The 72,089-nt window shown below is 41.6% G+C and overlaps 1 protein-coding gene, 1 long non-coding RNA gene and 1 pseudogene across 3 annotated transcripts; all 3 read right to left on the bottom strand.

The window, feature by feature from the left end:
- Window positions 1-7,319: 7,319 nt before the first annotated feature.
- Window positions 7,320-8,252, bottom strand: LOC110196156 (olfactory receptor 7C1). Its single transcript, XM_020969287.1, has one exon. The coding sequence runs from the start codon at window positions 8,250-8,252 to the stop codon at window positions 7,320-7,322; it is 933 nt and encodes a 310-aa protein (XP_020824946.1).
- A 20,214-nt stretch (window positions 8,253-28,466) lies between these two features.
- On the bottom strand, window positions 28,467-45,758 carry LOC110196151 (olfactory receptor 7D4-like; annotated as a pseudogene). The gene is made up of 3 exons (XR_013486423.1): window positions 44,848-45,758; window positions 38,384-38,564; window positions 28,467-31,035 (listed from the first exon to the last, which is right to left on the bottom strand). The product of XR_013486423.1 is annotated as an olfactory receptor 7D4-like (transcript).
- Window positions 45,759-56,993: 11,235 nt separating this feature from the next.
- LOC110196157 (uncharacterized) lies at window positions 56,994-63,690 on the bottom strand. Its single transcript, XR_002321140.2, has 5 exons — window positions 63,489-63,690; window positions 62,658-62,733; window positions 61,530-61,590; window positions 58,179-58,286; window positions 56,994-57,348 (listed from the first exon to the last, which is right to left on the bottom strand). It is a non-coding gene; the product is annotated as an uncharacterized LOC110196157 (long non-coding RNA).
- Window positions 63,691-72,089: the final 8,399 nt, after the last annotated feature.

The raw sequence follows: 72,089 nt of genomic DNA, 5'->3' as shown, positions 1-72,089 counted from the left end.
AAGGAGGGGGAGCATTCCAGGCATAGGGATAGCCAGTGTGAAGTCACAGAGTAAATGATGGCACCTCATGTCCAAGAAACACCTTGGTCAGCGTAGCTGGGTTGTAGAGTATGTACAGAGAAATAAAGTTGAAGACTGAAAAGGTTGGAAGGGACTAGGCTGTGAAAGGCTTTATATGCCAAACAGAGAGGACTTCATATTTGAATTGAGAGTTGAACACGGAGCTACTGGAGTTTATTGAGTAGGAAGATTGCATGGGCAAAGCTACACTTACGAAAATCACTTTGGCAGATTATCGGAGGATGAATTGGAGTGTGGAGAGGTTTGATGCTGGGAGACCTGTTGTCATTGTTCAGGTGAGAGATAATGAGGTTTTGAACTAGGGTTGTGGCTATGAGAGTAAAGAGAAGAAGATATATGTGAGAGGTATTGCAAAGGTAGAAATGACAAGATTTCTCAATGGATTGTCTATATGAGGTGAGTGCAAGTGAGGATAGAGATGCTTGTGAGAGTAATAGGGAAGTTCAGAAGAGGGGAGGACTTGGGGGGGAAAATAATGGGTTCTGTTGTCAAACTTGAGATGCCTATGGGATAGCCAATTTGAGATTCCCAGACAATATGGGACTGGAGCTCGGTTAAGGGATCAGAGCTGGATGTATATATACAAATATATGTATGTACCTGGGGAAAAATCTTAATAGAGATGATAACTGAATCCATAGGAGCTGGTGAGATCACCAAGTGAGAAAGTTTAGAAGGAGAAACAAAGAGAGCCCAGAACAGAGCCTCAGGGGATACCTACAGTTAGTGGGCATGACATGAATGAAGATCCAGCAAAGGAGATTGAGAAGGAATGCTCATAGACTGAAGGGGAGCCAAGGTATAGTGTGCCATGAAAACCTAGGAGGGAAAGAATATCCAACAGGAGATGGTGAAGAACAGTGTCAAATCCTACAGAAATGTCAAGAAGGATGAGGACTGAAAAAAAGATAGATATATTTGTCAATTAGGAAATCATTGGTAACTTTAGAGGGAGAAATTTCAATTGAATGAGGAGGTCAGAGCCACACTGAAGAGGCTTTAGAAGAAAGCAAAAGGAACTTTAGCTAAGAGGGAAAGATATAGAATGATAACTAGCAGGAGGGTAGTAGGATCAAGTGAGGACTTTTTAAGAATTGAAGGGACATGAGTGTGTTTGTAAGCGACAGGAAAGGAGGAAACAACCATCTGTTAGTTGCCTACTATGTTCCATGAACTGTACTCAGTGCTTTATAAATATTATCTCATCATGATCCTCATAATAATCCGATGAAATAAGTACTATTATTATCCCCATATTACAGTTGAGGAAACTGAGAAAGACAAAGTTTATGTAACTTGCCCAGGTTCACACAGCTATTAAGTATCTATATCTGGATTTCAACTCAAATCTTCCTGACTCCAGGCCCACTTTAGCCACTGAACCACCCAGCTGCCTTTTAGTGGCTAGGAAGAGATTAAGGATTAGAAGAGAAGGACCAGTGAGGAGACATGAGAAAAATCGGTTGGAGAAGATAGGAAAGAATGGGATCAAGGGTGCATTTGGTGAAGTTGGCCTTGGCATTTTGTTCAAGATGGGAGAGAAGGAAGAGATAGTGGAAGAATATGTCTGATTGGTCACAGACAAGGAGAAGGGGGGAAAGGACTCCAATTTTTTGGTGTAGTATGAGGCATAGTCCTCAACTGAGATGATGGGGGAGGAGGAGCTGTGAGAGTCTTAAGGAGGAATAAAAAGATTTGGAATAGCCAGTATGGTGAGTGGGAAGATGAGTGGATTAGGGAAGTATAAAAGGACTTCTTGCTGCAGAGAAGGATCAGTGAAGATTATGTAACATTACACAACATATGTTTGCAGTGGATAAGTGCAAAGACACTATCAACATATTGGCCAGTAGTGTGTTTGACCATAGTACTGCATAAAGCCCTTCTCTTTTTTTTTTTAATATATAGTAGCAACATTTATTTCAACACTTGCATGTAAAAGATGTTTCTCCAGGCCACATGATTTGATATAAAAATCAAACCCATCATACTCCCCTCCCCATCCGCCCCCCATCCCCAACGGTCCTTTCTACATCAAGTGCAATCAGAAATTTGTACAACATGAATATTTGCTTCTGAAACAAAGTTACAAATTAAGTGATAACAAAATACATAAAATCAACTGGACCCTAAATGAATTATTATTGAATTCTTCTCCTGATCACCTAGAGCTTTTCTCTTCAGCCTCTTTCCGCTCTTTTTCTTTTTGCTGGGCCATGAATTTCTCTGTATTCTGCTTGTGATGCACACTCTTGCAATGATTTGCCATTGTTTTCTGATCCGAGTAGAAAAGGGAACAAATTGCACAGAAGAAACCAGCCTTCGGTATAAGAAAATCTAAATCTAATGAAGATTTTTCATCTTTCTTTCTTTTTTTCTCTGGTTCTGCATCTTCTGATCCAGCTTCTTCAACTATATTCATCGAAGCCTCTTCTAGTTTGGGTGCTTCTGATATAGCAAAATTCTCTGATGATGGAATTTTCTTGGTTCTACTTCTCTTAGCTGAAGTTTTGGCTGAGTGTTCTTGCTTGCTCTCTGATAAAGCCCTTCTCTAAAGGCATGGAAGGGATGATATCAGAGTTTGTGGAAGGAGGGACCAAGCTTCTCTCCTTTCTTTCCAAAATGGAACTCTTTTTTTATAGGTGGAGAAACTGAGGCCTGAAGGAAGTAAAGACTTGTTCAAGATTATATAGATTGTAAAATGCCAAATCCAGGATTTGTAGAGGCAGCTAGGTGGCACAGCGGATAGAAGCCTGGGCCTGGAGTCCGGAAGACCTAAGTTCAAATCCAGCCTCTCAGACACTTATTAGCTCCATGACCCTGAGCAAGTCATTTAATCTCCATCTGCCTCAATCTTCTCAACTTTATTTTTAATTAATTAATTTTTAGTTTTCAACATTCACTTCCACAAGATTTTGAGTTCCAAATTTTCTCCCTACCTCTCCCCTCCCCCTACCCCAAGATGGCATGCATTCTGAATACCTCCTTGCCCCAATCTGCCCTCCCTTCTATCACCTCCCCCTTTTCTTATCTCCTTCCCCTTCCATTATCCTGTAGGGCAGGATAGATTTCTATACTCCTTTGCCTGTATATCTTATTTTCCAGTTGCATGTAAAAACAATTTTTTAACATTTGTTTTTAAAACTTTGAGTTCCAAATTCTCTCCCTTCCTCCCTCCCCCCACCCACCCTCATTGAGAAGGCAAGCAATTTGATATAGGTTATACATGTGTAGTCATGCAAAACACTTCCATAATAGTGATGATGTGAAAGACTAACTATATTTCTGTCCATTCTATCCCACCCCCCATTTATTCTATTCTCCCCTTTGACCCTGTCCTTCCTCAAAAGTGTTTGCTTCTGATTATCTCCTCCCCCAATTTGCCCTCCCTTCTATCATTCCCCCCCCCTCTTATCCCCTTCCCCTCTATTTTCCAGTAGGGTAAAATAAATTTCCATACCCAATTGAGTGTGTATGTTATTCCTCCTTAAGCCAAATCCGATGAGAGTAAGATTCACTCATTCCTTCTCACCTCCTCCCTCTTCCCCTCCACTGCAAAAGCTTTTTCTTGCCTCTTTTATGTGAGATAATTTACCCCACTCTACCTCTCCCTTTCTCCTTCTCCCAGTACTATCCTCTCTCACTCCTTAATTTTATTTTTTAGATATCATCCCTTCATATTCAACTCACCCTGTGCCCTCTGTCTATGTGTATATAGATATAGATATAGATACAGATACAGATATAGATATAGATATTCCCTCCAACTACCCTAATACATGAGTTACAAATATCTTTCCATATAGGAATGTAAACAGTTCAACTTTAATAAGTCTCTTATGATTTCTCTTTCCTGTTTACCTCTTCATGCTTCTCTTGAGTCTTGTATTTAAAAGTCAAATTTTCTATTCAGCTCTGATCTTTTCATCAAGAATGCTTGAAAGTCTTCTATTTCATTGGATATCCATTTTTTCCCTTAAAGGAGTATACTCAGTTTTGCTGGGTAGGTGATTCTTGGTTTTATCCTAGCTCCTTTGACCTCCTTGGAATATGATATTCTGGAGGTCAAAGGAGCTAGGATTAAAACCAAAATAAAACTCTTTGTATCACACACATACCCCTAAATCTGACCCTCCTACAAACTTCTTTTTTACTACTGAGGCACTACCATCCTGCCAGTCTCCCTGTTTTACAGTCTCAGTGTCATCTTCCATTCTTCCTACTCTTTGCCCCCATACTCAGTTAGGTGCCAAGTCTGGTCTTTTCTACACCCACAATATATCTCATGCTTGTCCTCTTCTCTCACAGCCTCCACCCTGGTTCATCATCTGTAACCTTAGACAATTTTAGTAGCTTCTAATTCATTCCCCACCTCATTTCTCCCCTTGTCTAGTCCATCTTCCATACAAGTGGAAAAAAAGAGACTTCCTAAAGCACAAATCTTACCCTTAAGATTCTTTCCAGGTATAAATCTATGAATCTAGGACCATGTCACACCCATGCTTAGAAAGCTTCGATGACTCGTTATTGTTTCTAGGGTCAAAAACAAATTTCCCAGTTTGGCATTTAATGCCCTTCATAGTATGGCTCCAGTCAACTTTTCCAGACTTACTTCACTTTACTCCCCTCAATGAACTCCATGTTCCAGTCTAGCAGATCTCTTACTGCTACCTGAATTCAGCATTCATTTCCTGCCTTTGTGTCTTTGCCCAAGCTATTCTCCCAGGCCTGTCCCCCATACTTCCTTCTTATCTCCACCTCTTAGAATCAATTAAAAGACCTTAGCTTAAAAAGGCCAAGGTCTCTCCCGGTACATCCTGGGCCATCTCCAGTCATCCTGATCCATATCTGGCTACTGGACCCAGATGGCTCTGGAGGAGAAAGTGAGACTGGTGACTTTGCACAGCCCTCTCTCACTTAGTTTTTTTCAAGGCTGGTTCATGGGCTTTCTACCTCCTACGGAAAGTCTTTTCTCATCCCCCAAATCCTTAATGCTTCCTCCCTCCTCCACTTATCTAATAGTTATCTGTATCAATATTGTCTCCTCCTACAGAATATAAGCTCCTTGAGGACATGAATTATTTTTGGGTTTTGTATTTATATCTTTAGGGCTTAATACAGTTTTATGCTCATAATAATTCATTAATGAATATTTTATATTGAATTTTCTATATTTGTAGAGCATTTTACAATTTACAAAGCACTTTCACATATGTTATATAATTTTGTAACTTTTTTTTTTAAATGGGACCTGTGATTTCATAGGTGTAGTAAGCTCAAAGAAAAGAACTCCTTCTATGAATTCAAATTACTATCTTTTCTTCAACTTATAATCTTAGAGAGTTATGTGGACCATTGAGAAATTAAGAGATTTTCCCAGGATGACATAGCTAATATATGTTTAGTTAGGGGACCAACGAGCAAGGGCTCAGTTCTTAAAGTATGCTAGATCTTCCTTCCCGTAGGTTATGCTGATTGTGTTCCAGTTTCTAATCCACCCCTATGTGGAAACTTGGTTAGCCCACTTCTGGCCACGAGTGACTGGGCTAGTGCTATGTGGTAACTAAGAATCTTTTGGTTGGCTGTAGAGCCAGGAGAGGTGATGACTCAAGAGGTGGTTCGAACTGAGTTCCCATATAAAACGATCAATACACACCTCTCTTGACCCCTTTTGGCTGATTTCCTTCTTGGCAGAATGTAAGGCAAAAACTGCTATCGGTTGCTAGGTGAGAAAGGGGCAGAGGCTGCTCTATTTCCCACCCAGCCACCACGTGTCCATAAGCATATATCATCTCCATTTCTCTTGTGTTTGTTCTCCACTAATTTTAAGTGAACATATATCTAGAGTTACAATTGATTGGGTTCCATTTTGGTGAATCCTGAAAGTCTAGAAGGTCCATTAGAAGTCTCCCCCAGCAACCAAGATTGGTAGAGAGTCCACCAGACAAAACAGGAACTATTGACAGGCAGAGAAAACACCCGTAGACAGAGGTAGAAAGACATTCACCTAAGGTGCGTGGCAGATTCAGGGATTGCCTCATCTGAGGGAAAGCAATGCTAGCTATCGACACTAGAAAGGCACTAATCTTTGGAACCCACAGAGACTCACACCTAAAGAAAATTTCACGAGGGCTCCACAAAGGGAAAAAAGGATCTTCTGGGCCAAGAGTTTAGAGGTAACCCTAAGTCCCATAAATTCGCTATACATGTGCCCGACTGTGTTTGTACTTTAAGCTTGAAACCCCTCTCCCCAGGGACCTTGTGCAAGCAGGAGGAGAGTGCACATCACTCCCTCCCCCAGTCAGAGTTATCTTTGTAATCTCTGCCCTTGTTATACATTTCCAGTAAATACACTGTTATGAAAGCTAACAGAGTTCCACTAAATATTAGAGGGCATACTTTATGGGGGCTCATGAGTATCAGTCTTAGAAGTCACAAACCTTAGGGCTAGCCCTACAACCCTGAGAGGAGCATTAGCATTCACCACTTTGGGACTGTAATCAGCTAGTTAGTACCAGTGAGCGTTGGAGGAGACAGCCAAGAGGCATGTGGAAAAGGTAGGACTTGAACCCAGTCTCCTAATTGCAAAAGCAGTTTTGTGTCAATTATATATGCTGCCTCTTGCAACATTTGATATAAAGGGGGGAAATGCTGTGAGGGAATACAAACCTCATCACACAAAGAAAGGAAAGCTCTGAAAGCTTAACTGACTTCTTAAGAGCAGACAGTTTACAAGTGGTATACTGAGCACTAGAAGTCTCATCTTATGGACTCACACCCAAAACTCCTCTGTAAGACAGCATCATTCTGATGAAGTAGAGTTGCAGAACCAGAATTCAATGTCAAAAGTTGCCAGAGAAGCCATGTAATAGATCGATCTCTCTCTCTCTCTCTCTCTCTCTCTGTCTCTCTCTCTCTCTCTCTCTCTCTCTCTCTCTCTCTCTCTCTCTTTCTGTCTGTCTCTGTCTCTGCATCTCTCTCTATCTGTCTCTCTCAGAGGGTGTAAAGGGAAAGGGGGGTAAGAGAGAAAGAGAAGGAGGAGGAAGGGGGAGAGGAAGGGAGAGAGAGAGAGAGAGAGAGAGAGAGAGAGAGAGAGAGAGAGAGAGAGAGAGAGAGCCAAAAGAGCATAAGCCTGGAGAGCCCTGGGCATCGTGTTTGGAATCCAAGATTTCTAACAGCCAGGTATTTGGTCATAACTAATAATAACATATTCCCAGGTCCAGAGCTATTCCCCATCACTAAGAGGAGGTTGGTCTGCTAATGAGTCTCCTTAAAGCATCCTTTATATCCTTGTTTCTCAGGCTATAGATGAAAGGGTTCAGCATGGGAGTGATCACTGCATACATCACTGAGGTGATTGAGTTCTTCCAGGATGAGTGAGCAGTTGAGCTCAAGTACACTCCAAAAACTGTGCCATAGAATAACGAAACAACACATAGGTGAGACCCACAGGTGGAAAAGGCTTTATACTTTCCCCCAGGTGATGGAACTCTCAGTATGGAAGAACAAATCTTAGTATAAGAGAAAAGGATCCCTGCAAGGGGGGCAACACCCAGCAAGGTGGTTGCAAAATACATCAAGATGTTATTGATGAAGGTGTCAGAACAAGACAGTTTCAGAACCTGAGAAAGATCACAGAAGAAATGTGGGATGTCATGGTCTTTGCAGAAGGAGAGTTGCGTTGCCATCACGCTGTGGAGGAGGGAAATTAGAAGACTTACAGTCCAAATCAACAGGACCAGCAAGCCACAGAGTTGTGGGCTCATGATGGACACATAGTGCAGAGGGTGACAGATGGCCACAAAGCGGTCATAGGCCATCACGGTAAGGAGCAAATTATCCATACAAGTAAAAACCATGAAGAAGTACATCTGGGCAAGGCAGCCAACATAGGGGATGGCCTTGGTGTGCATCAGGATGTTTTCCAGCATCTTAGGGACAGTAGTGGATACCAAACACAAATCCACAAAGGACAGGTTGGAGAGGAAGAAGTACATGGGGGTGTGGAGGTGGGAGTCAGAGCCAATGGTCAGCATGATAAGAACGTTCCCAACTATAGTGACCATATATATGCCCAAGAACAGCCCAAAGAGGGGCATTTCTTTCTCTGGCTTCTCAGAAAATCCAAGAAGGAGGAATTCTGAGTCATGTGTATGGTTTACTGGTTCCATGTGGAGGATAGTTCTGTGGGAAAGAAATGGAAGAACAGGAAATGGAAATATAGACATTCCTTGTTCACATAATGAAGAGAATCTAGAACAGGGACTTCAAGACTTAGATTTCGATTACAGATCTGCCACTAACCACCTTACAATCTTGAGCAAGTTGCTTCTCTCAGTCTCAACTTCTTCACCTAAAAATGAAGACACTGGATTAGGTGATGCTAAGGTCCCTTCCAGTTCTCACATCCTATGGATTCCACTAACTACATTTATAGCATGGTATTATATAATGTAACAGTATATAAGTGAAATTACCAAAACTGCTTTTAGCATCAGTACCCTTTGAGCTAATAAATGTATTCTGAGGCCAGAGCTTGGTGTATTGAGTTTCAAGAGCCCTCCATGAGAGGGAAGTAATGTGGCAGAACAGTGGGGTGTGTTCATTTTAACAGAACTGAGAGGCAAGAAACAAGTAGAGCAGGGGTTCTTAACCTTGCTGAGCAATGGACAGACCTACCTGGCATATGGTGGAGCCTATGGACCTCTTCTCAGAATAATTTTTTTTAAAATAATTGAAGAAAATGCTAAATTTCAGTTAGAAATTGGGAAAATAAAGATGTAATTGTTCTCACCCAAGTTCATATATGCTATGAAATCTATCCAAAAACAGCCTCCAACCCCCACAAGGAGGCAATAGATCCCAGCTTAATAACTCCTGAAATAGAGGGTCATTTAAAGCATGACCCATTATTATAATAGAAACATAATAATGACTCATTATCAAAATGAGCAAAGCAGGCAGAGACCAGAAGTTGGAAAAATAAACAAAATCATGAAATCGAAGTCAACTCTGCTTCAGTCTTAGATCTAGAGAGCAAAGCAATGATGGTAGAACCCAAGGTTCATTCCAAAGTCCAATAATGCATACATTTGACGGTTTGGCTCAAACAATGCATTCATTATGCAGACACTTTCAGAGGGTCAAGTCAATAAGGGTTTATTAAGTACCTATGTGTCAGGCACAGTGCTAAGCTCTGGGTAGAATGAGAATCAATGTGTGGAAATCATGGGGCAAATTTGGCTCTGTATCAGGAAGAAATTTCTGACAAGTATATCTGTCCATTAAATGAATAAGCCTCCTGAGGAAGTCATGAGTTCTTCATCACTGGAGGTCTTCAAGCAGAGACTAAATGAACGTTTGTCAGAGGCACTATCTGTCTGCCAGGTTTGGAACACTGATATCATTTTTGACTCCTCCTTCCCCTTAATAATAATAATAGCTAGAATTTCTATAATGATTTAAAATTTGCAAAGTAATTTAAAAGTATTATCTCACTTGATCCTCACAACTCTGGGAGGCAGATACTGTTATTATTTCCACTTTACAGATGAGGAAACTGTGGCAGACAGGGAAGTAAGTGACTTGCTCAAGGTCACACAGCTGGTATGGATCTGAGGTCACATTTGAACTCAGACCTTTCTGACTCCAAGCCCACGTTCTACCCACTGCACTACCTAGCCATTATGGGGAAATCTATGTGAACTGATATGTACTGAAATATGAAAAAGCAAAAGAGCAATATTTGTACAGTGACTAAAACAATGTACACGAACAGATCCTTCAAGGGAAGTTAAAAGCTGAGTAATGGAAAAACCAGTGAAGGTCCAGCAGAAGAGATGCTAAAGTATTCCTCCTCCCTCACTACAAAGAGGTAGAGGATGGTTAGGTCACAATATTGCATCCATTGTCTGATAACAGCCTGTATTCAATGCTTTTGCTTAATTTTTTTCTTTGTCAGATAGGTGGGTTCCATCTGGATCTAGGGTGGGAAGAAGCCTTTCCCAGGCCCCCTTAGTCTTAGTGTCTTTCCCTTTGAGACTACACCTTCTAAATTATACTAAATCCTAAAATATACTGTATACAGTTGTTGGCATATTGTCCCTCTCCCTGCCCTACCACCACCATTAGACTGTGAGCTCCTTGAGGGCAGGGACTACATTTTTCCTCCTTCGTTGGGCACCTAGTACAGTGCCCAGCACATTTGTTTGTTTTGTTCAGTTGTTTCCAGATGTGTCTGACTCCATGACCCCATTTGGGGTTTTCTTGGCAAAGATGTTGGAGGAGTTTGCCATTTCCTTCTCCAGCTCACTTTACAGATGAGGAAACAGAGGCAAACAGGGTTAAGTGACTTGCCCAGGGTCACACTAGTAGGTGTCTGATGAATCTTCCTGACTCTAGGCCCAGTACCACATCTATCCAATGAACCTGCCCAGTATATAATAGGCACTGAATAAATACTACTTGACTGTCCAAAATGACTGTCATGTAAAGATAAAAGGTATCAATAAAATATATTTTTTAAATGTCTAAGAGTTGAAGAGACTTTAGAGTTTAGATTCTCAGAACCAGAAGAGACCTTCCAGCAAAAGAATGTCAGAGCTAGAAGGAACCTTAAGGATCTTCTTTCTCTCCAACTCCCTCTTTTTATGCCTACAGAAAGTCAGCCCAGTTTGCTCATCATCTCAAATGGTGAGTCAGTCACAAAACCAAGACCAGAGCCCAGGTCTTAGGATCATACATCTAGAGCTGTCAGCAGGGATATGCTGGAACCAGCTCATACCAGCTTGCAAGAACTAATTGTTAAATTTTCAATGTGGGCATTTAGAGTTCAGAAATCATCAGAGTTAAGTGCCGCAAATCAGAGCTTGACTTACCATTTTCTTGATTATCTAGACTTAAGAAAGTGGTGGAGAAGATGTTAATAATGCAAGTGAAAATTAAAGTGTGTAGCACATGCATTTTTTTTTCATACAGCTGGTTGTTAAACATCAACCAGCACACCCCTGGCTATAAGAGGCTTTAGTGGTTCTGTATGTATTCCAACTCTCTTCCCCAAGTTCACGAAGGTAATACCTATCATAACTACTTTATTCTCAGTACTCTCTAGAGCACTGATTCTGAAGTCAGAAAATTCGGGTTCAAATCCCACCTCAAACATCAATTATTTGCCCTTGGATAAATCACTTAATCTCCCTCAGCATCAGTGTCCTCATGCTTAATAATAATTTTTAAAAAGCAATCCTAATAACTAGCAATCATATAGCACTTCAAGGTTTTCAAAGCACTGAATGTACTATGTCATTTTATCCTCACAACAACTTCAGGAAGTAGGTGCTTTATCACTCCCATTTTACAGATGAGAAAACTGAGACAGAGGTTAAGTAATATGCCCAAGGTCACACAGCTAGTGTCTGAGGCAAGATTTGAACTTGGTCCTTCCTAGTCTAAGTCCTACACTCTTACCCACTGCACCACCTTCCAGTTCTGGGTCTATGAGCCTGAGATTTTAATATTGTTCATTTCCCATAGCTCTATTCTGTGCCTACCACTAAGATGGACAAGCTGGGGTAAACACACTGGAACACCAGCTACAATCTGTTGGCCCACAGTGTTCAGTCCATCAAGGTCTTCTCTTGAACCTGTCCAACTAATATTCCTCTTTTCTTCCATTAGAATCCCCAGTCTAGCATGCCACATTGGAGCCTCCATACCCAAAAGGGATACTTTTGGAAAACGAGACCCTGAGTGCTGGTGAAGGCAGCAACCCTCTGTCTCTTTAAGAGGCTTGCCATCCCTTCTCTGAAGCACTTGGACAACCCCACCACCCAATTCCTGCCCTTCCTCTCGTTCTGAGGCCTCCTCATACCTTCTCCTTGCCACAGTACCTAGGAAATCTCCCTCCTAGTTTCTAGATTCCTACCTAGAGTACTGCCTCAGCCCATAGGAAACGTTCTCTGTTTCCCCATCAGCTTCCATTAAGGGAAAGAATCCTTCCTCCCACTTCCCACACTCATCTCCCCAGATCGTGCCCCATAAAACTTTGTCCCTATGGGCAATTTGCCTGTAGGGTTTCTCACAGCTCTGTCTTGTATAGTCAGGGATCCTCATGGGGCACCCATGGTTGGTGTAGAAAGGCCCCAGAACTCTGCCTCTGGAAGTAGAGTCAATGACCCCTCTGTCCTGATTGGGCTCCAACCTGGAGCAGTTGAGACTTGATTGGCCTGAGTTCTGACCTGGGCACCAGGCTAAGCTTGGCTGAAATGGACCAAGGTCCACTGAGCTGGGATCTCTGTTGTTATAATGACAAGGACAACCTATATTTCTTTAGAATATTTCCACAAACATTATTTCATCAGATACTGACATAAAAAACTATCAAGCAGAAAAGGGCTTGTGGCTGTCAGTATTGTGTGGCTCATCTGCTTCATCTGCAAAGCCCCTGGAAGGCCTAGCTATAGTCCCCAAGCATCAGGCAGGTATACAGCCTCTTTCAGGCCAAGATCCAGAGAGAAGAAGTAGTTTGAAGTCCCAGAGCTAGTCAGTGACTGTGCTGAGACCTGAATCTCAGTCCCATGAATCTGAGCCTAGGGCTCTTTCTACTGTTATTCACTAGCCCCCTAGGCTGGGATCTGGTGTCTGGATTGTCATCTAGGTTCAAGCTAGGTCACATGCTGCACCGGACTGTATCATGATCTGGCTTGTGCTAAGCTTGGCACTACATTCCTGGGTTTCTGAGGAAGAACAGACTACTCCCCTTCCTTTGTATTCCCTCCTCTCATTTTCTGTCTCCTCCACCCAGACACTTACTGGACATCAAAGAGGGGCCAGGTTTGATTGACTCTGCTTCTGTCCTGGCTTGATGGCAAGAACGACGAGGAAGGCAGCAGCTCTAACCCCAAGTAAGCATAATGACTGGTGTTTCTGGGAGGCATAAGTGGGCTCTCTCTTCACCTGAGACAGATGATTTGTGGGCCCGGGCAGTGGAAGGAAAAGGAGAAATATTTACAGTTCCCAGAGCCTAAGAGGATGAATACCCTCAGCTGCTCATTAGAAAAAAAAATAAATAAACTGCATTTCATTTCCCTGAACAACTCAGTTCCCTGTAGGGCAGAAAATTTCCTAACGGTGAAAGCTGTCCAACAATGAAAGACAGTCCCATGGGGGACTAAGTTACCCATCAAGCAAGGGCTGGATGACTTCTTTGGCTTATTGTAGATAGTCTTCATAATTTGTGGAGGGGTTGCACTAGCTGACCTCTGAAATCTCCCCTAGCTAACAACTTCTAAATCTATGAGTATTCTATTTTGGAAATCACCGAGTTTCCCTGTCACTGGAAATTGCCAATGAGAATATGGATGACTATTTTTTCTGTTATATTGAAGAAAGCATTCCTCCCTAAGGAGAAATATTAGACTAGATGATCTCCTAAGTCCATGCCAACTTAAATGATCTATGAACAACCTATAGTTTGTCTCTCTCATAACTTACCGAGTTCCACATCACTGAAGTCTTTAAGCTAGGACTAGATAAACAAGGATTATAGCGGAAAAGGGTGAGGCTTTTGAGTCAAAGGAATCAAAATCCACTTTTGCTACTTAACTTCTCTGGCACTCAGTTTCTTCATGTATTAAATTAGTGTTGGTCCGTTGTTTCATAGTCTAATATCTCATATTTTAAAGATCCTTTACAGTATTAACATCTATATTATAGGGTGCAGTCTAACTCTAAAATCCCATGTTCTATGTTATAAGGTAACACCCAACTCAAATATTGTATTTATACATTGCATTCTAAAATATTCCAGCTTGAACATTATATATCTTAAGATCCATTCCAGATCAAAATCTTATGTTCCCATGATCCTCTTATTTGCTTGGTTTTGAAAAAGAAAAGTTGAGTGGAGGAGGAAGAGGAAGAAGGAAGAGGAGGAGAGGAGAGATCCTCTATAACATCCTTAGCAAGTGTTCATAAAGACTCCACTTGAACACCTCCAGTGACAGGGAAATCCCTGTCTACAAAGGTAGTTCTTAAATAAATTCATAAATTATTCAAACCGGAAAGGACCTCAGATATCGCCTAGTCCAATAATGAAGTATAGAGACAGGGCAAAGAAAAAGGACTGATAGAGCAAAAGATGTGAAAAAATCAAAAGAATAAAGGATGATATTGAAGGAATGAAAAAGGGACAGATGAAGGAGTACATGTAGTGAACTGCTCCCACTGAATGTAATGAAATGTGATAGCCACATATAGGCTGTGCTGATGACTCATATATCATCATATGTTGGTGAACAAACAGGTTCTATCCATCCAGTGGACTGTACACTCCTTGAAGTCACAGACCATTTTTTTGTTTTGTTTTGTATCCCAGAACCTAGAATGACGTCTTGCATATAACGAGTACTTAATAAATGCCTATTGAATTAGCTTGAATTGGATATGATAAGACAGGACAGGACTGAACTGGATTGGACTGGATTAAACTTAATTCAACTGGAGTGGAATGGATTTGACTGAATTGAATATGACCAGACTGACCTACACTGTATTGTATTGAATTGAATTGGACTGGGGCAAGGAAGCCAAGCTCCCAGCTTCTGAATGAAATGTATCAGTTTATTCAAAGACCAGGTTAGATGGGTTCAGAGTTGTTCTAAACCACATTGGCCACAATAATTCTCAGAGTGCCTACCAAATCATAGAGAGGTCTTGACATATGTCCTTGGGAGAAGTATCCGTGTAAATGAAATCATAGATTTTTGACATATTGGAGCAAGTGAGGAATTAATCTGACTGTGTTTTGAAACAGCAAAAGGGACATTTTCTGCTGAGGATTCCCTTGGCTGCAGGAAAAATGAAGAGGTATGGTCAGGTTGGAGGAGCAAAAAGAATATTGAGGATAAGAACAGCTCAGAAGATTTGGAAGAAAAGAGGCTCCTCTGGGAACCAAAGGAAAAGCTAAGCCTGGAAGCACAGAGCTTTCTACAGAGCCTTCTTCTAGCTCTTAAATTCAACACTTGTCAAGGAACCAGGGAATGGCATATAAAACTAGAAATACTTTTGGGCATTGGTAACCTTTCCCAAAAAAGTGAGGAACTCAGAGAAAATGTTCCTATCTAATGTCCTATGCAATGTAGCCCATAATGAAAGTTGCTCTTGTCCCATGGGCTAAGATGTGGCTTCGTAAATAACTTATTTGGTGTAGTTAGACTGAGTTTTGCCAATAGAAATCAGTGGGATCATTCGGCTGGTATGGGGAATGAGGGGGCAAAAAGAAGAGTCCTTCATACAATTGGAAGGAATCAATGAGCCAGAAGGTGCTATATAGAACAAACATCGAATTTCAGAGCTAGAACATAGAATACCCAAGCTTAAAGAAATCCTAGAACAGAGAATGCCAGAATTAGAGTAAGACCATGAAAGGCTTTAAAATGTTGAATTGGGGGCAGCTAGGTGGCGCAGAGCACTGGCCCTGAAGTTAGGAGGACCTGAGTTCAAATCTGGCCTCAGACCAAACACTTGACATGTGCTAGCTGTGTGACCCTGGGTAAGTCACTTAACCTCAATTGCCTAAAAAAAAAAAAAAAGGAAAAAAAAGGCAAACTGTTAAATTTGTAAATTAAACTCAAGGCAATAGGGAAATGTTGAAAATTCTTGAACAAGGGAGCGATATAGTTAGTCCTGTGCTTTAGGAGGATTGTTGAGGCAGCTATGTATTTGAATTGCAGAAGGGAAAGGTAAAAGCAAGGCATCCATTTAAATTGTTGCAACAGAAAATGAAAAGTGATTGAGGCCGCAATTATCACAGTGGCCATTTGAGAGGAAAGAAAGAAATGGATTCTAGAGTACTGTGGGGGTAGAATTGACAAGACTTGGCACTGATTACATATGAGTGATAAGATTAGTCAAGAATTTAGCAAATAGAGCTCTGAGGTTGTAATTGTGTGTGACCAAGCTAAAAGCTTCAAAACAAAACATAAGAGATTTAGAAGATTTAGGTTTAGGCGAAAATATTAGGAATTCTGTGTTTGGCATGTTGAGTTTGAGATGCTTCTGGTATATCCAGGTATAGGTGTCCAGCAGGCAGCTGGTAATGTGAAACTAAAGCTCAGATGGGGTACTGGGCTAAATAGGAAGATATGGGATCTGTCTACATGACTAAAAAGAGGGAGATGAACTTGGTGGTCTCTCAGGATGCATCCAGCTCAAAATCATATGATCTTATCACCTACAGACACACCTACATACACAAACACAGATATACATATACAAAGATATACAAACATACCGGATCTTAGGTCTAGAAAGAACATCATAGAACATTCAGTTGCTACTTCAGCAAGGATCCCTTGGAAAATGGTTTAGTATGCCTACATGTGTGCACATATTGATGTGTGTAACATACACCATTGCCCTTCCCAGCCTAAGACCTGGAAGTCTAAAGTGGAGAAGGAGAAGAACTTTAGGAGTTACACACTCCCTTTTAACTCCATACTCCCTTCTTCTTTCCAACCTCAGCCCCTATGCCTCTTTTGGGAAAGATTTGGAAAGGATTTCATTTCCAAGGTTTATGATCATTCTAGCCTAGAGTTCAAGGTCAACACCTCCAACGACAGAGGAACTCACACTCAGGCTATTCCTCTAAGTTTCCTGCAGTCAGTGGTATGAAGTGGAAGGAAAGATCCCGTCTTTCCCAAGCCCCCAGCTTACCTCTTCATTGTCCAGAAGAAAGAGTCCTGAGCTGGGAGACAGGACACCTGTCTTCTAGTCCTACTTCTGCTATGGACTCCCTGTATGATCTTGGAAAATGAGTACTAGAGAGTCTAGGGTGCTCCTGATATAGCCACTAGAGGGTGCTGCTTGCCACTAGCCTGATCCTATTCACAATAAGCTCCAAGCACTAGGCTGGACCACACTTACATTGGTAATTATATCTTCTACCCAATACCAGAGAAAAATCTGAGAAGGACGAAGTTCTCTATGATTCCCAACGAACTGATAACCACTTTCCCCCAATTACATCTCTTTCTGATTGGCAGCTATTTGCCTGTGTCTCAGAGGTGTGGTCAGTACAGATTTTCATATCAGAATAACTCTTGAGACCCCTCCGCCAGGGAAACTCTCTTAATCTGTTGTGTTTCACTGAGCTCTAGTCACATGAGCAAAGCATAAATGAATTGACCAAGAAAGCAACCAGACAAGCACACAGAGCTTCTTTACTAATAGGCACAGAATCAACAAGGGGAAAAAAATTATGATATATTTAAACACTGCTCTGTGACTGCTTCTCAAAGGTTCTCCCAGTCCAAGACCACCTGCAACTAGTTCATATAAATTCTCTGGACTTAGTAAAGTTAGGGAAGATACAGTTTAGTTGTTTTAAGCTCCCTGAGCCAGAAGAGTTCAAACAATAAAACACAATTCCAAAATTGCAATTCCCCTCACAGCTGTCCAGAGGGTTACAATCAAGTTAGTAAAGGAGTTCAGAAAGACTGTCATCTTCTTCACGGTATGAGGACATGGACTGGGAAGGATGGAAACCCCTAGGGTAGAAAGAGGTTTCTCCAGCAGCTTGTTTTCCTGCCAGCAGCTCTGCCCAGACCATGGCTCCCACCAGCTCATTCCTCCCTGCTCACCTCTTACACCAGCTCCAGCCCCAAAGCATTGCAGTCTCATTGGAGGAGCTTAGTGCATGCACCATCTTTAATCCTCTCCTTCCTCTGAATTCTTGGGAAAAAAGAACAGTATCTGCCTCCTCGGCAGCCATATTTGTGCCATCTCTATCCTGATTCGCTCTCTACGAATATAGGAGTATAGATTCAGTGCTGCAATAGTATGATCCTAGAGACCATCTAGCCCAGCCCCCTCATTTTACAGATGTGGAAACTGAGGCCTAAAGAGGTAAAGTGATTTGCCTAAGGTCATATAGGTACTAAATGCAGAGCTGGGATTTGAACTACTCCCATTGCTCTTTCCACTGTGCTACATTACCTCTTTGGTTCCTTTCACAGAGAATTGGTTTCATGGGCACATTCAGAGATTTCATGAATGGCGATCACCCCAAGGAAGGGAGCCTGACACCCCCTCCTACCCCCTCACCCACATAGTCATGCCAAGAAGAGCCAGACTGAAGTCTAATAGGAAGTTAACAATGGAGCTGAGAGCAAGACACCGATGTCTTAGCTCCTGGTATTAGCCCTTCCCTTTCTGCCCACTCTTCCCTGGGTTCTCTCATATCTTCTCATAATATGATCATAGAGGAAACAGAGTAAGCAGAGACAATCAGATAGGTTTCCTAAAGGAGATGAAGGACTTTGAGGGGACATTGGGTGAGTTAATTCTTTTCTCTGGACCTCAATACCTTCCAGCAAAATATCCCCTACTTAAGTATAACCTTAAGAGAAATCTTGCAAGAATCAAATGAGAAACTGGAAAGGAATCCCTCTAGCTCCAGGAAGGAGCCGTTTCCATTATTACAACTCCCCTGCCCCAACTTCAGAGACAGGACCCTGCCTTCCTCTCCCTCCTCACTAATAGAAAACTGCTAGAGCCCCTTTTCACACATGGTTAGTCACACACACACACACACACACACACACACACACACACACACATGCAGACACTCACATATATATACACATTCATGAATTCATTCCGAAACATTCAGAGAAACACAAAAATGTACACACATCCTATAGACACTCACTTAGACAACTAAACAAACACAAATATACATAGAATGCTGTATGAATGAATGAATATAAAGTCATACCGTGTGAATCAACTTCACACACACACACAAACACACACACAAACAAACATATACATTTATACACAGGAAATTTTGACTGAGTTCTTCCCTGCCTCCCTTCAGGGCAACAGGGAAACACCAGGGATCTGCAGATTAGGCCCATGCACATTTCCTCTTGAGATCCCCCAGCACCTCTTCTCTTGTAACCTTGTCCCACATGCAATTTTCAGGATGCAGCTCCAACAGCAGCCTCTTTTGACACTGGGAAAACAGAGGCAATAAGTAGCTCTTACATAGTACCATGGGCACCCTTCCCTTGTATGTGGAGCTCTCAAAATAACTATCCCAAATACAAAGTATTCTCTGGGTTCATGAACTCTTGCTGATGTATTTACTTTTTCTTCTGTCAGCTAGAACAAAGGTATTTAAGGAAATTGTACAGCAAGCAAAAGAGAACAATCTCTCCATAAACCTTTGGCACACTCTTCCACAAATATGTGTGTGCGTGTATACATATATATAGCATCAGTAGAAAGAGTGGGCACACATAGACATCATGAGTGAGAGGCACATGTGTGGGGAATGCATGTGACTATCACACAAACTGGGTAAATGGCATTCAGCAACACCAGTATGAGTTAGAATGAGTCATTGCCAGGTGTAGCATAGAAGAGTGTAAGCAGGTGCAGTCAGGGCTAGAAGCCCATTTAGACTTCTTTGATCCCATTGTCCTATGGAGCAGCATGCTGTGGGTCATGGTCCTAACCAACAGTGGCCCTCTGGTTGAAGGCCCAGAGCCAGTTGAGACTTAGGTTTACATATGGTTTTCAGACAAAGGCCCTGCTGTAGCAGCTGGCATGTCAGCAGTGGGGAAATGGGGTCAGGGAATATGAGCCAATAGAAAAAGAAAGGTTTCCAAAAGTTAAGCAGAATGGTATATTCAGGATGAGATAGGTAGAATCATATCAATACTTCATCAGCAAGCTTGCTAGAGAGTTTCAGCAGCCAACTTTAACTAAAACTTTAACAATTTAAACCATAAGCATACCATAGCTGTATAACAGGAGACAGTCCTAGGAGAGTAAGGCCATAGACTCTTCTGGCTATTCAGTGGCATAGTGGAACAGCTCATATCGCCAATGCTGCAAGATGATCAGTTTCACTGTATGACTCTCAAAGGGCCTGCTCCCTGCTAAGTATGCTATCTTCTCTGAGAACACTTTCACAACTCCCCATTAGTCTCATGGTAACTGTTGGTCATCTAGTATCTAAGAGGCACTACTACTGTGATTTCACATGGTCTCCTGGTGGCTAGACACTGCTTCTTTCTGCCAGGTTCCAGCCTTTATCTCTTCGGGGACGCCTGCTAGCCATCTCATCTCCCATCATCTAAAGCAAAGGTGTCAAATACTCAGCCCACAGACCATTGCAGCCCAAACCAGATTAAAATGTAATTGGGAAATATTTAACAAATAAAAATATAACACAATGTAGATAGTGGTAATATTTGGTTTTCTAAGTCAATATGCAGCCCACAGGAATCCTTATATACAGTTTAGTGACCCCCTTTCTATTTGAATTGGACACCACTGATCTAAAGTCTAATGACTAGAAAATGTCATCTAATTGTGACTTGCCTAGTAGTCATGAGTGGAATTGAATTGAGGGACCATATTTTATTGCTTAGATCTTTTTTCTTACTCGGTATGGGAGTGCAGTGAAGCAAGTGGGACTAAACAACTGAACCGTGTCTTTCCCAAGGTACCTTGGTCCAGAGCATGAATATAGATTGGTTGTCTATATTTTGTCTCTCCAATATAGGCTGGTAGGTTGACAGTTCTATAACTACAGCCACCTCATCCTGCCAAGCAAAGCAGATACAATTGCCCCAAGCTAAGATTAAGTCTTTTTGTGACTCCTATGTCTGGGTCAGAGTTCACAGTCCTCTGTTTGAGACCGCTATCTAAGGACTAGAAATTTTCAAGATTCAATCTGGTTTAGCACAAAAAAATGAATTTTATTGAGAACAAATTTTAGCTAATGAAACAAGGTGATTGTTCTCTATTTCTCTACCCTGGATCCTCACTTTTGTTAAGTCTATCTGTTGGTAGCAAAAGCAGTTTTGTTGCTATATTTTAATCATTGAAAAAATTATACATTTAGGACACTGGAAATTGTCCTTCTCAGGAAAAAAGGAATAGAAAAAGTACATCTGTGCCCTTGACTATGCTCAACTGAGTGATCCAGAGAAATCCTAACTAGGCCTGTCCTGTCATACCTGAATGAGTCAGTTCGAGTGAGCCTAAGAAAGCCTACCTGAGCAGGACTATGTGGTCATGCCTAAATGAGCAGGAACAAGTATTCCCAGGTGAGCCTCAGAGAGGCTAAGTGAGCTTGTGGAGGTCTACCCAAGCAAATCTGCCTGAGTACATGAGGGTGTCTGTGTTGAGCACATCTTCCAAAGAGCACAGAGAGAGAAGGCTTTAGGCTCCAAAATGGTGGGCAGAGACTGAATCTTGAGCTATTGAGGATGGACCAAGTGAGCGAGCTTGCAAGTATGAGGTCTGAGGAATAAGAAGTCATGGAATTCAACTCCGCCCAAAATTATACATTTAATTGAATATACCAAAACCCTTCTGCATCCCACCAAAAGAAGAGAGAGAAAGGAGGGGGAAAAGAACAAAAGGAAAATAATTGGAAAAAACACCAAGAAAAGTAGAGAAATTATAACTATAGCTGCCATCTCCAAAGGAACACACTTAGCCCTTGCTTTCCCGCCTTCCACCACTAATTTGACAAGTAACATGACCTCAGACTCATACAAGAAGCTAAGACCTCAAACTTAGCAGTCACATATCACTGTCATTACAACATATCACATTTGAAAGCCCTGCTGTTTTTACCATTCCTCTACAGAAAAAATAATAAATTTTAAATTACAAGTTAATAATTTCTGTAACATAAAAGACCTAAAAGATAAAATTTCATCATTGTATCAATGGATAAGATAAAAGAAATGCCAAAGAAAAGTTAAATTGGATAATAAATGTTTTAAAAGAATTAAAGATGTGCTGTAATGCAGTTTTTTAAAATAGTAAGAGATGAAGGGGTAATTAGAAAAATTGCAAAATTACATCCCAGGAGAAAACATATACATGAAAACAAAATAAACTAGAATAAATAAAGTCAAGAAAATAGCAATCACTAACAAAAATAAAACTAAAGAACAAACCCAGAAAATCATAGAACTGACAAATCACCCAATGGATATGTGGGACAAAGTAAAAGATTTGGAAGATGAAGCAAGAAATGCAAACATTAAATTAACTGAGGTCCGAGAAAATATGAAAATTCTAAGAATCTAAATACTGTATTCTGACTTAATTGGAGAAATTTTTCCAGAATGTACAATATCAGAAAACATTCTCTAAGGACAACAGAATAAAGAGTACACCAGAAAGGAGAAACCCTAACTATGATTCACCAAATCATAAAATTATAAAACCAGAGAATATGAAGACAAAAAAATATATCCAAGCACCAAGGGGAAAAATAACAAATAAAGCAATACAAATATATTAAATAAATAAATGCCAATGCAAAGAAAACAAATAAAGAAATACAAAATATACTAACATCAAATTTTTCAAAAACAATGAGTAGCAGGCCTGGGTATCTTACTAAGTCATTGGGTATTGCAGAAGAGCCCTTTGGACAAATGTTTGTGTCACACTATGTTTCAGGATTTATGTGATCACCATTTACCGCAGCTACCAAGTTCCTCCTATGAGACCACTGAGTATGCAGAGGGTCTCTGGCTCTGTCCATGAGACTCAGAGTTGGATTTGTTATGAAGGTTGCTTGATAACTGCTGTCTCACTCTGTGAGATCCTTGAATTGGGTCTAGAGCTCCATAGTATGGGCTTCTTACCAAGAAGACAAGGTCTGAGACACAAACAGAAACACCTTTCTAGAGATGTTGCCACTGACCCTGTAGGTCTGAAATCCAAAAGAACAAAGGGAACTCCTGTAAGTGAGGATGGAGGAAGAAGCCCCCAGACAGCTGGAAGCTGTTCTAGAAGGATGTACGTAGGACCTGAAGGCTGACTAAAGTTTCAGAGGTTCTGAAACTTTCCCGACCATTGTACTTAGGTGATCAGGATGTTGGAGAAGTCATTGTGGTTGTTGTTGATGGCCCTTCATTTTCAAAGAGGACCAGTGACATCACAGGATGATGTGTTGACTTGTGCATGAATGGATTTAATGACTCAGAGTTGCACAAAGTCATCAGCCTCACTCTTTCTTTCAGAGTCATTGAAGCCCAGTGGCAAGACAAAAGTCAGGACAACTGGTGATGGCCCAGGAGGATGGGTGACCTCTGTGTCATTTAGAATGGCTGACCAAGTTCTAAGCCTCCACAGCAGCTGCTTCAGCTGCCTCCACGGCTATTGGAGCAAATTGTCCTTATCCACCCATTCTGCCATGGAGAGTCTTCACATGCTTGGGGTGGACATTCCCCTAAGTGATGGGCTAGAGGCCTGTCGGTTACCCTCAGCCTGGTTTACCCCATCTGTTGAGACAGTTTTACTGGAGTATAGTTACTGTGCATGCTACAGCTTCTTGGAGCCACAGGTGAGAGTTGGGTGATAGGTGTACAACAAAGGTGGATGAACAGCCCTAAAAAAGGGCTCAGCAAGTCTCACACCAGAAGTGCTAGTCCTCCCTGAATACCCCATAACCCCTGGAGAAGTCATAACACCCAGAGAACCATTAGCAATTGATCACTGTGAATGATCCATCCCCAACACTTGAGAAGAGAAGTCAGAATTTCAAATGTCATACAGGAAAACAAGAGACAAATATTTGAGAAGGAGAATTTGATGGAAATAGATGGAAATAGATGGCAATGAAGGAGTTCTTGGCTCTGGAAAGTGTTAGTTCAATGGAAAATCTTTGAGTGCCTCATTCGGGTTGAAAAAAATCAACTTCACAAGTACAAGATGGAGGAAAAATGAACACACAGCAATTTCTCTCAAAAACTCTGGTAGCCTCAACGAGCTGAAGCTGTAAATGAATCAAGGTTCAACCTGACTGATGTGGCAGTCAAGAAACTAATGAAAATGTGGGAAAATTGGAACTCTAATGCATTGTTGGTGGAGTTGTGAATTGATCCAACCATTCTGGAGAGCAATCTGGAATTACACCAAAAGAGCTATAAAACTCCATACCCTTTGATCCAGCAATACTACTTCTAGGTCTGTAGCCCAATGAGATCATAAAAATGGGAAAGAGACCTACACGTACAAAAATATTTATAGCAACTCTTTTTGTGGTGGCAAAGAATTGGAAATTGAGGGGTTGCTCATCAATTATGGAATGGCTGAACAAGTTGTGGTATATGAATGTAATGGAATACTATTGTTCCATAAGAAATTATGACCAGGTGGACTTCAGAAAAACCTGGAAAGACTTGCATGAATTGATGCTGAGTGAAGTGAGCAGAACCAGGAAAACATTGTACACAGTAAGAGCAAAATTATTCGATGACCAACATTGATAGACTTAACTCTTCTCAGTAATGCAATGAACTAAAGACAATTCCAAAAGACTCATGATGGAAAATATTATCCACATCCAGAGAAAGATATATGGAGTCTGAATGCTGATCAAAGGCATACTATTTGCTCTTTTTTTTTCTTTCTTTGTTTTTTTCTTTCTCATGGTTTTCCCTTTGGTTCTCATTCTTCTTTACAACATGATTAATGTGGAAATATGTTTAATATGATTGTACATGTATAGCCTATATCAAATTGCACACCATCTTGGGGAGGGTGAGGGGAAGGAGGGGGCAAAAATTTAAAACTCAAAATCTCATAAAAGTGAATGTTGAAAACTAAAACTAAATAAATAAATAAATTTTAAAAAAGAAAACTAATGAAAGCACAAGCCTAATGAAATAGCATAGTAAATAAAGTAGCAGCTTTCAGAAAGGTTTAGTATCAATCAATAACTATTTATTAAGAGCTTACTATATGCCAGGCACTGTGCTAGGCACTAGAGATTCAAAGACAGTGATGAAACAGTCCTTGCCTTCAAGGAGTTTACATCCTATCACGGGGAAAACTATATACACATATACACATGTATATGTAATATATACACATACCTACATATACATACATGTCAACAAAATGTATACAAAATAAATGTGATGCAATTTTGGGAGGAGGTGGCATTAGCACATAGGGAGATCAGAAAAGGTATCATATGAAAGGTGGATTTGAACTGAGGTGTTGTGGTTTGTTTGGGGTTTTTTTCGAGGTGGGGGGAGGAGGAAATTCTAAGACATAAAGGTGAGGAAAGAGAGTATTGCAGGCATGAGTGCAAAAACACCAAGAGTGCTACATTTGAGAAACAACGAGGTTGGTCTGATGAGATTGTACAATGTGAGGAGAGTGGTATATATCGAGGTTGGAAATATAGTATGGGATGAGATTGGGAAGGGCTTTAAAAGCAAAGCAGTAGAGTTATTCTAAAAGCAATATGAGGTGAGTTCCTCAGATGAGAGAATGGGGAGAAAGTTTGTGGGGAGTAGAATATAGAATCATTCAGAGAGGAGTAAAAGGATTGTCTGGCATCAGTAGCATCAGTGGCATCAGTCTGGCATCTGGCCCAGTTGAGAATGAATAACAAATTTGTAGTGAATGTAATTGCCTTAATTGTGTGATTTCTTCCACATCTGTTCAGTAGCAAGTGAGTAAAAATGGAGGAGGCAGGAAGTGGAGGTAATACAAGTTTGGGTTTGGGCATGAGTGTGAAAACAATAAGGGGGCAGGGTTTGGGGAGAAGAGGACGGTATAAAGTTCAACTGGTTAACCATGGGTTCAAGATTGGAAAGAGAGGGAAGCTAAGTTAAAGCAGGGATAAGAACCTGAGAGAATATTAAGAGATGGAGGTATTCAAGGCCCCCAGTGAGGATGAAGGCATTGGGAGAGATAGAATGATAGGAAGTTATGATCTAATATAGGAATATAAGAATTTGAGAGTTGGTTTTGTTTTGTTTTGTTTTGTTGGTGAGGCAATCAGGGTTAAGTGATTTGCCCAGGGCCACACAGCTAATAAATGTCAAGTGTCTGAGGTTAGATTTGAACTCAGATCCTCCTGACTCCAAAGCCAGAGCTCTATTCACTGCACCACCTAGCTGCCCCTATTTGAGAGTTTTTGATCCAAGAAGCAGAACACTTGTGAGCGACCACAAGATCAAAAGAGTAACCATCCTTATGTGTAGCTTAGGTGAAGTAGGAGGGAGTAGTCATGGCAGTTAAGGAGACTGAGACATTGGGAGGTTAGAGTGTTGAAATCATCATGCATATTGATACTCCCTGTGATAAGGGAAGGAGTTGGGGTAAAAAACTATGAACCAGGAATAAGGCAGTGACAGCCCCGCAGTATCCTCCTCTGTCCACACCAGATCTGAAGCTTTGTGAAGTCCTATACCAGGAAGGATGTGGATACATAGGTAAGGGTCCAGAGAAAGAAAATGGGCCTGGTGAAGACACTCAAATTCATACCATATGAGGACTCATGGATGGAAATGAGATCTGTTGAACCTGAAGGAGAGAAAAGTTGAGGGGGACTTAAAGGCAGTCTTCAAGTATTTAAAGAACTGCATGTATACATTTCCTGGAAGATAGCCGACTTCTCTATTGTTATTGGTAAGTGCGTACCTTTTGCAGAAAGTCAGCAACCACCACCATAATGATCTCTCAGCTGAGAGCAGCTCTGGAGCTGCAGCATAATTCTTTGGACTACAAGCAGTTCCCTTCTCCTCAGAGCATTCTGGACCCTCTTCTTCAAGGAAGAAATCATAGCGATTACTGAGCTCCAAGTGTTCAGTGGTCATTCTTACTGTTACTCTTCTTGTGTCACTTTCTTCTGCCCTTCAACATCCTGACACAGGTCCCAATCTCCCTCTGCCTTTTTCTTCTTTTTTAAAAATTGAAGAATTTATTCATTAACATCATCAAAAAGCATGATTAAGCACCTACTATGTGCCAGGCATTGTGCTAAGTGCTGGGGACAAAATGGTTTCAGCTCACCTTCTAATGTGGGAGACAACACACAAACAATGTACATACAAGATATAGAGTGTAAAGGAGAAGGATCACTCATTTGAAAAGAGATTCTTCAGTCTCCATGATAAACTAATATAAATATAGAGAACCAAAAACAAGCTAGGAAAATTCCCAAATGTGGAAAGATCTATGGATTTTCCTATTTTAATAATCCCACATAATAAATTATATTAATCCATAGGCTTGCATTCAGAATGCAGTCAGTGAAGGTTTCTCTCTCTTTCTCTTTCTTTCTCTCTCTCCCTCTCTCTCTGTCTCTGTCTCTCCCTTTCTCTCTCTCTCTATCTATCTCTGTCTCTGTCTGTCTCTGTCTCTATGTATGTGTATCTGTCTCTGTCTCTGTCTCTGTCTCTCTCTGTCTCTCTCTCTCTCTGTCTCTCTCTCCTTGTTAATAAAGGGGCCTTGTCTTTCTGTAGGCTTACAGAAGACAACACACAAGCTAGTATGGGCTGCTACCGATACCACATTTAGAGTCACATAGAATATTCACAAAAAACACACACAGGTGTCATGCCAAGATTCTCTGTAAGATTCTATGATTTTTAAGGAAAAAGATACAGGACAAATACAGTAATGATGATGAAAGTAAAGTTAATAAAAATTAAAGTAACACTTTATATTTGTTCCTTCTTCAATTCTTCATCTAAATGACACATTGATCCTCAAAGGTTTTACCAGAGGAGTACAAGGTCTGATAGGTGTTACAAGCTTTAATAGATTTGAGGATTCAGGGATAGCTGTTAGTCTGTTGACCTAGGACCAGCTTAATTTAGGGCATTGAGAATCACCTTTAAAAAGTTGCCCAATATAGGGGCAGCTGGGTGGCACAGTGGATACAGCTCCAGCCTTGGAGGACCTGAGTTCAAATTCCACCTTAGACACTTGACACTTACTAGCTGTGTGACCCTGGGCAAGTCACTTAATCCCAACTGCCTCACCAAAAAAGAAAAAAAAAGTTGGCCAATGGGTGATGAAGAGTTTTTGTCCAGATTGCCTCATTAAAACCATCTAAAAAAATACAAAGGCTTGGGATTAAAGTTAACAGAGTGAGGAAGGAAGGAAACATTTAATAAATGCCTACTGTGTGCCAGGCACTCTAGTGCTTTATAAATGTTATCTCTTTTGGTCCTCACAACAATCCTGGGAGGTAGGTGCCATTATTATTCCCATTTTACAGTTGAGGAAACTGGGGCTGACAGAGGTTAAGTGACTTGCCCAAGGTCACACAGCTAGTAAGTGTCTGAAGACAAATTTGAACTCAGGTCTTACTGACTCTAGGTACAGCTCTCTGTCCCCTGCACCACCTAAATGCTCCTTGTTTCCCTAGTTCTTGGGGGCCTGGCCCAAGTACTACTGCTGTCTCCTCTGCTGATGGACCCATGACTTAGGGACCAATGCTATATGCACTAGTGAGCATCCCCAATGAGGAAATCATATGGTCAATTTTCTCTTTTTTCTTTCTAAAATGGAATTCATATCCCCCACATCCCCCTGTCCCAAACTTGACTTTCCTCGAAAATTCCCTTTTTCTGTTGAGGGTACCATCATTCTTCTACTCCCCCAAATTCATATTCTCAGAGCCATCCTCCACTGTTCCCAATCCTTCAACCCCAACATTCAATCAATTGCCAAGTGTGATCTAGTCTATCTCCCCAACATATCTCACACACTGCTGAGTGATATAACAGATAGCTTACAGAGCTTGGAGTCAGGAAGAACTAAGTACAAATCTTACCTCACTTGCCAGCTGTGTGACCCTGGACAAGTCACTTAAGCCCTCTGTGTCTCAGTTTCCTCACCTGAAAATGAGGATATTAATAGCACCTATCTCCCAGGGTTGCTGTGAGGGTCAAATGAACTAACATGTGTAAAGCACTTTGCAACCCCTAAAATGTTATGTAAACATTAACTATTCTTAGTAATAATTAGCAATTAGTATTATTATATCTACCCCATTCTATCCATTCACATAACCTCCATTCAGTACCATATCCCCACAACCCTAAACTATCATAAGAGCTTCCAAAATAATCCTCTGCTTTGAGTCCCCCCACTCAAACTCATCCTCTACACAGCTGGCAAAATCATTTCCTAAAGCACAGGCTGTAGCTCGAAGGTTCCTTCCACCTCTAAGTTCATCACCCTATGACCATGTCACTCCCTTATACAGGAAGCTTTAGGAGATCCTTATTGCGTACCTAACAAAACAAAAAAAAACTTCACTTTGGCATTGAATCCCCCACATACTCTGACTCCAACTTTACCTTTCTAGACATTTCACTTTATACCCTTCAAGTACTGTGTGTTCAGGCAAACAGATCTTTTCACTCACTGTTCCCCAAACTCAGCACTCCATCTCCCATTTCTGTGTCTGTCCCCCCATGTTCAGAATGCATTCCTTCTCATCCAGAGCTTTTATGAAACTTTCCTTCCTTCAAGGCTCAGCTCTTATACTACGTCACACTAAAAGTCTTTCCTTATCTCCCTGTTTCTTAGTGTTCTCTAACTTTCAGCATATTCATTTATCTTAGTAGATGTTACATCCTGCCTCCATAGAACATAAACTCTTTGAGAACAAGGACTATTTTTAATTTTTTCTTTGTATCCCCAGAAATTAAAGGAGGGCCTTGAACGTAATTGCCTCTATTCCTGCAGGCAATCCTTCATAAAGCATTTTCATATGCGCTATATCGTTTTGTGTACAGAAGGAAAAGTTTAAAAGCTTTGATGGATTTATTATAATTCTCATTTCAACAGATAAAGAAACTGAGTCTCTGAAAGCTCGTGATTTGCCAAGGACACAGGGTTTAAAGTGATAGAACAATAACAAAAACCAAGATGATGAGACTTCATATCCAGAGCTCTTCGGTAAAAAACAGACTAAGTTCTGATGAAGCAAGATTAATAAAGCCAGAAGTCATTGCCATTGAAGTAAGGAAATAGAGGCCAGAAAGGAGAAGATTAATTGTATATGATAAAAAAAATATAAGAGCCAGCCTGAAGAATATGACCCTGGGAAGTCCTGAACCTCACATTTGGAATCCAAGATTCTGATTGGTAGGTATTTGGTCTCAAATGCCAAAGCCATACCTCTAGGCCTGGAGCTATGAGCCATCATTGAGAGAAGGTTGATTTGCTAATGAATTTTTTCAGCGCATCCTTTATGTCCTTGTTCCTCAGACTATAGATGAAGGGGTTTAGCATGGGGATTACCACAGCATACATCACTGAAGCAACTATGCTCTTCCAGGAGGAGTGGATAGCTGAGGAGGTCATGTATACCCCAAAAGCTGTGCTATAGAATAATGAAACAACACAGAGGTGAGACCCACAGGTAAAAAAGGCTTTATACTTCCCCTCAGTGTATGGGACTTTCAAAATAGAAGAACAGATCTGTATATAAGAAGTAAGAATCCCTGTGATGAAATAATACCCAACAGGCCAGTTGTAAAATAAACCAAAATGTTGTTGATGAGGGTGTCAGAACAAGAGAGCTTCAAAACCTGAGTAAGATCACAGAAGAAGTATGGGATTTCATGGTCTTTACAGAAAGATAGATGCATCGCCATGAGACTGTGAAGGAGAGAAGTTAAAAGACTGAGGACACAGGAAATCAGAACCAGCAGGCCGCAAAGCTGTGGGTTCATGATGGCCACATAGTGCAGAGGGTGACAGATGGCCACAAAGCGATCATAAGCCATCGCAGCGAGAAGGAAGTTGTCCATACAAGCAAAGACTAAGAAAAAATACATCTGGGTGAAGCAGCCAGCATAGGAGATGGCCTTACTGTGTGTCAGGATGTTAGCCAGCATCTTGGGGACTGTAGTGGATACCAGACAGAGATCCACCAATGACAGATTGGAAATGAAGAAGTACATGGGGGTGTGGAGGTGGGAGTCAGAGCCAATAGCCAGCATGATGAGAGTGTTCCCAACTACAGTGACCGTGTACATGCCCAGGAACAGCCAAAACAGAGGCAGCTGCTGCCCTGGCTTCTCAGAAAGGCCCAGGAGGAGGAATCCAGAGACATGGGTTTGGTTTTCTGGTCCCATGTAGGTAATGTGTCTGCCAAAAAAGAGATGAGAAAAGAACATGAACTAGCAAATGCAGACATTCTTCATATAGAGGAAAGAGCCTAAAACATTAATTAGGAAGCCTCTGAATTGGGGTCCCAACTCTGCCATTTACTGTGCAACCTTGGGCACATCATGTCCTCTCTCTGAGCTTCCATTTCCTCATCTGCTAAAGGAGTAGGACTAGGTGGTTCCTTCTAATCAGCTGTTACTCCACCCTATCTGTGAGAGGCAGGTGCAATAGACAGATCACTGGGTTTGGAATCAAAAGACTTGGTCTAAAATCCCAACTCTGTACTGGCTGCCTTTGAGACCTAGGATGAGTCACTTAATCTACCTAAGACTCAGTTTCTTCCTCTGCAAAATGAGGAGTTTGGATTAAATGGCCTCTTAGGTGCTTTCCAGCTCTAAGACTGTAAGCCTAGGAACTACATATTCTGCCTCTCTCTCTCTCCTTATATCTCTCTCTTATCTCTTTTTATTGTTATTAGGGACTGATTGTGATCCAGTTTACATGCCCTTGACTTTACAGCTTAATTTTTAATGTGCTTCTGACAATAGTTCTGGGACCCTGGGAAAATCAATTAACATCTAAGTGCTGCAGGAAAGTTTCTAAGATGATGAGTGCAAGGATGTGCCATTCCTATCCCAATTTTTAATAGACAAATAGATGATAGATAGGTAGATAGATAGATAGATAGATAGATAGATAGATAGATAGACAGACAGATAAAATTGCTTGTGCAACCCCAACTCCAAAGCCCATTGGTAGAGGGCTGTCTCCTTTTTGGTAGAGATGAATTTTCTGCCCTGTGTGAGGAACAGAGTGGAGTTGGCAACAGAACTTCAACCTTATTTGAGTTCTCTTCAGGCTTCAAGTCACTTTGGGGACTTTTGACTTCCAGCTTTGAAAGGGAATCTGTTCAGGCCAACCCCATGTCAGCTTGCTGAAGAAAAAAATTCTTGGAAAATATGAGAAGAGTTGACAGTCTCCATCATGTCTTCCAAAAATCTTTTCCTTCAGTATCCTGAAGTGAAGTTGATCTGAACCATCTTCTCTCTCTCAAAGCTGGAACCCAAAAGTACCCAGAGTGACCTGAAGCCTAAAGAAAACTCAAAAACCAAAGCTCTTTCACTCTCATCAACTCCACCCTGTATCTCATGTAGGGCAGAGCATTCATCTGCAGCAATCATAAGAATGTCCTATACTAATGAGCTTTGGAACTGGGATTACACTTGTAACCTCATTTATTATTTCATACTTGAAAGCATGAAAGGGGGGGAGGAAATCTTATAGCAAATTTTTCTGATAAAGACCTCATTTCTCAAATATATAGAGAACGGAGTCAAATTTATGATACAAGTCATTCCCCAATTGATGAATGGTCAAAGAATATGAACAGGCAATTTTCAGAAGAAAAAATCAAAACTATTTATAATCAAATGAAAAAATGCTCTAAATCACTATTGATTAGAGAAAGGCAAATTAAAACAACTCTGTAGTACCACCTCATTCCTATCATATCGGCTAATATGACAGAAAAGGAAAATGACAAATGCTGGAGGGGATGTGGAAAAACAGGGACACTGATGCACTTTTGGTGGAGTTGTGCACTGATTCAACCATTTTGAAGAGCAATTTGCAACTATGCCCAAAGGGCTATAAAACTATGCTTATCCTTTAACCCAGTAATATCATTACTTGGTCTGTATCTCAAAAAGATCAAAGAAAAAGGAAAAGATCCTACAGATACAAAAATATTTATAGCAGCTCTTTTTGTGGTGCCAAAGAATTGGAAATTGAAGGGATGCCCAACAATTGGAGAATGACCGAACAAGTTGTGGTACACGATTGTGATGGAATACTATTGGGCTATAAGAAATGATAAGCAGAAAATCTGGGAAGATTTATATAAACTGATGCAAAATGAAGTGAGCAGAGCCAGGAGATCATTGTACAGAGTAACAGCAATATTGTACAATGACCAGTTGTGAATGACTTACCTATTTTCAGCAATACAATGATCCAAGACAATTACTAAGGACTTACGTTGAAAAAATGCTATGTACCTCCAGAAAAAGAACAGATGAAGTCTGAATGCAGATCAAAGCATACATTTTTAAATTTTCATTCCTTTTCTTGTTGGGTTGGGGTTTTTTGGTCTGTGTTCTCTTTTGCAAATATGGCTAATATGGAAATATGTTTCACATGACTGCACATGTATAATCTATATCAAGGTGCTTGCCTTCTCAAGGAGGCTAGAAGGAGGGAATTGGAACACAAAAATTATTTTTAAAAATGATAAAATTTGTTTTTACATGCAAATAAGAAAAATAAAATAAAAACATTCTAACAATAATCTCTAAGGGAGGTTTTTGGAATTAGGAGAGATTCTAGATACAAAGTTCCTGCAGGGTTCCTAAGTCTTCCAGGTGATTAATGGCCAGGGTAGATGCCTGAGTCAGGCATGGGTTTTGAAGCATCTTTTATTGTCTGTACTCTTTTGCTCATCTAATCCAGTTATTATTAGAACTAAACAAAATAAATGGCTCATTTCCTAGAATTCATGGTTTTGAAGTATCTGGTCAGTCAATTAGTCAATAAACATTTATTGCCTATGTGTGTCAGGCAAAGGATTTTCTATTTAACTCTAGAGATGATAGGGAACCACTGGAATTTACTAAGCTGGGGAATGGGTGACATGGTCATGCCTGTGCTTTAGAAACACCACTTTGATACCTGGTGTGGTATCAGGGGAATATTGGGGTCTGGAAAAAGCTGTGGAGATGTAGCCATGTGTTACACATTTTATTATGCATTGTCTTATTATCATTTATTGCTTATTTGCTTCTATTCATTCTATTCCAAGAGTAAATTATTACATACAGATAAGTTTGTTACATCTCTTCAGCTATTGAGTCAGATTCAATATGCCAAGGTCACATGACTAGGGCTCAGTGAGACTTAAAATCAAGGAAAAGGTGGAATTTGCAAGCGGTTACAGGGGTTCAAAAACTGATTCTAAATGGGAAGTCTTCAATTATCCACACCTCCTATAAACCAAATTGATGCTATCTCACTGGAGGATAGAAGGTTATCTACTCTATACCATAGAAAGCTCAGTATTTCCTCAGAATTTCCTAAGGGGTGTTTTAGGGGAAAAGGATAAGACATGATCTATTTGGCCCAGAGGGCAGAATGGGAAGCCCTGGGTAGACCTTGCAGAAAGGCAGATTAAAGTTTGATGTCAGCACAAATTCCCAATTAGGGCTATGCAAATGTAAAATGGGAGGCTTGCAGAGACACTAGGTTTTCCCACACTGGAAGTCTTTAAACATGATAAATGACCACTTCTTGGATATGTTTGGGTTACAGGTTGGACTAGACAAATTCTGACATCCCCTCCAACTTTAAAAATTCTGTGATGCTGTGATTTGGTGACTTCGTGTCAGAAGCCCCCAGGTTCAAATCTAAGCTCATCTTTTTTGTTGTTCAGTAGTTTTCAATCACATCCAACTCTTTGTGGTCCCATTTGGAATTTTCTTGGCAAAGATACTGGAATGCCTTGCCATTTCCTTCTCCAGCTCATTTTATAGATGAAACTAAGGCAAACAGGGTTAAATGACTTGCCCAGGGTCATACAGCTAGTAAGTGTCTGAGACCAGAATTTTAATTTAGGGAGATGAGTCTTCCTAACTCCAGTCCTGCCACTCTATCCACTGCACTACCTAGCTGCCCTTTTGATGCTAAGTCATTTAACTTCTCAGGGCCTCAGTTTCCTTACCAGTAAAATGAGAAGATTAGAAGTAGAACTGGGAAGGTAATTTTTCCTTTTGGATCAGAGGAGTGATTATCATTGGAGAAGATTTGCAAGGATGTGGCAAACAAAATGAAAAGACTAAAGATGAGAGGAAGATGGTTCAAAGAGAATACGTCAAAGGGTCTATGACAAATGTACTTAAGTTTTTTTTGTGCCCTGGACCCCTTTGGCAATCCAGTGAAACCTATGAACCCCTTCTCAAAGTAACATTTTAAAGTAATTAAAATAAATGCTCAATTCAGTTAGAAGTTAATGGAAAAAATGATTTATCTATCCAAGTACACAGACCACCTGAAATTCATCTTACCCCAGGTTTTTAAGAGTGGGTAAAGGTACTGGAGAGACAGCAAGGGGATGAGCTTGATCCCAATATAATAATGACAGATAATAGAGATAAGTAAAACTAGAGGTTGGAAGGCAGGTCAGATAGATGTGTTTACTATAGCTGAGAAGGAATAGAGAGAGAGTAGTTAGAATTAATTAAACATAAGTGCTTATAGAATTAGCCAGATCCAATGTTTCAGCTAGAATGGTGGTGAGACAGGAAACTGGTGCCTGAGACAAGCTTAGTAGAGAAAGCCCTGGATCAGGAGTCAAAAGCCTCCCAACTTACTATTGATTTGACCTTGGCAAATCACTTCACCATTTTGTTTCTGTTTCCTCATCATGTACCATATGTTCTCTACCTTCCTACTCACCATTTTCTATTTTAAACTCCCATATGTTAGCACTATGGACAGGGACACTGGGTTGCTGAGGACTATGAGCTCTGTTAGCACTGTAACAATGGGACAGCTCTGAGCTCTGGAAGCTAGACTGTATTATACTGCCATTAGTGGGGATATGGAAGGGAGGCAGTGGGGGACTTAGGGGAAAAGAGAAAGCAGACCTTATTGGTATAGAATAGCCATGACTGTGGAAAAGTAGGGCAGGTTCAGGGGCTTTCAAAGGGCATGGCTACAATGGTGAATCCTCAGAAAACCTCACTGATTTGGGTAAGTCTCTTGTATTCACACACACACACACACACACACACACACACACACACACACACACACACACACCACACACACCAGAGCCCCAGGAAGGCATTCAAGTGAGCTTGTTAAATATTTTCCCTCCCCCTGAGCTTCTTCAATATTTGGCTTACAACCTTCCTCTCCAGCCCAACCCCTGCCCTTAAGCTTAGTGAATTCAATATACTGTTGATGTTTCCCCAGTTTCCCTGGTCTCCCAGCTCATTAACTTGCTTGACTTCCATATCCTACATTTTTACATTCAGCCACATAAAGGGATGCTAACGGTCTGGATCTTACCAGTGCCCACAAGTGCTCTGGCTATAAGATCAAGAATTCTGAAATTTCCTTCTCTCATCACAATTTCCTACCCTTCCAACTCTCCATGTGCCTTGTTCCTCTTAAACCCATTCTTCATCCTCAATGTGATCTGTGACCTCCTGTGCTCTCTCCTGGCCTCCTACTCTCTCTTCACTTTCCTCCTTATCCAGTCTTAGAACTATAGTTAACCATTTTGAATATGCCTGATCTTCTACTCTCAAATCCCTTTCTCCATTGTCTTGTCACCATTAGTGTCCTGCTAAACCTCAACCCTGGTAGTCTCCACCACAGATGGTACCTTTATGCTCATTTGTTGCTGGACATCTTTGGAGAAAGTCACACAATGACTCTTAGTCCTTTAAGACTCTCCCCAGTTGTCTTTCACATGAATTGCTTTCCTAGCCAGGTCTCATATTGTAAACTCACTTTTCTTCCTATTTCTAACTAACACACACACACACACACACACACACACCCACACCCCAACGACCTCAGCATAACTTCAGACTGGTCCTCAGGTTTTCCACCTTGGGAACAGATGACGCCAATGACTAACTAAAATCCTTCAGAGTCACTAGTTCACCCCACGTTCGTATTATATGCCATCAAACCACTTAGTACCAATATTTAAAGAAACATGCACATTGTAGTACTCTAGAAATAGTCATTGATTTTGATGTACTGATTCTTTTGTGTCTCTTACAAAGGTAAAATAAACAGAGAGAGGAATGAGAGAGTAAAGAAGAAAGGTGGAAATTAAATGGGAAGTAGAAATGAAATGGGAAGAATAATTTAAAAGAATAGAAATTCAAAGCTGGAAGATACTGAGTTTCTGTTCTGGTCAACCTCGTCTAAAGCAAAGATCCTCTGTGACATTTCCAACAACGTGCATGAAGCTTTAGCCTGAACACCTCCAATGACAGGGAAATCACACCTGACAAGGCAGTTCATTCAGAAGCCTATAAATTGTTAAAATTGAAAGGGACCTCAGAAATTATTTAGTCTAACTTTCAACTAAAACATAAAGGTAGGAGAAAGAGAAAAGACTAAAAGGGCAAAGGAGGAGGGGAGGAGAAAAAGTAAAGAAAGATAATGGAGAAAGAATGGAGGAGTGATTGGAGAGGTGTAGAAATCAGCACAATGAACTGCCCTCATTGAATATAACAAAATGTGGTAGCTCCACAGGGTATGCTAAAGACTTATAATTCCTTTGCTGATTATATGTGATGATTGAAAATGTAGTATCTCTCCAGTAGAATATAAGCTCCTTCAGGGCAGGAACTGGTTTTTGTTTTGCTTTGTAGAGAGGTCCCTAGCAAGTAACAGGGGTTTGATAAATGTTGCTGAATTAGATGAATTGAATTGCTTTGGGAAAGCCCCTAAGGACAACTTGAAGATCAGACTGAAAGAACTGTCATAGTACTGTACAGACAGGTTTCTGGGGGAGGCACCCAGGTCATCATGGAAAGACCTATCCAGGGCCCTAAGACTCTGCCACTAAGGGATGCATGAGTGACCCCTCTGTTCTAATTGGGCTCCAGGTTTGGACAGTTGAGATTTGATTGGTCTAAGCCCTGACCTGGGGTCTGGACTGAAACTGGCCAAAATGGTCTGAGACATGCTGGACTCTGATTTCTGTTATGATAATACCAACAATTTCTATTTCTGTTACTATATATGGTTAACAATAGCTTCCACAAACACAGTCTTATTTGATGCTAACAGAAACACTGTAGAGCAGAAAAGACCTATTGCTTTTGGAATTGAATGACTCATCTGGTTCCTCTGTGAAGTCCCTTTAAGTCCCAGCAACATACTCCAATGATAGAGCAGGCATTCTCATCTGTGACTAAGGCCCAGAAAGGAGAAGCAATTTGTCTAAGGTCCTAGAGTTCATCAGTAGTAGGACTAGGACTTGGCTTTGAGTCCAGGGCTCTTCCCATTGTACTACACTACCCTCCCACCTACCACTGGGTAGGGCTGGGCTCAGTTTTAGGGTCTGAAATTTCAGCTAAACTCTGGACTAGGTCAGATTGAGCTGGGCTCAGGGCTGGGTTGGGCCATGGTTTTGTGAAGACTGGGCTTGGAATAATCTCCTTGAATTTCTGAAGAAGAACAGGCTCTATTCCTTTTCCCTTGTTTCCCCTCTTCTCATTTTCTACCTGCTCACAGTAACACTTACATCATAGAGAGGAGTGGTTTGCCTGACTCTTTTTCTGTCTTGGATCATTGGCAGGAAGGACAATGAAGGCAGCAGCAGTCACCCCAAGGAAAGGTGGGTCAGTGGCCTCAGACATAGTGATTGATGTCTCTGGGAGGCAAAAGTAGACTCTCTTCTGGCCTGGAACAGGTGATTTGCAAGCCTGGGCAGTGAGAGGAACAAGAGAAATACTTCAGTTTCTGGGCCTTAGAGGCTGAATGCCCTCAGCTCCTCATTAGAAAAATCATAAAATTGTCTTCCCAGTCCCTGAGAAGTTCAGGTCCCCATGGGGCAGGAAATCCTGGCAGAAAACTTCCTAACAATGAGAGTTGTTCAACAATGGAGTTGTACATTCAAATCCTTGAGACCTTCAAATAGATAACTATTTGTATGGATGGTTGTAAACAGAGCCCATGATTTGGATAAGGGTTGAACTAGACGACCTCTGAGGTCCTTTCTAGCTTCTGACTCTATGAATGTATTTCCTTAGAAGACAGTTAAGTTCCATGCCTCTGGAGGTCACAGAGACCAGATGTCCATTTTTCAGGTAGAGAAAGGTTCCTACCTAAGGAATGGAGTTGGAATAAATGATCACCGAGGTCCGCTCCAGGTTTAATGAATATACAAATGGGCTGCCTCATAGTAAGTTGAGATCATCAAGCTAGGGCTAAATGAAGGCTTTTAATGAGAGAGCCTGAATTTGGATCTTGTTTCTGCTATATAAATTCCCTCTGGACCTCAGTTTCCTCATTTGGACTAGAAGATCTCTAAATTCCTTTATGGTAACAAATCCCATTATACCATCTGGGAAATCCAGCCCAGGTCTAAGTTGGATCACATGACCTTTGGGTTTCTTTCCCTGTCTAATTGTCTATGAAAATCAGCTCCTTGTTTTGGGACACCAGCTTCAAAGTCGAAGGTGCCCCTTCATATAATCCTTTCAGGCCCTTGCTGGGTGGAGATTCTTCTATCCTCCCTTTTCACATCTAAGATTTGGGTTGCAGATCTTCTATGAGCAGGCACCATCATTCTTTGAACCTCAGTTCCCTCCAAAGGATAAATGGAGACCAATCCCCACCTCCAGGAACTTCGTTTAGGGAAATGAAGATGTACTCTAACAATGCACATGAAGAAGTCTATACAGAGAGGACTCTTCCCCTCTTTTCACAAAGAAGGTCATATCCCAGAGAAATGGAGATCTGGTCTCAGTATATATATATATAATATATATGGCAAAATATTTATAGCAACTCTTTCCTAGAAGCAAAGCAGCCAGTTAGCCATTTAGCATTTATTAAATACCTACTTATTATTTAATAATTTAATAAAAATCTATTATGTTTGAGGCACTGCCGTAAGCACTAGGAACACAAAAAAAGTCTAATGGGGGAGACCACATGGAAATGACAATGTATAAACAGAGTAAATTGGGGGTTGTCTCCAAAGGAAAGTACTAGGATTAAGGAAGACCAAGAGAGACTGCTTACAGAAAGTGAAACTTTAGCTGAGACTTGAAAGAAAGCCAGGAGGCACAGATGAGAAAGAAGAGAATTCCAGGCATGGGGGACAGCCAGAGGAAATGTTAGATCGGAAGACAGATTGACATGTTCAAGAAAAGCACTGAAAATAAAGTAAATGCTAATCGGGGGACAGATAAACAAATTCTGGTACATAAATATAATGGAATATTACCGTGCCGTAAGGAACAACAAAATTGATGAATGAAGAGAAGCATAGAAAGACTTACATAAACTGATGCAAATTGAAGGAAGCAGAGCCGAGAAAACAATGTACACAATGACCACAACAATGTAAATGGAAAGAACAGCCACCACAAAATGATTGAAACTGAATATTGCAAAATCACAAAGAACAAGCATGGCCCCCAAAGAAGAGATAAGGGGTAGGGAAGACAATAAGCATTTATATTGTGCCTACTATGTGCCAGGCACTGGGCTAAGTGCTTTTTACAAATATTATCACATTTGATTCTCACAACTCTGTAGGGTAGGTGCTATTATTATCCCCATTTTACAGTTGAAGAAACTGAGGCAAACAGAGGTTAAGTAACATGTCCAAAGTCACAAAGTTAGTAAGTGTCTGAGACTGGATTTGAACTCAGGTCATCCTGACTCCAGGCCCAGCACTCTATCTACTGTGCTATCAGTTGTCACTAAGAGGAGAATCAATAATCAATCAAGAAACATTTATAAAGCACCTACTATGTGTCAGGCATTGTGCTAAGTAAGGTCTGGGACATCACCCGGCTCCTTAGCAGAGGGGAGCTGAGGATTCCACATGCGTGGAACATTGTGTGTATTTCCAGATTTTTTTCCATATATTGATCAGTATTTCTGGTCTTTTTTTCTCTTTTTCATTTTTTTCTTTTAAGATAGTCTTTGTTATGAGGTGACTCACTAAGCGGAAGAGGGGAAGAGATACAGAGGGAAATGTCAGCAATATAAAACAAAAAAATTTAAATAAAATTTAAGAAAGAAAGAAAGAAAGAAAGAAAAAGAAAGAAAGAAAGAAGAAGGAAGGAAGGAAAGGAAGAAGAAGGAAGGAAGGAAGGAAGAAGGAAGGAAGGAAGGAAGGAAGGAAGGAAGGAAGGAAGGAAGGAAGGAGAGAGAGAGAGAGAGAGAGAGAGAGAGAGAAAGAAAGAAAGAAAGAAAGAAAGAAAGAAAGAAAGAAAGAAAGAAAGAAAGAAAGAAAGAAAGAAAGAAAGAAAGAAAGAATATGAAAGAAAGAAAGAAAATGTATTGGCCTGGTCTCCATAGCTCTATATATAAACAGGTGCGGAAGCAAAGGAAGGTCTGGTGAGAATTATCAGGATAATGACTTAAAATCCTCTGCAAATGATACTTCATGTTTCAATGGATCTGTCCTCTCATCACTGTGAGTGCTCCTTCCAATGGCGCAGATGTGACCTATCCAAACCTTTCCAACCTGTGGGATTCTTGTCCTTGACCTCTCATGATTCTCCAGAGTCTTTATCCAATGCAGTGGAGGCCTCCCCTGGGAATTTTTTTTAGCACTTTTTTCATACCATGGCCATTCTGAGGCAGTCTATTTTTTATCTGTTGGTCTCACTACACAGCCTGGTAGCTCCTTTCCTGGTTGTACACATACAAGTTGATGCCTTTTATGCCCCTTTTTGGATGCCAGTCATTGTTCATAACATTGTTGATAACATTGTTGACCTCAAAGGATATGCCCACCGTGAAACCTGAACTTGGGTGTCTACCCCAACCATGTGAAGACTTCCCTTGGTAGAATGGGCATATGAGAACAATTTGTTACAACAGCCATGAAGGCAGCTGAAGCAGGCACTGTAGAGCGCTGAGAGCTTGGTTAGACACTGAAGATGCCAAGGTCATCCACTGCATCTTGAGCCATCACCAGTCATCTTGATTCTGTCCTACCACTGGACTGTGATGACCCTAGAGTAGAGAGTGAGGTTGACAACTTCATGCAACTCTGCCTCACTGAAATCCAATTTATGCATGAATCAAAGGACATCACCCGTACCATTTTACCACTTTACCTATCTCAAAGTCCTGTAGCGACAGGTAAGTGATGAAGCAGCAGGTGCAGATACACTGGGAGCTGTAGTCACAATCCTGCACACAGGCGGCCCAGGCCATGGGGTTATTTCTCCACCAGTGGGATTCAGCAGCCCCCTTGGTGTGTAAGCAGCCATTTAAGGATCACACTGCTCACCTCCTGGTGTGAGGAAGGTCCAGAAAAGGTACCTTAACAATTGTTTGCTTACTCAACCCTGGCTGGCCTGATTACCGAGACAAGTGGGAAATCCCACTGTGTGGTCAAAACACACAAAAAAAATGTATAAAAAAAAGTCTACAAAGACAATTCCACTCACCATTGGCACTTGGAATGTGCACACACTTATAGACAACACAAAAACCAGTAGACCTGAAAGATGAACAGCTCTTGTTGCAAGAGAACTCAGCAGGTATTGCATCCAAATGCAGACCTGAGTGAAACAAGGCTGGCAAATGAAGGCCAGCTTACTGAAGTTGGAGCTGCATACATGTTTTTCTGGAGTGGCCACAGAGAAGGGGAGCATTGTGAAGCTGGTGTAGGTTTTGCAATCAAAACTAATCTGGGGCAGCTAGGCGGCACAGTGGATAGAGCACCAGCCCTAGAGTCAGAAGGACTTGAGTTCAAATCCGGCCTTAGACACTTGACACTTACTAGCTGTGTGACCCTGGGCAAGTCACTTAACCCATTGCCTAGCCAAAAAAAAAAAACTAATCTAGTCAACAAGCTTGTATGCCTACCAAAAGGAGTGAATGACAGGCTCGTGACAATGCAATCACCACTTGCAGGAAAACATCACACCACCAACATCAGTGTCTATTCTCCCACCATGATGAACCCCGATGAGGTTAAAGAAATTCTTCACGAGAACCTGGAGACCCTTATCATCAATGTGCCAAAAGAGGACAAGCTTATAATTCTAGAAGACTTTAATGCTAGAGTAGGCTCAGATTACCAGGCCTGGCAGGGAGTTCTAGGGAGGAATGGAGTTGGAAACAGCAAGAGCAATGGTCAGTTACTACTGAAGACTTGTACACCGCATCACCATCTTCTCAACACCAGCACTGTCTTCCATTTACCTAAGTGCAATAAAGCTTCGTGGATGCATCCTTGCAGCAAACACTGGCACTTCATCAACTATGTGACTGTAAGAAGAGACAAGATGTGAGAGTGCTGAAGGCAATGTGTGGCACAGAGTGCTGGACTGATCATAGACTTATCCTCTCCAAGCTAAATATTTGCATTCCACAAAAGTGGTGGCCCCAGACTACCGGAAGAGTTAATGTCAACAGATTAGAGCTCTTCTCTGAGTGAGAACAGCTTGTTGCTAACTCGGAGGGAACGTTGAGCCAAAACACAGTCGGCAACAGTGGAGCAGAAAAGGAGTGAACAGCTTTCAGAGATTTGGTGTATAGCACTGCATTTGCTCGTCTGGGTTAGAACACTCACAAACATCAGGACTGGAGTGATGAAAATGATGAGGAAATTCAGAAGGTGCTCAATGAAAAATGAGAACTCCACAGGGTTTACCAGCCAGATAGCTCATCCATCTCTAAGAAGGCAGCATTTAACACCATCAAAAGTAAAGTCCAAGCAAAACTTAGAGATACCGAATTCTTGGCTCAGTAAGAAGGCAGATGGAATTCAGTTTTATGCTGATAGTAACAATTCAAAGTGCTTTCATGATGCCCTGAAGGCTATCTATGGACCAAAGACCTGTGGTGCATCTCCACTACTCAGTGCTGATTAGGACATGATCCTAGAGAGATGGGCTGAACACTTCCGTAATGTTCTCAGCAGACCATCATCAATCAGTGCTGAAGCCACCCGCTGTATACCTCAGGTTGAAGTCAATTCCTCTCTAGCCAAACTGCCAACTGAAGAAGAGGTTTTGAATGTCATTAGGCTTCTTTCATGCGGCAAAGCACCTGGTGCTGATTCTATTCCAGATGAGATTTACAAGGTCGGGGGGTGGGGGGCAATCCACTGCTCACACAAAAGTGACTGAAGTTTTCCAGGTTATATGGCAAGAGGAGGTTATCCTCCAGGGGTTCAAGGATGCCTCCAATGTCCATCTCTATAAAGATAAAGGAAATAGATTGTCCTGTGACAATCACAGGGGTCTCTCTCTTAGTCATTGCTGGCAAGATTCTTGCCAAAGTCCTTCTTAATAGGCTGATCCTTCATCTGGAAGATAATCATCTACCTGAGAACCAGAGTGGCTTCAGAAAGGGCCAAGGAACGGTTGATACGGTGTTTGCTGCCCAACAACTCCAGGAGAAATGCCAGGAGCAGGACAGAAGTCTGTACACAACATTTATAGATCTGACCAAGGCCTTTGATACTGTCAGTCACAAGAGCTTGTGGAAAATTATGTCAAAATTTGGTTGCCTGGAGAAGTTTGTTAGTATTGTATGTCAATTTCATGACAGCATGGTTACCCGGGTTCTAGATAATGGACAATGCTCTCGTGCTTTCCCTCTCACTAAAGTAGTGAAATAAGGCTGTGTGCTTGCTCCCATGCTTTTAAACATGATGTTTTCAGCCATGTTGCCAAATGTTTTCAAAGAGGATCATGGAATCAGGTCAGCTACTATACTGATGGTATATTCTTCAACTTGAAAAGACTACAAGCTAAGACCAAAGTGGAAGGAGTGTTGGTGCATGGCTTTCTGTTTGCAGATGATTGTGCACTCGATGCAGCCTCTGAAGCTGAGATGCAACAAAGTATGGATCGATTCTCTGCTGCGTGTGCTAATTTTGGCCTAATAATTAACACCAGGAAAACACAGGTGCTCCATCAGCTGCCACCACACCGTCCATACGTGGAACCATTGATTACAGCAAATGGAGAAGTTTTGAATGCTGTGGATAAGTTCACTTACCTTGGCAGTGTACTTTCCAGAGATGTACACACTGGTAATGAGGTTGATGCATGCATTGCCAGAGCTAGCTCAGTGTTTGGAGGCTCCTAAGGAAAATATAAGAGAAGAGGTATTAGACTGACTATCAAACTGAAGGTCTATAGAGCTGTTGTGCTGACCTCATTGTTGTATGTCTGTGAAACTTGAACAGTATACCAGAGCCATGCCTGGAAACTGAATCGTTTCCATTTGAATTGTCTTAGGGAGATTCTGAAGATCACCTGGCAGGATAAGATACCAGACACTGAGGTCCTTTCTTGAATTAAACTGCCAAGCATTTCAAACTCTGTTTCAGAGAGCATAACTCCAGTGGGCTGGCCACCTTGTTTGAATACAAAACGTACGCTTGCCAAAAAGACTGTTTTATGGAGAATTCATACACGGCAAGCGCTCACATGGTAGTCAGAGAAGCAACACAAGGACACTCTCAAAGTCTGTGTTAAGAACTTTGGAATGGATTGTGTGACGTGGGAGACACTAGCACAGGACCACTCAGCACGGAGTGCCCACTTTAGAGAAGGTGCTGTGCTCCGTGAGCAAAGCAGAAGTGAAATACCTCAAGAGAAATGCAAGATACATAGACTTAGAGAATCCACCCCAAAGGTTCACATGGACTATTTGTGCCTGACCTGTGGTAGAACATTCTGAGCTCATATTGGTCCGATCAGCCACAGTTGGACACACTAAAACTTGACTCAGAATAGTGATGTCATTTTGGGCCTCTTTGAAAATGAAGGACAACAGCGTCTTCATGCTCTAGACCAGAGGTATCAAATGTGGGGCTGCATTGCCTCTCTACCACTCTGGAGAATGGTAGAACAAGATTAAAATGTAATTGGGAAATATTTGACAAAACAAATAAAAACACAATAGCACATAGATAATATGTATTTGTGGTTTCCTAAGTTTTTATGCAGCCCCCACAAGTATCTTTGTGTACAGTTAAGTGGCCAGTTTCTGAGTTTGACACCACGGCTGACAGCTTCCTAAGACTATATAATGTTGCTGACTTGCACTAATTATGAGAGTTTCCTAATCTGGGAATTCCCCATTCCGATGAAATCACAGATCAGTTCCCTATTCCTACCCTACTATGCACTTATACGTGGTCTGTTGTTTTCAAGTTGCTTTCAAAAGGAATCGTTGAATGGAAGATGAGACTAAGCCCAGGGCACATGTAGAGTTGAAGTGCATGATCTGGGACATGTTCAAATCATTGAAGAAAAAAAAAATGGTTTCCTGAGCTGCTGCTGCTGCTAAAGCACCCCTTAGTGGTGCTTTTCTTTTCTTTCCTTTTGCAAAGACAGTATCCACAAGGCATTCCAGATGTCAGAAAAATGGGCTTATTTCCAGGGAAGTTAGGTCAGCCCCCCCCATTCCCTTCCCCTTCCCATTTTACTTTTTGGCCAGAGATAAGCCAGATGTCAGGTGGTTTGGATTAAGACAATAAGTAAAATTGTTCACTATTATTTTAAAATAAAATATGGGGGGAAAAAAGCCTCACTAGGCTGCCCTTCCACGTAAAAAATTGTCCAGTCTCCGGGACTTGAAGAACTTCCTTGGGGAGGGTTCCAGAAAGTGGTGATCAGGACTCGCTCCTCCTGTACACCTCTCATCTCTAGAATTTCTGCCCTGGGCCTCTACAGTCCTAACTGGTGGCTGCCTCCCTGAACAGCCCGTTATTTCAGGGAGGCAGTAGCCTTGCTTTCCTTCAGCTTCTACTTTTAGCTTACGACCCAGCCCAGCAGTCTGATAGAGCAGCCGAGAAAACAGACAAAATCTTACCAGATGTACCAAGCTCCTATGATTTACAGTTACCCTTTGGTATCAGATTAACTAACTTCCCCTGGAGAGTACCATAGTTCATCGTTTCTAAGTGGGACAGAAGGCTTGTGGTTTACATGCTAACAACTTTTCACAGATTATAATACAGATGCAAATTGTGTGGCTAGAAAGTACTAAGGGGAAAACTGGGGGCGTGCGGGTAGCTTGTATTGCCAAATAACAGCTGCAGGCCTGAAGAGTTCAGGGGAAGTACAAGCTCACACATTATGGAAGAGTAGCTAATACATAGCAACTTGATCTAGATGCCAGTCAGTGCTGAAAGTGATAGACCTATTTGTGTTCGTTTGTCAGCCATGTTGAAGAGGGAGATCTAAAGGGGAGGCTGTGTGGTTTATAAAGATGCTCAAGGGACCTGGAGGCAGAGATCACAGGGGAAGCTAAGCAAGACAGGCCAAGTGCCTTCCTTGCCTTGTGTTAGGAAGTCACTGACACCTCCAAACGCAGCTGTCCTAACCCTGGAGCTGGAGCTCCCTGATCTGTGACTTGGTGCTGTGATCAATATACTCAAAGTACAGCAGGGAAGGGACTGACATCTTGTGGGCCTGCAAAGCTGCTGTATTTCTAGCACAGGCTCTGGCATTCACATCACTATGGTGCTTTCAGGTTTACAAAGTGCCTGCCTCCCAGGGCTGTTGGGAGCCAAGTGCTTTCCACCCATTTGGCAGGTAGCACTTTCTGTGGCTGCCTGCAGCTGTGCAGATAATGCATAATCCCCCTGCCCTGTTCACATCTGGAAGGTGCCACACATAAGGGCAACTGGGGGCTGAGCAGTCTCAGGAAAGGACTGTCATCAGAAAGAGTGAGGTCACACACAAGGGACATTATAACTAGTATAATACTGATCTGTAATAGTTATACAAATATATGCTAAGAATATTTATACTACTATAGAATAATTTGACCATATATTAGTATAATTAATACATTACAGAGCTAAAGAATAAAAGTACCAGGTGAAGTGCTAAGGGCAAAGAGTCGTACAACCAACAGGTGCATCAAGGAAGTCTTCCCAAAGCAGCCAACATCTGAGCTAGGTTTTACAGGAATTCAATAGACAAAGAGGGAGACAGGAGTGCACTCTAGGCATGGGAAATAACATGAGTAAAGACATGGAGGCAAGGAAGCATAAGGTGTAGAGTGGGATTAGGGTCCAGTTTCACTGGAGCATAGCATTTGCTCTTTCTACCACAACACAAAGAATAAGACTTATCAAGTGGAAAAGTTGATCTAGAACAAGGTCTCTTAACCTAGAATCCACCAAGGGGTCAATGCTAGATTGCAAGGAGCCCATGAACTTGAATGGGGAGGGGGGGGAATGACATCTTCATTTTCACTCATATCTCATTGAAATTTAGCATTTCCTTCGATTATGAATGTAGGCAACAAATTACAATATCATTAAACTTTACCAGACTGCCAAAGGGGTCCATAATTTTAAAAGAAAGATAAGAACTCCATGATTTAAAAAAAAAATAAAGATAAGAAAAGAAAAATGAAGGTAAGAATGTGCTCCTGGCCTCCTGAAGAGGCCTCAAAGGAGCAGGCAGCAGCAATGACATCCTCCAACTTCATCTGTGAATAATGAGTTCCATAAGCAGAAGCACGATGGCCCTCATGGGGATGTTAGAAAAAAATTTTTCAGTGTACATAGACCCCTTCCAATACAAATTCCAAAGTGGAGATAACATCCACACTTCTGACTTGACAAGGATCTCATGAGGAAAGCTTTTTGTAAACCTTTAAACCGTAAAGAAACAGAAGAAGGTGACATTTATTACCATAGTACCCCACTTGGGACCACTTCCCCCAACTCACACTAGGAACAGAATAGGGGAGCCATTGCTAACTCTTCCAATGTTTCAGTTGGTTAGCAAATTGATAGTTATTATGCAAACAAACTCTACTTTTTAATTTAATATGCAAAACATGCTCATGTAAATGATACATTTTTGCAGTCCTAAACCACCAAAATGGCACAAGGATCAGGAGATGGTGCTAAAAATGTCATAGTCATTTCTGTTTTCCCAGAATTTCTTTCCATCTTTACAAAACCAAGAAAATAACCCTTGAAAAATACATGTTATTTTCTCACGACTTCAAAATTATAGGAAATTTTGCATTCATGCTCTTTTGTCACACTCTCTGACAAAAACAAACCTCCCCTTCTGACTCTGAGAAGGCAAAGAATTGTTTTTCCAACTATTTTGCTTCTCCTTCACATCAGTCCAGCTGCTAACACAGAGACTTTACCACCTCTCTACTCCTTCTTTTTAAAACAAAATCTGTCTTTTGTTTTTTATCACATTCATTTCCAAATATATCCATGCTTAGCAGTGAAATCACTGAGTCAAAGAGCACAGACTTTTTAGCATAATTCCAATTTGATGTCCAGAATGGTTGGACCAATTCCCAGCTCCACCCACAAAGCATCAGTGTGCCTTTCTTTCGAACACTATTTCAGTCCTTTGTCATCTTCACCAATTTTCTGGGTGTTAAGACAAAACATCAGAATTGTTTGATTTGTATTTCTTTCATTATTAGTGACTGGAAGAAGCTTTCACATGTTGGTAATAGTTTGTAGTACTTTGGGGAAATGTTTGTTCATATCCTTTGAGCATGTTTCTGTCTACTGGGGACAGAGTCTAACTGGCTTTCTTCTGCCATGTCTTGAAACTCCTCGTCTTTGTTGTTGTTATTGTTATATTATTATTAACAATCACAAATGTATACTATATAAGGAAATCACAGGAATTGTGCAACATCACTGCAGACTTTAAAAACTTAGTACCTACTTAATACTTAGTAAGAATGACCTGATAGTTACAATTATATATCAGAAGCTCACTTTTTTTCATAAACTGACAGATGACAAATCCCTTTACTACAAATAAAGACCTCAAAATAGCTTTGAGAATTTAACAGCAACAAAATACTGTACTAGAATGAGACTGCTATCTCAGACTTAACAGCTACCCACAATTGTCCGGACATAGTATGGATCCATAAAAGTCTAACCACAAGGCAGCTAGGTGGAGCCGTCATGGTGTAGAGAGCAGTGGACCTGAAGTCAGGAAAACCAGAGTTTAAATCCAGCCTCTGGCATTTATTAACTAGGTGACCCTGGGTAAGTCACTTAATTGTCTGCCTTGGTTTCCTCCTTTGTAAAATGAAAATAATAATGACACTTCTGTCCCAGGGTTGTTATAAGGATAAAATGAGAAAATATTTGTAAAGCATTTTCGTAAACCTTAAAGTGCTATGTTAATGTTGTTGTTCAGTCATTCAGTCCAGTGTGAGTCTTAGTGACCTCATCGACCATAGTACAGCCAGCCCTTCTATCCACCACTATCTCTCAAAGTCTGTCCAAGTTCATGTTTGTTATTTCCATGGTACTATCTATCTATCCATCTTATCCTTTGTCATTCTCTTTTCCTTTTGCAATCTTTCCCAACATCAGGATCTTTTCCATTGAGTCCCATCTTCTCATTATGTGGCCAAAGTGTATGGGCTTCAAGCTTCAGTATTTGACCTTCCAGTGAATAGCCTGAATTAATTTAAGTATTGACTGATTTGATCTCCTTACTGTCCAAGGGATTTTCAAAAGTCTTCTCCAGAACCACAATTCAAAAGTGTCAATTCTGGGGTGCTCAGCTTTCCTTATAGTCCAACTCTCAGAGCCATATAATTGCTGATGGAAAAACCAAAGCTTTGACTCTATGGATCCCTGTCAGCAAAGTGATGTCTCTGCTTTTTGGTGTGCTGTCCAGATTTGCTATAACTTTCCTTCCAAGGAGCAAACATCTTTTAATTTCATGGCTGCATTCACCATCTGAGCACAGGAATATAAAATCTGACACTGCTTCCATTTCTTCTCCCTCTATTTGCCAGGAATTGATGGGACTAGTTGCCAAGATCTTTGGTTTTTTGGGGGGTTTAATGTTAAGCTTCAAGCCAGCTTTTACACTCCCTTCTTTCACTCTCATCAAAAGGCTTCCAGGGACAGCTAGGTGGTGCCGCGGATAGAACACCGGCCCTGAAGTCAGGAGGACCTGAGTTCAAATCCGGCCTCAGACCAAACACTTGACACTTACTAGCTATGTGACCCTGGGCAAGTCACTTAACCCCAATTGCCTCACTTGAAAAAAAAAAGGCTTCTTAAATCCTCCTCACTTTCTGCCATCAGAGTGATATTGACTGCATATCTGAGATTGTTGATATTTCTCCTGGCAACCTTAACTCCAGCTTTTGATTCATTCAGCCCGGCATTTCACACGATGTACTCTGAATATAAGTTAAATAAATAAGGTGACAATATACAGCTTTGTCATACTCCTTTTCCAATCTTAAACTAGTCAGTTGTTCTATGTTTTATTCTGTTGCTTCTTAGCCCGTCTGTAGGTTCCTCAGGAGATAAATAAGGTGATCCAGGTGAGATGCTCATCTTGTTAAGGACTTGCTACATTTTGTTGTGATCCATACAGTCAAAGGCTTTAGTGTAGCCAATGAAGCAGAAGTAGATGTTTTTCTGAAACTCACTTGTTTTGTCCATAATCCAGCAAATGTTGGCAATTTGGTCTCTAGTTCCTCTGCCTCTTTGAAAACCAGCCTACTCTTCTGGTAATTCTTGGTTCACATATTGCTAAAGCTTCGCTTGCCAAAACTTAAACAGAACCTTGCTGGCATGTGAAATATTCAGTAATTATTCAGTAATCTAAACATTCCTTGGCATAGCTCTTCTTTAGATTGGGACATAAACTGATCTTTTCCAATCCAGTGGTCACCGTTGGGTTTTCCAAATTTGTTGACATGTTGAGTGCGAGACTTTAACAGCATCACCTTTTAGGATTTTCAATAGTTCAACTGGAATTCCATCATCTCTACTAGATCTGTTGCCCTGACATAAAATGGATCTATAAACATCTAACCACAAGGCAGTTGTGTGGTGCCTTGGTGAATAGAACACTGGTCCTAAAGTCAGGAAAACCAGAGTTTGATTCCTGCCTCAAACATTTACTAGCTATGTGTCCTTGGGTAAGTCACTTAAACTCTCTGCCTTAGTTTTCTCATCTGTAAAATGGGAATAATAATGGCACTTACTTTCCAGGGTTGTTACGAAGATCAAATGAGATAATCTTTGTAAAGCACTTAGTAAACCTTAAAGTACTATGTAAATGCTACCTATTTCTATTACTGACATATATCACCACACCTAATACTCATCATCTTGATACTACATGCAATGAAAAATTTTCAAAACATAGAAGAAGAAATCAAAACAGCTGGAAACAGAATGAGATATGCATCCCTTTGTCACAACTATTGGATTATCCCAAGGACGCTTTTGGTGAGTGTATATGGCATTTCAAAGCTTGCAAAGTACTTTACAAATATTATCTCATTTAATCCTCACACTGACCCTGGTGGTTAAGCACTATATTTTATCCCCATTTTACAGATAAGGAAACTGAGGTATATCTCTCAGTACTCTTCCTCAATTATAAGTAGTTGTTCCCCCCATCTATACAATACCAAGCAAACTATTAACTGAAAGAGAATGAAATCAGGATGGTGATTTGTCTTAGCATTCTTTCTATCTGCCATCTATCATAAAGGATGAAAATAATGACACAGTATAAATGTTAACTATCATAATAGCTGACATGTAGCGCATTGCCTTACAAAATACTTTATAAACATCAGTTATTTCATTTGATCTTGACAATAATCTTGTGAGATAGATGATCGTTGTCTCCCCCCCACTTTTACAGAAAAGGAAACTGAGGCAAGATAATTTATATGCCTATGTCCACACAGCTAGTAAATATCTGAGACAGGATTCAAACCCAGGGCTTCCTGCTTCTCGGTCCTACACTCTCTCCACTACTGACTCCTACCACTCTGTAGAGATCTGGAGAATAAAGGAGTAAGAAACTGTAGACATTTCCAACACACATGTTGTACAGGCATTTCAGTTGTGCCCAACTCTTCGTGACCCCATTTGGGGTTTTCTTGGCAAAGGCACTGGAGTGGTTTGCCATTTCCTTCTCCAGCTCATTTTACACATGAGAAACTGAGGCAAACAGGATTAAGTGACTGGCCCAGGATCACACAACTAGTAAGAGTGAGGCAAATAACAACAAGGTCCTTCTAGTAGTAATATTATGAAGCAAAAAATTTAAAAGCAAAGAGAATAACCAGGTTTTAGGGGAAAGATGCCAGAAATAGAAGAGGTCACGAACTCCAGGAAGTTTTCACCTACAGCAGAAGTCGGAAAGGTGATATCTTCTTCACTTTGCTTGGAGATTCTCCCCCAAGTTCCCTGAGTGTAGATTGCAGAGCCAGCATCTCACCTGGGAATCTCTGGCAATCACTGTACAAAATCATCTGCTGGAGAACCATCACCCGGCCCACCCATCAGCCCAGGGCAGATGTTTGGTTAGATGATTTCCTTCTTTCTCCCCGAGACTTTGAAAATAGGGGTCCAAGGAATGGGAAACAGTATGAACTGGGTATAGGAAGCAAAGACCTCAGACCTTCCTTAAAAGGAGTGTCAGGGTACCATCAATAAGGAATCTTAAAGCCACTGGGCTCCTTTGGGTTTCATTGCTGCAAACAATCCAAAGAAGTTGAGATTTCACTGAGTAGCTTTGTTGCCCTAGACTTCTAATCCTGTGCTTAATTAATTCCAGTTCCACCTTACAAGAATGTATTCTAATTAACATCAGTGTGAATAATGTTTTGAGGTCAGAGGAATTTAGGAAGATTAGAATATCTGTGGGTTGTATCAAAGAAAAATTATTATACTATCCTCTGCATTTTAGGCAAAACTGTACCAGAAACAGGTGACTTTTTAAAATTAGTTTAACATTCTAATTCCAAGCATTTCTAGCTTAGAGGGAGAAATGTCCAATCTGCCATAGTCCCCTGCATAGCCTGGGACATGTCCTTTTTTATCCCAAGACAATTTGAGGTAACATTTATAGGAATCTTCGTTAAGGAAAAGGCTACAATGTATTAAAATACAGTTTGGGGGTAAACTTTCTGGAACAATAGTCACTTAATCTTCTACTAAAATTCTCGAACTATTGAATTCCCCCTTGACCACTCCCTCACACACACAGAACTGAAAAGCCTTCATCTTTATGATCTTTAATTCCTCTCAGGAGCTCTCCTCCTGAATCTCTGGACTTTGTCCACCATGTCAAAGCAGCCTGTTCACCCTAGATGTTCACTCAGGCCCTGTGGCCCCCTCCTCTGATTGCTCAGTTTCTCCCAGAACCTCCATTTTAAGGAGGGTACCCAGGCCAGACTTATTCATTTTTCCACTCCTCTCTGGGTTCCACTCCAGCCTCCCTGGAGTCTCTCCACCATGGCCCACATGTGTGCCTTCTCCTTCCCCAGCCTCCCCATCCCCTATTCAGTTGGTTTTGATGTGTTATCTTCCCCCACTAGAATGGAAACTACATGAGGGTAAGCACCATCTTTCTTTTTGTTTGTGTTCTCAGCACTTAGAATAGTGGCTGGTACAGAGTAAGTGATTAATAAATGCTTATGGACATGTGGGGAGGCAAGTAGATGGTTCAGTGGATAGAACAATGGGCCTTGAGTCAGGAAGACCTGAGTTCAAATCTGGCCTCAGACACTTACTAGCCATGTGACCCTGGGCAAGTCACTTGACCTCTGCTTTAATCCACTAGAGATGGAAGGGGCAAATCACTTCAGTATCTTTGCCAAGAAAACCCCATGGACAGTATTGATGTGCTATGGTCCACAAGGGCATAAAGAGTCTGGACGGGCTGAACAACAACAATGTTGACAATCTTTTCTGTAGAAATCTTTCTGTACGCTTAATTTTTTATGAATGAAGAAGAGGATATTTCCCTCAGCTAGGTCATAGCACCAAGACCAACAGTGCTCTTAATTTGTTGTTATTGCTGTTTTTCAGTCATTTCAGTTGTGTTCAACTCTCCGTGACCTCATTTAGGGTTTTCTTGGCAAAGATACAGTGGTGGTTTGCCATTTTTTTTCTCCAGCTCATTGTATGATAAGGAAACTGAAGCAAACAGGGTTAAGTGACTTGCCCAGGGTCACACGGATAATAAATATCTGAGGCCACAGTTGAACTCAGGTCTTCCTGACTCGAGGCCCAGTGATCTAGCCACTGTGCCACCTAACTGAGACTTGCTTTTTGTTCTAAGTTTAATTTCCACCCTCACTCCATTTTCTTGAGACTTTCTTTACTTTCTACACACTTCCCTAAGGGGAAGAGTAAGAAATAGTTTTTAGCTAGAGATATATTTATTTCTTTATGTTTTCAGTTGAACTAAAAAGGGTGTTTTTAATATGCTTCCACATATGGGAGCTAACATGAGTCAAGTAGTTGTGAATTATTGTTGGGAACATATTCCTACCTATAGTCTAGACAGAAACCTGGGCTGAGGAACTAAGAAAGAAAAGGCAAGTTCCTGAATGGCCAGGGCATCTGTGACACTACCTGAGCTGGTAACTCAGTGCTCGGAGCACCGTCTGGAAGCTGGTCTAGACATAGCGCGACAAGGAGATCTTTCAAGAAGAGCAAGACTCAAGGCAGCTAGGTGGCGCAGTGGAGCACCGGCCCTGAAGTCAGGAGGACCTGAGTTCAAATCCAGACTCAGACCAAACACTTTACACTTACAAGCTGTGTGACCCTGGGCAAGTCACTTAATCCCATTGCCTTGAAAAAAAAAAAAGAGCAAAACTCTTTCTACCACATAGAGAAGGTACCCAGGATTCATGCCCCAAATGATAGTGGTTGTTTTCGTATCATCTGTTAGTGAGAAAATATGTTGTAGTGGCTATGACCAAGGAGAACTGTTCCCGGGACTTCATTTTCTATTATGCTTGAGATGGTTCACTGGGAGAAATTCCTTAGACTATATTTCCCTGAAAGCCACATGAATGGTGGCATTATCAGCAAGGACTCTGAATAGTGATGATAAGTATAGTTCAAGGGCTCTTAAACTGGGGTCTGTGAACTTGAGTGGTTTTTTTTAATATTTGATAATTATTTCAAAACAATTGGCTCCCTTTGTAACCCTATGTATTTTGCTTCATGTATTTAAAAACACTGTTCTGAGAAGGGGTCCCTAGACTTCCAAATTGTACAGTTAGGCAGCCCAATGGATAGAGTGCTGGGCCTGGAGTCAGGAAGACTCCTCTTCCGGAGTTCAAATCTGGCCTCAGACATTTACCAGCTGTGTGATGCTGGACAAGTCACTTAACCCTGTTTGCCTTAGTTTTCACATCTGTAAAATGAGTTGGAGAAGGAAACGGCAACCGACTCTAGTACATTTGCCAAGAAAACCCCACATAGGGTCACAAAAAATCAGCAAAGACTGAACCACAACAGATTTCCAAAGGGGTCCACTGTACTGTATAAACATGTAATAAATGTGCTTGTTGACTTGCTTTGATTTGACTTGTTAATTAGTGGGATTGTGCAAAAGGAGTTCGTGCAAGGAGAGGTGCTACCCATTTTTTACGCAGGCAGAAACTGATTCTATTATTTGATTGCCTTTTGTTATTTTCATGTTCGTCTCAGTTACTTGCTTAGGAGGTCTCTCCAGAGAGGCCACTCAGCCTCTACTGTACTTGAAAATCTCCAGTGGCAGGGCTCTAAAATGCTCTTGGCCAACAGCCTTCAGAACTCAAGTAGAGCCTGTCCATACTCCACATTGCCTTATGAGTATTCGAGATGCCAACAACATCTTCCAGCCTGATCACTGTCACCCCTCATTCCCCAGCCCTGGCTTAGAGTCATGTGGTTTTCATCACAAACCAAAAGCCCTGAAGGTTAGAGAGAAGGAAGGATGATCAAGCCCTTGGAAGTCATTGGGATCCAGTGGTCTACAGACGGGACATATGGACAAGGTGTACCTGCTGGTACAAGGAAGCGCAGGACAGGGTCCAAAGCCTTGAGCTGCAAGTTTAGTCCAAGCCCAGTCCAAGCTTACCTGGGTCACAGGATCTTAGCATCCTAAGTTCACACCCAGAGGAGGCTTTAGAGTTCATCATTTTATAGATGAGGAAACTGAGGCTGAGAGGCTGTGCATGTTTGTAAATATCAGACAGGATCTGAACTCAGGTCCTCTCAAATCCAGTATTCTTTCCACTGTACCACAGAGTCTCCCAAGAGGAGACAATAATCTGATCAGTAAGAAGAGCTCAGGAAAGCCAAACTCTGCCCTTGCCCTCTTTCCCATCTCCCAAAAAGGACCAGAAAATTTAAAGTCCAGCCTTTTTTGTTTATTTTAAAGATCCCAACCCCTCATCTACTTCTACCAAGGACACAGCACCCTGAACCCAGTGCCTGCTCCACCTCAGGGCTCCTTCCCCCATCCTCCTTTCGAGCCCATCCCCTCTTCTCCCCCTCCTCCAAATAGCCCCTTCCCCTCCCTGCTTCTCTCCTCTCATCCAAGCATTCCACACCCTAGGACTTTGGAATCAGGCGGTAAAGCCTTGAGTCTCCCAAGCCCATCCAGAATTCCTGCCCCTGCTCAGCCCCACTTCTTGTCCTGGAGCCTCAGGAAAGAACACCAAGAGCCAAGGCTTAGGAGACTACAGGAGTCCAGGAAGTGCCTAGGACAGAAAACAGGAGGAAGTCAGGACAAGTCCAGGCCACTTCTGCTCATTCTCTAAAGCAGAGATCCCTAGGTCAGGTCCCCTTCCAACCTCCAACAAAGATAGAATATGCTCAGGATTGCTTGTATGCCAGGATTTTGTCACAAGCTCGAGGGGGGACCAACGCCCCAGGGCTAGCCTTTCCACTCACCCCCATTCCCTCTCTTTTACTCACCTCCCTTTGTTGCTCCAACTCTATCCCCCTCACTGAGCCCCCACCCCTGGTTACCGAGCCCCACTATCTCAGTAAGCCTCCATCTCTTCCTCACCATTATTACCCACCCCCGCCCCTTACTGAGCTCCTATTCCCTCTGGATTTCCTCCCAAACTTGGGGTCAGGCTCGGTGCCAAATTATGCTTCCCGCAGAATCTCATCATTGCCAGGATGACCCTTCCCATAGGCCCCCATTCCCTACCTCATTTTCACCTCCCCCTGTCATCCCAAACTCATCACCCCACTTAGTCCTCATCTCACTTATGGATCTCCATTCCCCTCACTGAACCTCCATTCACTTCCCAGAGCCCCAAACTCTTTTGCTGAGTCCCAACCCCCACACTAAGACTCCATCTCTTTGCTGAGTTCCCTCAGCCCCTCTATTCTACCTCATTGGGTCTTGAACCCCCCCATCCTTGAGCCCCCATCCTCCTCTCTTAGCTCCATTGTCTCAATGAGCCGCCGTCACCCTCGCTATTACCCATCTCCCTTACTGAACCTTCATTCGTTTCATTACGCCTTTGTCTCCCTCCCTGCCTGCCTATCCCTTTCATCCCTGACCAGTGTCACCTACCTCAATCAGGCAAGCAAGACAATGGTCAGACAGAGACCCAGGAGTAAAGAGTAGATCTGAGGGCCAGGGAGTGCTGAACTTCTCTCTTCTGGATTTTTCTTATTTGTTCTGGAAGATAAAAGTATTGGCAGGGGAAACCAGACAAGGAATGATCAGAAGTGTCCAGGGAACTAGCCACTGATGATCCTTTCCCACAGGACTGGGAAAGATTCCCTTCCCCATGCCAGTCATCATAAGCATAAGGCCCCAACACCACCAAGAAAGGCTCCCACCATAGTGTTTCCAGTCTCACCATCTTGAGTGCCACGTGTGGAAAGAACAATTAAGGCAAAGCTGCTGCCCTCAACAATGCTCCAAAGAGTGCCTCCCTTTCCTTTCCTCTTATTCCCTTCTTACCTCTTTGCAGTCTGGCTTCCAACCTCATCATTCAGCCAGAGTTGCTCTCTTCAAACTTACTAATGCTCTCTTGATTTTCAAATCCAATGACCTTTTCTCAATCATCATTCTTCTTGATCTCTCTGATACGCTTTTAAAGCCATTCAAAACCTGGCCCCTTTCTACCTTTCCAGCCTTTTTATAGATCTCTCTCCTCTGCTTACACTTTGATCCAGTGACCCTGGCTTCCTTGCTGTTCCTTACACAAGACACTCCATCTCTGGACACTGCAATTTCACTGGCTGTCTACAAAACCTGCAATACTTTCCTTCCTTATCTCCCCCTCCTGGCTTCCCTGGATGCCTTCAAGTCTCAGCTAAAGCCTCACCCTTTTCAAAAAGTCTTTGCCTGTCTTCCTTAATCTTTAGTGCCTTCCCTCTGAAATGATGTCCAATTATTTATTTTTATATATCTATAATCTTGTTTGTGCATACTTATTTGCATGTTGGCTCCCTGCTTAGACTGCAAATTCCTGGAGAGCAGGACCTGGGGTTTGCGGGTGGGAGGGTTGTATGGGGTGGGGTAGAGTTGCTGTTCTTTTTCTCCCTAGCACTTAGCAGAGTAATTGGCCCACAGTAGGTGTTTAATAAATGCTAGTTGACCTACTGAGTGCTGTGCCAATCAGTCTGTTGCCAATTAATGCTATGCTAGTTAATAATCCTTTGTGTGGCATTATGGTACCAAGGGATAAGAGCCTTGGATCAGTGGTGTCAAACTCAAATAGAAACAGATCACTCTGGGCTGCAAATTGACTTAGAAAATCACAAATTAACATTATCTGTCTTGTACTTTTATGAAACATTTCCCAGTCACATTTTACTCTGGTTCAGGCACTTGGCAGTTTGCTGGCTGGCATGCTGCCCGTGGGCAGTGAGTGTGATGTTTCTTAGTAGACAACCCAAAAGAGTAGAAAATCCCTCTTCCCCCAAGACAAAAAATCCCCAAATGTTTCTTATTGTCAGCATAGCCTATGAGACTATGAGTTTTATCAGAACAGTCTTTCTTTAATCCCAGAAATCCTCCTAGTATCTACTATAAGACTCTGAAGGCAAGGGGCACTCCAATGCTTCCCAATGGTAAAAAGGTTGATATTGGAAAGCCTGATATGCTCCACAGAGCAGAGAATGTCAGAACTGAGCATTGGGAGCCAGAGTGGGGAGTGAGTGGGAGCCTCAGAATACAAATTGTCTGAGCTGAGAAGGGCATTAGATCAGAGACTATGAGAGCTGAAAGAAACTTCAGCACAGAACCTCAGAACAATAGATGGCAGAACACAGAACATAGAAAGGACCTCTAGAACCTGGTAGGGTAGAAAGGACACTACAACTGAAGTCAACGTACCTGCATTTAATTGATGATTGTGAGATTACTTATTAGACACTAGGCAAATCTGGGCCTCAGTTCCTTTATCAGTAAAATAAGGGGGTTGGACTAAAAGATCTCTGAGGTCTCTTTTGATAATAAATCTCTGATCCAGCAGATATAGAATGTTGGAGGGGGACAGACCTTAGAATCTAGAATGCCATCTAGGAGTCAGCTAAGTGGCTCAGTGGATAGAACACTACACCTGGAATTGGGAAGGCCTGAGGTCAAATACAGCTTCACGCACTTACTAGCTATCTGACCCTGGGCAAGTCACTTACAGTATGTTTGTCTCAGTTTCTTCAACTGTAAAATGGAGATGATAACAGCACCCACCTGGCAGGATTGTTATGAGTATCAAATGAAACAATATTTGTGAAGAACACTTAGCAGAGTGACAGGCAGATGGTAGGTGTTATATAAATAGTTATTCTCTTCCCTTCCCCCTTCTTTCCAGTGCACATAAGAAGCTTAAGGGGCAGCTAGGTGGTGCAGTGGATAGAGCTCCGACCTTGGAGTCAAGAGGACCTGAGTTCAAATCTGACCCCAGACACCTGACACTTACTAGCTGTATGACCCTGGGCAAGTCACTTAACCCTGATTGCCTCACCAGAAAGAAAGAAAGAAAGAAAGAAAGAAAGAAAGAAAGAAAGAAAGAAAGAAAGAAAGAAAGAAAGAAAGAAAGAAAGAAAGAAAGAAAGAAAGAAAAGAAAAGAAAAGAAAATTAAAACATAGAATACCATAGCCAGGAAAAACTTTGGAACTCAGTTCTCCAAAGTAGAACAAAGAGGCAGCTAGGTGGCACCTGCCCTGAAGTCAGAAGGACTTGAGTTCAAATCTGGCCTTAGACCAAACACTTGACACTTACTAGCTGTGTGACCCTGGGCAAGTCACTTAACCCCAATTGCCTAAAAGCAAAAAGTAGAACGCATAATATAGAATGAGAAAAATGGAAGAAAAAATAAGACAAAACTTAAAATGGCAGAGTGGGAAGGAAATTTAGAGGACCCCACCCATCTAATAGCTTCATGTTATAGAGGAAACTGAGTCAGGAGGAGGAGGAGGAGGAGTGTACTGCCCAGGGCCTCATGACAAGTCAGTAACAGAACCAGGATCTATTTCGTGCGAAGCCCTCAGAGTCCCTGCTGCCTGAATTCCAGGTCTGTATTGACACCTTCAGGGCTAGATTGCCCTTCCTGACTCACCTGGTATCTCTTCCATAGATCCTACAGGTGGCACTCCGGTTTGGGGGAACAGGAGGACATGGAAGGGGAGAGAGGCTGTCCTGGGTTTACACATTTATCTTGGTTCAGCCACACAACAGGAAATCAACCCTCACCCCTCCCACATCTCTACCCTACACTAGGGGTAGAGGGTTCTTGGCATCTCCATCCAGAAATAAATGTGTCCCTAGAAGATAGGATGACCCTGTCTCTAGAAGTGACCTAACCCAAGAAGAATCCAAGTGAGTCACTGATCCATATGAAGTCTCCACTAAGGGAAGTTATGAGGGACAGCAGAGCCCAGCCCCTCCACAGGGAGGCTAGTACTGACCTCTCCATCTGCAGGGCTGCCTCAGCATTCCTAAGTTTCTCAGCAAAATTCTGGTTCTCTTCTGGACCAGGGAAGAAGGCAGGAGGGGAAGTTAATGAGAAGGAGAAATTGTTTCACTCCCACCCTCATCCCCACCAACTTGGTGCCATGGGAAAGGCCCCCAAAGCCTCTTGGGTCTTCAAACTTTCTTCCCCAGAGCCTGAATTCCCTCCATTTGAGACACCCCTCTTCACAAGGCTCCTTCTTAGGAAATGATCCCTGGGATAGGGACTACTAGGGAAAGGCATTAAGACCCCCTTGTGGCTACCCATGATGCCCAGAGAAGGGAAGAGAACATGGACTCGTACTTAAGAACTGCAGGGGACCTCAGAGCTCATGAGGTGCAATTCCCTCACTTGACAGATGAGACCAAACGGCGGCTCAGAGGTCAAGTGACTGGCCCAGAGTCATGCAGCTCATAGTGGCAGAACCCACACAGACACCTGGACCTCCTGGAAGTCACACGTCCTAGTGGAAAATGGGAAGCTTTGGGGTCAGAGAGCCTGAGCTAGGGTCCTCTCCATCATTGTGCCTGGGTGACTTTGGGCAAGGTCCTTAACCTCTCTGGCCTCTGCTTCCTCGTGGGCAAAATGAGGAGATGGGAGCAGACCAGGGGTTCTTAGCCTTGTTTGTGTTGTGTCCCCCACTTTGGGCATTGATCTGCTGAAGGCCAGGATCCCCTTCTCAGAATGATGTGCTTAAATGTATAAAATACAACAGGTAGGATTTCAAAGGAAACCAATTGCACTGAACTACAGTTATTAAATATTAAAATAAACAAACTCATGGACCCCAGGTTTAGGACCTCGGAGTCGATGGTTTCTAAGGTCCCTTTCCAGCTCTAAAACCTATGATCACTCTACTCTCAGCCCCATTCCCTGGATGTATGTTAGGGCCTTGGGGGGGTAGTACCAACCTTGCTGGAGCCTGGGATTGGGGGGTGGGGGTGGTCAGTCTGTGCTTCCCTCCCTCTCTACCTCCAGCCCCTGAAACTCCCTTTTCAAAGTGGCAGGGTCCTGAGACTCCCCCCAGAGTGGTGGAGGGAAGGGGAGCCGCTCCAGGTCCTCCCTACATACACAGGCCTCTTACCCTTCAGCTTCTGTAGCTGACTGAGCAGCGAATCTCTCTGGGATGCCATCTCCTCCAAGTTATTGTTCAGGTCTCTCTAAGGGGAGGAAAAAGGTGTGTGAATGGACCGGGCCTAGGAGATAGCCACATCTGCCCTCATGTCCTGCAATCCTTTCTGGGGCTGGCTTCCAGTTTTAAAATTGTTCTTAATTGGGAGGGAAGGATAGGAAGCAAGGGGACCACAAGGAGACAGGAAGCCTGAGAAGGAAAAAAAAAAGCAGATGTGAGGACATAGGGAGGCAAACAGCCAGGGACCCAGACAAGGGTAAGTGGAGGAAAGATAGTGAGAAAAGGGAAATGGGGGGAAGGGGACTGACAAAAACAGGAAGGCAAAAATAATAGGATGGCAGAGAGATGGGGAGAGAGACCATTCAAGGAGGAAGATAGGGAGAAAGAGATAGAAACAGAGAAGAAAAAAACAGATGAGGAAGACAGACAAGAAAAGGAAGGCAGAGAGATAAGGAAGTGAGAGAGAGGGAAAGAAGAATATGGAGAGATAAGGGAAATGATGAAGGAATTTAGGGAGGGGAGACACGGGATAAGAGAAAAGAGAATCAGGAGAGACAGAGGGAACTGAGACAGAATGAAGCAGGACGTCGAGTTCATGCAGAGAAGCCTATAACCTAAAATTCTGGGCTGTGAGAAATCAGTGCTATGCCCAGGCCCTCCCCTATGATGCCTGGCCCTTGTGAGGCCCTCCCTCTTGTAGCCCTCTACCCCTCAGGCCCCTCTCTATCTTACACGCCTGACCCCACTCCACCCCCAGTAACAAGTACAGCTCCACCATCCCACCTCAATCTCCAGGAAGCTTTTCTGGCTTTTCTTCAACTCATTTGCAAGGCCACCAGAACAATGACCAGCAATATGATCTTCAGTATGTGAACCTTGCGGTGATCCTTGACTCCTTCTGGAAGCATAGTCCTTCTGACATATGTTCTAGTCCCTAAGCTCACCAGTTCTGGTTTCAAACTGACTCTGATTTGGGCTTATTAGCATATGTTCCCTTTCCAGACAAGAGCAGGAGAAACGTCACTGGTCACGGGTTCAGTCCAAGTTTGTTGGGAAATTTTGCAACCTGCTTACAGGACTAGGTTGATGTTTGGGCACCTGGGATCAAAGACCAAGTGATGGAATTTGATAGTCACAACTGGGTCCAGCATGGAAGAGACTGTAGTCAGAGTTGAGCAGAGGTCATGGCTATACCCCACCTCCTCTCTGCAGAATTAATATAGAGAGAGGGACTGAACCTGTGATTGCAATAGAATTGGGAATTCCCAATGAGAAAACTTCCTCTGCCTATGCAGGTCCATACTTCTCTGCCCCTTATATACAATCTTAGAGAGTTGTCCAGGGTACTGAGAGGCTAAAATAACTCGCCAAGAGTCACAAAGCTAGTATGTGAGAAGCAAAACTCAGCCCAGATCTTCCTGCCTCTAAAGCCAACTCTATATTCATGACAATGTGATTGGATCACAGAGTGTGGGAGGGAGAGTAATTTCCAATGAGGAAGAAAAGATAGGTTGGGGCCAGGTTGGATAGGGCTAAACATGAGTTTATGTTTTATTCTAGAGGCAAAAGGAAGCCTCTAGAGTTGGTTAGATAGAGGAGTCCCTGAGTCAGATGGGCACTTAAAGAAAATTACTTTGGCAAAAGTGTGTAGGATGGACTGGAGGGGGAGGGACTTGAAGCAGGGAAATCAGGATGTTACAATAATCTAGGTAAAAGATGATGAGAGCCTGAACTCAGATGGTAGAGTATGAGTAGAGAAGGGGTCAGATATGAGAGATGCTGTGAAGGTAGCAAAGGCAAGATTGGATTACATAGGGGTGAAGAAGAGTAAGGAGCCATGATAATGCCAAGGTTAATAAGCTAGGAGATTGGCAAGATGGCGGCACCTTCAATAAAAGTAGGAAGTTTGGAAGACAAGAGGGTTACAGGGGTGGAGGTGAGAGGAAAGAAGATAATGAGCTCAGTTTTAGACATGTTAAGTTTAAGATGTCTCCAGGACATCCACTTTGAAATGTCCAAAGGGAAATTAATGATCTAGAATTAAAGCTTAGGTGATAAAAAAAAAAGACTAGAAATAAATATCTGAGAGTCACTTGCATAGAGATGATAGTTAAACCCAAGGGAGACTGATAAGGTAACCTAAAGAGACAGTATAAAGGGAGAAAAAAAGGAGAACCTAGGATAAACCTTGAGGAACATTCACAGTTGTGAAATATGTTGTAGATGATAAGCCAGCGAAAGAGACTGAGTGGTCAGACAGGAAATGAACTAAGAGAACAGAGTGTCACAAAAATGCAGACAACAGGGTATCCAGCAAGAGAGGGTAGTCAACAGTGTCCAATGAAGCAGATAGATAAAGAAGAGTAAGACGGAGCAATATCATCAGTTTTGGAAATTAGGAAATCATTGGCAATTTTGGAGAGAACAGTTTCAGTTGAATGATGAGTTCAGAAGCCAGATTTCTGAGATTTGAGGAGAGAAGGAGAAGAGAGTAAGTGCAGACAGCTTTTTTTTTATAGATAGCAAGTGCAGACAACTTTTTCAATGAATTTGACTGTGAAAGGCGAGAAATATATAGGATGATAGTAAGAAAAGGTTTGAGATAAGAGGGAAATAGGAAGAGAAGAGGGAAAGAAGAGGAAAGAAGAGAAAGGTGTGATGGTAAAAGACAGGACAGATTAAGGAAGGCAGTGGTTAGAAGCAAAATAGACTTTTGAGGAGGAACAGGATAAAAAGAGAGAAAAGAAACAGAAGAAACTGGGATTGAGAGAATATACGGTTAGTAATCATAACTGTGAATGTGAATGGGATGAGCTTGCCCATAAAGTGGAAGTGGATAGCAGAATGGATTGGAAACTAGAATCCAACAATATGTTGTTTACAAGAGACACACTTGAAACAGAAAGACACCCACACAGGTGATGTGTGTCTTATATAATAAAGTGATGAAACAGAATGTATTATGCTTTAGCTGAAGTTAAAAAAAAAAAAGGCAAGGGTAGTGATCATGATCTCAGACAAAGAAAAAGCAAAAAAGGTCTAATTAAAAGAGATAATCAGGGAAACTACATTTGGCTAAAAAGGTGCCATAGACAATGAAGTAATATCAAAAAATGTGATAGCAAATTTCACTGATAAAGGCTTCACTTCTCAAATATATAGAGGAGGCAACTTTATCAAAATAACAGCGATTCCCCAACTGATAAATGGCCAAAGCATATGAGCAAGAAGTTTTCAGAAGAAGAAATCAAATCTATCTACAGTCATATGAAAAATGCTCTCAATGCAACTCTTAAAAAATCCGAGATACCACCTCACACCTATAAGAAATGGCAAGTGCCGGGAGGCGATGATGAAAATAGGTACACTAATGAATTATTGGTGGAGTACTGAACTGGTTCAACCATTCTAGAGAACAATTGGGAACTATGCCCAAAGGGCTATAAAATTGCACCTACCCTTTGATCGAGAAATACCACTAATAAGTATATATATACCAAAGAGATGAAGAAAAAGGAAAAGGACATATATACAAAAAAAATATTTATAGCTGCTCTTTTTGTGGTGGCAAAGAATTGGAAATTAAGAAGATACTCATCAATTGGGGAATGGCTAAACAAGGCATGGCATATGACTGTAATGGAATACTGTTGTACTATAAGAAATGATGAGGGAAAGGTTTCAGAAAAACATGACACTATATGAACTGATGCAAGGTGAAATGAGAAGAACCAGGAGATTATTGTGCACAGTAATAGCAATCTTGCAATGATGATAACTGTGAAGGATTTTACTACTCCAATCAATACACTTATCCAAAATAATCCTAAAGAACTCATGATGAAAAAATGCTATCCACCTCCAGAGAGAGAACTGATGAACTCTGAGTACAAATTGAAGTATGATTTTTTCATTGTATTACGGGGGGGGGGTTGCAATATGGCTAACACGCAAGCATGTTTTGTATGATTTCACATGTATAATTGATATCCTAGTGCCTGCTTTCTCAGTGAATGGAGGAGGAGTGGGAGGGAAAGAATCTAGAACTCAAAATTTTAAAAGAAAAGAATGTTTTAAATGAATAAATCAGAAAATCAGAAAAAAAGAAAAGACTTGAAAGAACTATAAGGAATAAAATAGAGAATCACTTAGAGAGGAATAAAAGGACTGCTTTACTACAGTAAAAGCCAAGTTGTGACTAGATAGCATTAATTTATAATGCCTATAATGCTAGATAGCATTAATTTATATTTATAATTATATTATAATTAATTTATAATAATCAGCTTGATTATGAGATTCTCTCCAGCTTCATTCAGAAGCTCAGAAGGAGCAGAAGAGGCAAATGCTGGTAATAATCTATAGCAGAGATTTGACAAATAGTAGCAACAAGACAAGAGGGCAAAGGACTCAAGAAGAGTTGAATTGGATTCAGGTAGAATTGAAATGGCTAACTAATGGTTTGAATTTAGAGAAGGACAAAGGGGAAGTCAGAATGGGAAGAGTGGCTTGAGAAATTACTAAGGTATGGAGGGATTATAGGTCTCAATGAGGGCAAAGAGTAGGTACAGAAAGGGTGAAACATAGGAGAGGGAAAATGAATGGAGTTCTGGTCAAATAGGGAAATGTCTGAATTTCTAATTAGGGAAGTGGAAAATGTATGGGTAATGGGGAAATCTAGTGTGTGACCATCCTTACATATGGCTAAGGTGGAGTGAAGGAATAGGTCCTTGGACTTGGGGAGGTACAGGAAATGAGAGGATGAAGAGTTTAAGGTGCCATCTTCAATGGATATTAAAATCCGCTAGTATAAGATCAGGAGTGGAGGAGGAGAAAAAAATGGTGAGCTAAGGAATGAATTCTTTGAAAAAGGAGAGAAAATCACCCAAGGGTTGGTATTCTTCAGCATTCATAATTTTGATTGGGTGGAAATTTTTAGAATCAAAATGAGAGGCCAGAACACAATTTACTATGCACCAAGTGAATCCCAAAAAACCAATGTATGTAGATAACTAACAGAAATATATGACTGAAAACCACATCCCAAAAGATAAGTGCTCAAATAGTTCTCAAAAAAAAAACTCCACAAACTATAAACAACTATATAAAAGAATGCCTCAAATCACTAATATTAAGAAAAACGCTAATCAAAACCACTCTGACCCTTCCTCTCACACATAGCCATTGGCAAAGATGACAAAGTAATGGGAAAAGTCGATGTTGGAGGGGTTAAGGAGCATCAGATACATCACACAACCAATCTGACAAGTAATTTGAAGTCATGCAATTGAAAGTGAGCAAAATGTCCGTGCCTTTTGCCTCAGAGATTTCACAGCTAGCCATATATGCCAAGAGGTCAATAACAAAAAAAAAAAGGCTTATATAATCAAAATAGGAATAATAGCTCTTTTTGTGGTAGCAAGGAACTCAGGTGGGGGCGGAAGGAAGAGGAGAAAAAGCAGATGCCCATTGATTAGGGAATGGTTAAACATAGTAAATGTGGTACATGAGTGTAATGAACTATTACTGTGCCATAAAAAACAACAAACACATTGAAGATAGAGAAACATGAAAAAACTTGGATGGACTGATGCAAAGTGAAGTAAGCAGTCTAGAAAACAATACAGTGATACATCCAGAAGTGTATTAAATGCTTACTATGTTCAAAGTACTCTGCTAAACACAGGCAATACATATTGAAAGCCAAGATATTGAAAGTCAATAAGAAGCCAGTGGAGTTTGTTGAATGGATGGGATGCAGGGAGGGGGGAGGTAACAGAGTCAGACCTGTGCTTTAGGAAAATCAATTTGACAGCTGAAAGGAAGGTGGATTGGAGTGTGAAGGGACTTAAAGCAAGCTGACTCGCCAGCAGACTATTACAATAGTCCAGGCACAAGGTGATGAGAGCCAGCACCAGAGTAGTAATCATGAGGGGCAGCTAGGTGGCGCAGTGGATAGAGCACTGGCCCTGAAGTCGGGAGTACCTGAGTTCAAATCTGGCCTCAGACCAAACACTTGACACTTAACTAGCTGTGTGACCCTAGGCAAGTCACTTAATCCCAACTGCCTTAAAAAAAAAAAAAAAGAATGTGGACAGAGTAGTGATCATGTCAGAGGAGAGAAGAGGTCATCTTCAAGAGGTATTATAGATGTAAAATCAACAGGTCTTGGCAATAAATTGGATAAAGGAGGTGAGAGATAGTGAGAAGTCCAGGACTGAATAGGAAGATAGTGTTGTGCTCTGTCATATGTGAAAAGTCTAAGAGACACAATTTCTGGGTTAATTAATAATCACTTTTATTAATTATGACTAGCAGATAATTAATAAAATCATGGTCATTTGACTCTCTCATAAACCAAAGATGAATCATGGAAGCTGCTCAAGGTGTATATACCCTTGGAAGAGTGAGTGTTCCCAACAGGTGCAAACCAACTCTGATTGGTTAATAATTAACGAGGGAATGAATATTATAATGAGATGTGGGCTATTCTAATGAGGGGCTGGGGACCTGGGTATCATGTCACTCATGAACAAAGAGAGACTCATCTCAAGCCAGACCACTTTAGAAATCTACACACAGGGAACTATCCTACACCCAGTCAATAAACAATCAATAATGATGGGGTAAGAATTCCACCTAGATAAAATGGTCTTTGTAAGGTCTTCTAGTTGGATGGGGCAAGAAGCATGAAGCATGAAGAAGCAGAGGATTTGGGCAATCCCATCTATCAGCAATGTCCTTCACAAGGACTGGGCTTTGAAATGAGGAAATAGGGAAAAAACTTAGGTCTCCCCATTATTAATTGATTATCAATATAAGATAAAAATAATCACTTCTCTCATCTGAAGCTTAGAGAGAAAGATAATAATGAGCTTAGTTTTGAACACGTTGAAGTTAAGATGTCTATTGGACATCCAGTTCGAGAAGTGTAAAAGGACATTGGAGATGTGAGACTGAAGATCAGCAGAGATTGGGGCAGAAAAGGTAGATTTAAGATCATCAACACAGATATGGTAATTAAATATATGGGAGCTGATGAGATCACCAAGTGAAGTGAAGAGAAAAGGACACAGGACAGCACCCTCAGGGACACCTATCATTTGAGGGCATAATCCAGAGAAGAATCTAGCAAAAGACTAAGTAGTGGTAAGATGGGTAGGGAGAGAACCTAGAGAGAGTGGCATCCTAAAAGCCTAGGGAGAAGAGACTATGAAGGAGGAGTGTTGTGACTTAAGTTTGTTTTTTTTTTAACTCTTTCTCCTTTGGCTGACCAGGCCAAAGGGAAAAGCTAGTTTGCCTTACAAACATAGATAATATAAAACAGACACAGAGAAACATTTACTAGCTAGGGGGGTTTGTTTTGTTTTGTTTTGTTTTGTTTAGGGGGGGGGAATCTCCCACTGAAAAGTTTTTAATCAAAAACTAGTGCACATAATTTTCTAAAAGCTATCTCAAAACTTTTAATTGGTACAATAATTAAAGGTACCAAATACTACTGGAGCCATTTTCCCTTCTAGAGACTTCCCCACTAGTGTGGATGATAACCTTATTCTCTTGAACGGACTTCTCCACCAGAATGAAGGATAACCTTAACTAGCTACTTCCCCAACAGCATGGAGGCTTTAGAGGGACTTCCCAAGGATAACCTTCTCCCACTGATGTGGAGGCTTATCTTAGCTCAGCTGGATTCGAGATCAAGGAGGAATCTGACCTTCAAGCCGGCATCCCCTCCAAACTCCTGGCTGGCTCACCAATTGTCACAATTGAAATTAAGTGAAATTGAAGCACAAAGTTCCGAGCACATTCAATTTGTTGGTAATGCTAGCAATTTCCATTAAAAAGGATCTCTCAGCTCTTCAACAAGACAAAAGACATCAAATGAAGGCAGATGGATCTTTTTTACAGATAAAAGGAGGAGGACCCAAAAACTAGAAAACAGTATCATAGATGGGGAAAATGGTATGATTGGTTACAAAGTCTGAAGCATCACAGGCATGAGGGACAATATGATTGGCAGGAAATCAGTAATACAGAACTAGCAACAGTTCCTCCTTCCATCTTGTCACTCTGGAAAATTTATTACTGGTGTCCATCTCTGTGGATAGTTAGCATCACAGCAATAACAGATCAAACTTCCTTTTTTTTTTTTGCAAGGCAATTGGGGTTAAGTAACTTGCCCAGGGTCACACAGCTAGTGAGTGTCAAGTGTCTGAGGCCAAATTTGAACTCAGGTCCTCCTGACTCCAGAGCTGGTTATCTATTCGCTGCTCCACCTAGCTACCCCCAAACCAAACTTTCTTGAAGGACAGTCAGTGTTACAAAGATAATAGACCAGACTCCCTGGTATCCACCTGCATCTTTCAAAAATAACAGATTTTCTTGACATAAGAAAAGAATTAGCAGGAAAATTGGACTTCTAAACCTAATTAACTTAGAGAGGAAAGCTAAACTTCTGAGCTTCTGAACTGAACCTAGAGACAAAGAAACATGACTTAGGCAGCATACAAAAATGTTGGCAGTAATACAGAATAGAATGAATTACAAAAATGGGGACTATCAGTTTGATTTTCTTAGGAGAGGGTGATCAACAATGCCAAAGGCTAAAGAGAGGTCAAGGAGATGAAGATAGAGAAAAAGCCATTGGATTTGGCAACTGAGAGATCCTTGATAACTTTGGGGAGAACAGTTTTGGTAGAATGATAGGGTCGAAGCCAGATTGTAAGGGGTTAAGAAGGTATTGAAAGAAGAAAAAGTAGAAGCACCTATTGCAAATGGTCTTTTCTAGGAGTTTGCCTACAAAGGGCAGAGGAGATATCAGATGATAATTACCAGGGATGGAAGTGTTGTGGTCTGAGAGGTTGAGATGCCTCAAAGACTGGAGTACTGGACAGGGTCATCTGGAATGAATTCACAGACTCAAGCATTCTCTGAGTCAAGTTGGCAAAGATTTATTGTTATGCTATATAGCAGGCAAGGATTCTTAAGGAAACTGCAACCTCATAGGGATAAAGTTAAAGTTTATATAAGATGAAATATAATAAAACATGTGCCAAATATGCTAACTAGGTGATTCAGGGCAAGATTACGGAGTGGTTAAAGAGTGGTCAGTTCTTAAAGGAACATGTGCTTTTTGTATCTACTGTGCAGGTATTTTACCCAGAGTTCACTAGGAAAAGCGCACAAGGGGGGCCACACAGAGATGTGGTTTTAGGCCTGCTACATCACTAAGCTAACTAGAGGTCAGGGGTAACTGAGAGCTGTCCAGTCTGCCACCAGTCAATGTCTTGTTTGATGAGATAGATGTAGGGAATATACATATGTCTTAGGTCTAGAATACAGATAATGAGGAGTCCAGGATGTAGATAATGAGGTAGGGCGGTA

The sequence above is a fragment of the Phascolarctos cinereus genome, unplaced genomic scaffold, assembly GCF_003287225.1.
Source record: "Phascolarctos cinereus isolate Bilbo 61053 unplaced genomic scaffold, phaCin_HiC Scaffold_4;HRSCAF=312, whole genome shotgun sequence".
In the NCBI taxonomy this organism is placed as follows: Eukaryota; Metazoa; Chordata; class Mammalia; order Diprotodontia; family Phascolarctidae; genus Phascolarctos; species Phascolarctos cinereus.
Note: the sequence above shows the minus strand (reverse complement) of the source record. Positions and strands in the feature narration are given on the sequence as shown.

Excerpts from the sequence above, each read along its gene's own strand:
- LOC110196156 (XM_020969287.1), bottom strand. The coding sequence starts at position 8,252 with ATGGAACCAGTAAACCATACACATGACTCAGAATTCCTCCTTCTTGGA.